This window comes from Zosterops lateralis (genome assembly GCF_965231275.1).
Source record: "Zosterops lateralis genome assembly, chromosome: Z".
Taxonomy (NCBI): Eukaryota; Metazoa; Chordata; class Aves; order Passeriformes; family Zosteropidae; genus Zosterops; species Zosterops lateralis.
The window spans coordinates 35844583-35916671 of NC_139800.1; positions in this window are offsets into that span (position 1 = coordinate 35844583).

Here is a 72089-nt window from a genome sequence, read left to right on the forward strand (position 1 = left end):
CTCAGAGGATTTTAGTCAACATCAGCTCTTGGAATTAGCCCAGTACCAGGGTGCTGTGCTACTCCTGGGGCAGCTGAAATGAAAATATTTTTTTGAAATGCAGATTCATTCACAAACCCACAGAAGCTCATACTAGATTTAATCTCTCTGGATGTAAAACCATGGAATAGAAATCAAGTCTTGTCCCTTCATGAATTCACTGGCAACCATACTGGGATCAGATATATGACCTTCATGCATATGGTCCAGAAATAATTGGTGCAATCATTGGTAGAAATTAATAGAAATCAACCACTTTGATGTATCTGGACTGGTGTGTTTGTGGGTGGTCATTTACAAACACTGCAGCGTATTTGTCTACAAAAAAAAAAAAAAAAAAAAAAAAAAAAAAAAAAAAAAAAAGTCCCTTTCCATGTTTTAGCTAAATCAGAAAGATTGGAAAAGAGGTGGTTTTTTTTTTTTTTTTGTTTCCACTAAACACATCTGTCTGCTCATCTATATACATTCATGCAGAAATTTCCAGTCACTCAAGTCTCCAGGGTGTTTGAAAATGTCTGAAGTCTCTTTAAGAGCAGATTAGCATGTATCCTAAAAGTTAGACTGTAATACTATTTAACTGCTCTATTTTTCCATTATGGGCCTGTCAGCAGGAATATGTTGCCCTATAGTACATGACAAGTGAAGACGCTGGTAACATTGTTTTTCATAGACAGAAAAAATACCAAAGAAGCAATTTCTTAGCTAAAATGTCACCTGTTAGATGTATGGGGCTCACTATATTTTTGTTGCCCTGGTAACGAATGGTGTAAAATGACTCCTTTGCACAGCTCCATCAGAATGATTGCATCCTGGTTTTTCCATCATTTTACAAGAGGCTGTTTTCATTCTCCCTTCCTGACCATATTAAGTGTAAAGAGATTGAATTACTGTGCTGTACACTCTCCATCCAATGTGGATTTAAGAGTTGATATTGATGTACTGAGAACCACGTTCTTCTTCAAGAAAAAAACCTACAAATTATAATGAATTTGACTTTTATGTATCGACCACTCCAGTAGTGAAGTAGTGTTTCTGCACCCAGGGGATAGACATGGCATGATCAGCATTTTTCACTTGAACGAATCCAATTGATAAAGCAATATATTCAGTGTCACTTTGCTTGATCTCCAGGTTTAACAATAGTCATGCTAAAAGTAGATACATTACTCCATAAATTTCACTCATAAAAAATGTGCTAGCCATTGCTTTATACAGATGCACTCTTTCCAACTTTTCACTGAGCAGGGCAGAAAAAGATGAACAGAAATATTGTGCCAAAAGTACCTAAGTGTGGGCAAGTGGTTGACAAGTATTGGTAGTACTCACATGTTAACTGTAGTGGTGTTCTGAGCTGCTTTACCGAGTAGCTAGCTCTCTGACCACCATATAATGAAGGTTTGGTGGGTCTGAATCTCAGGCTGGAGAGTGGTCGACAGCATGGAAGAAAAGAGTAGACTCCTCACGTGGGTTTCACTAGGCTTTATTCCAACCAGGGAGCAGCCAACGTCCAAGAGTGAGCTCTGGGCCTCAGTTTTCACCTTATGTACCCGGGGGCGTACCCCGAGGAGGGGAGAACCCAGAACCAATAGAATGGGAGGGAGGGTGTGACCCAGAACAGAGAAACTTGACAAAACAATGAAGAAAGGTGTTACCAGAGTACCTTGCCGAATCACAGGGCTTTTCCCCCAGAATCTTCCAGATCTTACAGGGTGATTGACAAGGTCTATGATCAGGAAGAGACCACTGGGGGGTTTGGGGATAAGGGTGTCTGAACAAACCATTATAAACCTGCATAACAAAAACATACAGAACTTTAGAAATCCCAAAATGCACACCGCAACAATTAACAGCTAAAAAACCCCAACACAGCACTGTGAGGTTGGTAGTGATTAACTTGTCTCTCAGCACATGTGCACCTCGAGAACAAATGCCATTCTCACACTGCTGCTGCACTACTGGACAGCTGCAGAAGTAACCCAGGAGTCATTACTTAACTAATAGGAGTACAGAGGAACATTTTGAATGTTTCTGAAGGTTACAGTACCTTAGTTTTTTGGTTATAGAAAAAATTATTATGCATCTCACTAAAATACAAATATGATATCACCACACATTCTCTGGAAGGGAATAATACGTAATTCTCCATGTTACAGAGGATTAAAGGCACAAAGAAGATGAATACTAGTGTGAGTATTTATTATTAAACATAAGCTATGGAATATCATAATTAAAATTGTAATGACTAAAACACATGTTAAATGATTTTTCTTTAGTACAAGAAATATCTTTAAAAACTCCTATGTGTGTAATTAAATTTTTTACACAGAATACATCTTCTATGAAAGTAATTTTTCATTTAGAATTACAACCCAGAAAATGGTGAAGGAAAAAAGGTGAATGTTTAGGGCATTTATAAAAGTTGCTTGAAACATAAAAATAGCATGAAGTTGAAACGATCTGTTTTCAGGTAGTTTATTGTTTTCAACTGGAATTCAATCCAGGAGAGAAATTGTTTGAAATGTATATTTTTAGGCACCTAGTTGTTTATTTTAGAAGTTTTGAAGTGCTTATCCTAAGTTATAGCAAGCAAGGAGAAGAATACAAGACTTGATGTCAATGATTTCTTATTTAAGATGCATCTAATAATGTAAGCTGCAGATATCTAACCTTGAATTTTATTGGCAGTCTTTCAACTTAGTTGTTCCACACCTTGGGTTATGCAATTAGTAAAGTCGCCTATTCACTCTCAGGTAGAGAACTCTTTTTAGACAACAAATAAAATAAATCGCTCAGTTTGACTTGAACTGGAATACACCAACACTCTATGAATGTTTTGGGAAGACAAGACTTGAACCTCAAAGGTTTCTCCAGCTCCAGCTTTTCTTGCTGTTGCTGCTTGTGTGGCTTTGCTTGGTCACGCAGCAGGTGCAGCACAGCTGAGCTGAAATTTTCATATAGAAAGGTAGTAAGAATGGTGTTAGTTTTTTCAGGGGTTCCCTAAATTACATGTGATTTCACACTATTATCCCTAGAGAGTGTGTAAATCTTCTTTGTACCATGACAATCCCTGTAAAATCAGCTAAACTTTGTTAATTTGAAGTTTCTTCTGCCTTCTGAATAGCCTGACTTCCTTTGCCATATTTTCCCATCACTTTTTGTACCTGGGACTGGATCATACACACACTGTTTTGGCACACTTCAGATGTATTTGACAAGGATAAAAATCTCTACTCAAAGAGAGTATGAGTACATCACAAGCAGCAGATGTCACTTCCTGGTGAAGACAAATGGGTTACCAGAGGGTTAGACTCAGATCTGCATAGTGCCTGTGGACCTGAAACCATTGTCTGGCTATGTGATAGATTGTTATCAACTTGTGAAGCAGACCCTCAGATCCTCAGGAAATTTTAGACCAAGGACAGATGATGATTCCCATTTGCTTAGCTGCAGTAGTAGTAGTAGTAGTAGTAGTAACAATAATTAGCAATAGTAAAAATAGCTTCCTAAGAAATAACAGTGACACAATATCTAGCTTTTGAACTGCTGACAGTATGCACATTGTTACCCTAAAAAAGCTGTAGTTGATATAAAGTACTGTTTTGATTTGTTTTGTTTTTTACTGTGCTGTAATGGTGGCATAGAGGATAATCTCCCTTTGGGGTAACTGGTATAACGGCTTTTTCATTTTGTGCTCACTCACTGAAACCATTCCTCATCCATATTTTAGGGAAGGTGAAGTCTGCCACGCATTACTGCCCTGTAAAAATATTTCCTTTGCAGGATTACAGCAGCAGGAGGAACTAACAAGCATGGAAAGCCCTTTCTGGAGTGCGTCACACCTAGTGGGCTTGGGCAGTCAGCTGAGAAATTTCAGGGTGGCCAGGAGTTTGGGAGATAGGGCACATATCAAGGAAAGAAATGTCATGAATGGTTGGAAAAGCAAAAAAGAGTGGAGTCATGGCAACAAAAAATAACCTGTTTGAACCTCCCTCACCTTTGAGATGTTGCTGCTGTTGCTCTCCTGGCTAAAAAAGGCTTCTTCCCTGCCTTTGCAGTATTATGAAGGCAATGATATATGTTTTGGATTCATGAATACACTAGACTTATACCACACACTGTACTGCTGTCCTCTCCAGAAGCAAATAGGGTGACAGCTTCCTTTATGCAGCTCTGGGTTAAATTTCTGATTATCATTTTTCCTGAGCTGGTTGAAGAGAAAGAGGTGAAGAGAGGGTTGGAGGGAAGAAAGATTTTTTCCAAAGTAATTGGACCACCCGCCTACCATCATCTCTGACCTCTGGATAAGTGGAGGATTCCACTTTGCTGCGTTTACATGGTTCTTCAGTACTTGCAAGCATAAATAAGACTTATTTTAAAAAAAGGTAAATGCCTCTGTAAGGATAATTAAACAGTGATGAGAAACCCTACCACAATAAAAGCTCTCAATGGAAAATGAACTTTGCCTCCTTTATGTGCATATGTGCATGTCTGTGTCTGAGTGTGTGTGTAAGGTAATTCATCCTACAAACACATTGACAAATGTAATATTTCTTCACCTCTATTCACTGTGATACTTCACAGTCAGGCAGTACAATTGTCTTTCTGAAACCTCAATATCTCTCTCTTCCACCCTTGTCTACCCTGGAAGGTCATTTTAAAATCTCTTTTGACAGTCCTTACTGATCTTATCATAAATCATCCAACATACACACACACCCACACAAAGGCAGAGCACCTAATCAGGATGTTGCTGGTTAATTTAGGCCCACTGATTTGATATAACTGGATAGAGTTTTATTATACTCTATGATTGTAAATATGTCTGCTCTCATTCACAGCCTGGGGAGGCTCAAGGGCCATTACATCTTAATTGAGTAATTTTTTTTCAAATCTCCACAGGCCAGGTTGCTGCTTCTGCAGTGACCAATCCAGGGCATTGATCTCAGTTTCTGCCTGGCTCCAGAAAATTCTGCTAAGATGTCTCCCACCTATTCCCGCAATTTTGGTTTTTAAGTGTTCTAAAAGGCCACAACTGGCTTTTTGGTATACACAATGAGGCAATGAGAAGAACAACCTGGAAGCAGATAACACATTCATTTTTAGATACACAAAGCATGCAACTAACACCTGGTAGGGCCAAGGGATGGAATGGACTGAGCTGGTCAGTGGAGAAATGAATCAAGAAGATGTATCTATGAAGGAAGATGATTGGAGTGATCTTCATGTTTTCTCATATCTTTACCTTAAGAGGAAACTGAATTCAGCTTTCTATATGGAAGGACAATAATTACGGACTTTCATTCCTCTAAAGTAGCAATGTTGCCTTTAGAGAGCTATATTAAAAAAAATTAAAATTTGTAATTATACATGCATCCAAGCACAGGTATGTATAGGTTTTCATATACATATTTTCCCTTTCCTTTATTTTTTGGTGTATTTAAGAATTATTTACCCAGAAAAGAACAGAAAAGCCAAGGATTTATCAAAGTTTTATGTCTAAGGTCACTGTTACAGAAAATGTTTGACTGATATTTATAGGCTGAACACCAGTCCTGTAAAGTTATTTGTTGCTCCAAGTATGTCTGGACAATATTAGAAAAGCTTCTGATGAACTCTATAATATTCTTTTAATTCATGCATGTGTAGATTAGACTTATGCCAGTTTAAGGGCAGACACTGTCACTTGTTCCAGGAGGGCTTCTTTTGTGGTCTCAGTCCAGTTTCACTTGGAAAAAGAAATGTTTTCCTCCAAAGCACAGGCACCACAGTTTGCACTTCAGACTAAAAGGCTAAAGAGCAAGAGGTAGGAGTAGTCTGACTAACATCACTCCCTAATGTGGTGCTTCAGAGGGGAAGAGGCATACCAGTGTGTCAGGAGAAGGGAAAACACCGTGAATCAATTTTATGGACAAAAAGTCAATTTGTCCAACTGATATCTGTCTCTATGGCTAAATTTCTGCACCTTGTTTAAATGTTGATTTGAACAACAACAACAAAAGGGCCACACTCCCACCCATCAACCCCAAATATTTGTTTTTTAACTGTTTTAGATAATGTGACAAAATCTAGCCTTTTGAATGCTTCAGGCTGCATGGTAACACAGCCAAAAGATGAGCAGGAGAGCTCGTGCACTGATTTTGTAAGAAGAAAGACCAGGGAGTAGGAAATCATGGGGTGTGATTCCCATAACCTTTGAATCTGCTCTTTTTTTTTCTTTTCTTTTTTTTTTTTTTTTCTTTAAAAAGAGGCAGCAATCAGTGCTGATTGAAATACCTTTGAATGCAGTTATAATGAAATTCCATTTCTTGCCCGTGGCAGAGCTGCAGCCATTGTTGGTAATAGTCTCCTTCAGAGCAATACAGTCATCGCTGCCTTGTGCGGTACCGTGCAAAGCAGAGGCAAGCAACCCCTGAATACCGTTTAACAAGAAGAGTTTGCTGTAGAGTTCTATCCAGTGCACATCTGTCAGCTTTCTGGATCTGTCATGTGAAAAGAATAAACTCTGCATATTCTGTGGGAACAAAGAAGAAGACCTGATAAAGTGCATTTTTATTTCCAAACTGGCAATTTGGGTAATTTTACTTTTCCTGGCCAGGTCCCTCTGACCTGGGTACCGTGTACCTATAATGACCCATTCTTTGAGACATTGATTATGCTGTAATAATCCATTAACTGTTGAAAAACTGAATCAAAAAACTGTAACTGTTTTGAACAGGTCAGTTCAAACCTACTTTAGTTTTATGCGCTATGACACAGACCTGTGGATGAATCAGAAAAAATTCTACTTTACAGAAACCCTGACTAAGAAGCACATACTATTCTAATAACTCAAAATAGTTTCTTTGCATTCAGTCTTGTTATTGACCTGCAGTGAGTAACAGTTGATTTTTGTTGTTATTGGATACGATGCAGAAATTAAGGACGTTTTTTATTTTCCCATGTGAGTACACACACAAAAGAGTTTTGGTCACAGATAGGGAAAGAGTTTATGTTTTCAGCACTGATAATATGTAGTGCTTCCTGAATCAGCTCCAAGATCCAATTCTCCCTGTAGTTTTAGAAAGAGATTTATGTGATCCAGTGTTCTTTCATCTTCCTCTAAATCTAGTTCCTAAAGAATGAAAATATCCTGAAAAATGGATCTCTTTTCCTAGTAGTTTTTCTCAGTGTGGAATGCATTTTGGCCTTGTAAAACATTCTTCACAATCTTCCTCTTTGCTTTAAAATGAAGGTCCTTGATGGACTCTGATAGCACTGGTGAACCCCACTCAGTGTCAGGAACTTGGAAGCCTTGATCGACTACTTCCAATCTGGATGAGCTGCAGGGGAAGTGCAGATGATGGAAAAGCTTGTGATATTGCAAAACTCAACATCAATGTTTCAGCCCTAGGACACTACATGAAACAAAGATTTCACCAGCCATTGATCCCTGAATGCTTTGTATGCTCCAGTGGCATAAAAAGGTTGGATTCTAGTAAGGCTATTGCAGTTTATAAGTAATTCTAAGTGGGATGAAGCAGTGACACCATCTAACCTGAGGCATCTATGGGGTGGATGCCCTCCACCCAGAGAGTCATCCTTGTGTAGTGAGTGGGAAGAAAGAGGAAAACATTTGAGTCTATCTCATTTTAGTGAAGGCTAAAATAGGTCAGAAAGACTGTGCCTTATACGTACCACTTTCTCTACAAGTACTGCCAAAGGAGTCCAGAGAACTAAGCCTGGTGTACACACATAGACACACACACACACACACACACACACACACACACACACACACACACACAGAGGCACGCACACTTTGCGAACGTCTAGAGTTACTGAGAGAAATCCAACAAGGTTTTTGCTGCATGATTCCAGCTAAAATCAACAGAAGCGACATGGCAGAAACTTTCCTTGAGAATGCCTAGCTCTAAGAGCTGTCAGAGTAAATTTGCAGAAGAGAAAGCATTTTCATAGCGCTAGTGTCCTCTCTAAAATATTGTAAGCCTTAAATAGTCACCACACAGAATAGTAAAGGCCAAATAAGAACTCTTGTACTGCCAAATAAATATTTTAAAATAGTGCTTCTAGAGGATGATTTCACTGCACAAGTTTAAGTAATTCTGAGAGAAAAGCCATGAAAATGAAGAGTTTCTGACCAACTTCAGAAATTCACTTGTCAAGAATTTTATATTGAAGTGACATTTTGGTTTCAATTTGGTTTAAATTGTGTTCAATAGGGAATGTGTCTGCCCCCTGTGCATTTCAGTAACCACACTTTGGGAGAGATCCAAGGTCCTTGGATCTCCTATGTGAGAAAATATTCTTCTTGAGAAATGCAAAAACAAGAACTGATGGCTGGATCTGAAGTAATTTAAAAATTACCCAAAATACATTTCCAATAGTGAGGGTGATTTATGAATTTGCCAAAACACAATTTATGCTTTGGTTAGATAAATATTAATATACTCAGTCTATAGATAACAAGATGATGTTTTGAAATGTGTGATATAGGATGAGGTGATTTGGATGATCTAGTGGATCCTTCTGGCCGTGTTTCTTCAGAGATGTAATAGTAACCATTGGGGCACAACAAGAAAAATTTTACTTCATTCATTCACCTCCTTTCCTCTCTGTACACAGTGTCTTACAAGACAGCGTCTCCCACATTTTACAATACTGCATTTATCATCTGATTCTGCTCTCAAGGCAGCACTGCAGTTTTAAGTGGGTGACATTTATTTTCCATGTTCTTCCTTCAAGGATGATGCCACGTATTAGCCAGATAGCCCTATTTGACAATCTTGCCAAATTGTCTGTTTTAAGTTGGCTCCCACAATACTGAATCAGAGCCTCCAGAAACAGTGCACTGTTTCTCAGCATGCATCATTTCCTGAGACACCTAGCAAAAAAGTTCAGACATAAGTGCATAGAAACCTATTGGCTGCTCCCCAATATGATGACTGATATCCTTGTACCTTGCAATGTTCAGCTCCTAGGTTGTTTTCAAACATAAGTGATCCTGAATACAGGTGCCAAGGGTCAATTTCCTACAAAAGAAAAGAGAACAATGGACCGGCATAACAGTGCATTGCATTTGAATTGTTTGTGCTAGATGAGGAAAATAGCAGTTAGAATTTATCTCCTCATTTAAAAAGACAATAAGTTTCTGCAGTTCATTTACCAATGAAAAAATTACAGAGGCTTGATGGCCGTGAAAATGTGGGACTCCATCTACCTCCTGCTCTTAGGCTTGAACAGATAAGAAGAACACTGCAAGATAGAATGGAGTAGAAAGTGACAAATTCTTAGAGACATGTTGATTAATTTTCTGGACCAGCTTTTTTTAAGTCTTTGAAGCCATCTTCTTCTGTTTGTATGTTTGAAAGAGATGTACAGAGCTATTTGATTTATACTTGGCTTTAGTGAAGATCAGACCATAATTTCCCACAAAAATCAAGAAATGAGAAAAAGCCTGTGAGGTATACTTTCCTCCATCAAGATAGCTGGACTTGTGCATAAGTGGCAAGATTCATATTTAATGTATTGTCAAAAGAAGAAGACTGTAACCATGAAGAACTTTTTCTTCTGTAATGACTTTTTGTCTTCTTTTTCTCAGTTCTTCACATGCAGAAAATAGCTTCCACATGTACCTTTTCCCTGATACCTGCTTTTAACTGCTCAAGGCTAAAAAGGGAATCATGGTTCCCAATTTCTCATGGAGTGTTTCCATCCCCGTGGCTCCAGCCCAATGAAAACACTGCAGGAACGTGTATGCTGGATGTCATGGTTCTGGCTGTTTTGTTTGCCAGGAACTAACTCTGTTTCTATAGGGTTCTGCACTGAGCAGATCTAAAGATGTGGTCTGGCCTTGAATCTTTAGCTAGTCAGAATACAATTCTTCAAATTAATTGATCTCATTTCCTGCCAGGCTTCTGTGCTTATTAGCCAATGTGATGCCAGCTGTAGTTCCTTAAGTACACCAGAAACAAAGGGCTATTATTTCTGGCTAAATTCCAGTAGGCTCATTACCTTCTACTTCTTTTAAAATTCCCTCTGCTATTATACTACATAAGATTTTTATTATTATTATTCTTTTACTGCTTTTTGTATAGTTGTACTCTGTGTGTTGTCCTCCACACCAGAAGAGACTGCATTTAAACAACAAAGAAAGCAATGTCTCAGAATACAGTAATCTGACATATTGGGTGGTTTAATAATTTTGAATCTTGCCATTAATATTATCGAGGATTATTATCATTTATGTATAATCAGGTCTGCCCTGCATTTTGGGCTGCTTATATAAAAGGTTCTGTATAAATTTCATTAGATGCAAAAGATGCTTTTGAAGGTGTAAGATGTCTAGAAAAGTGAGACTTTCAGATAAGAGTAGCAGGCCATTCTTTAGCTGAAAAATTAACTTCTTTGACAAGGGCTGGTGGTCAGCACAGTCTATTCCAAGAGAAAATTTCCCTCCTTTGCAACAGATGAATCAGTTTCCCCCTATTAAAAGACATTTTTAAGCAGAATATTATATAATTCTTGAATTAGATTTTACAGAAAACAAGGCACACCAAGATTTATGAGATTGGTTCAGGCATGATGAATGATGCTTTGTGTGATATCATTTTTTCAAGCTTCGTGGACTATGTACCAGCACATGATGCAACCTATTATTGAACTAACCTGTGTGAAAGAGTTTGTTACAAGGCTAATATGGAAATGAGTATAATCTAGGAGTTTGCTGGGAAAAAGAAACAAAACATGGGTGTAGACATATGTTTGCTGCATTTTTGGTGACTGGAAGATAAAAAAGGGAGCTTGTGTCCTCGGTAAACGAGGTTTTAAGATGACTGGTGTTCCCTCAGGGTTTCCCGCGGACAGTTCCCCGGCCGCGGTTTGGTGCCCGAGGTCAGGCTGGCCGCAGCCGGGGAGGCAGCAGAGGGCAGTGCAGAGCCGAGGCTGAGCCGCAGCCGCAGCCCTGGCTCTAAATCTTAGTCTTTATTAAATAAATTCATAGGGCTAATTTAGCCTCCAAGGAAATTAAACTGCTAATTACATGTATATAAACCACCGAAAATGGGTCCGGTTTTCGCATCCAAAAGGAAAAAAAGAAAAATCGAAATAGCTCAGCTTCGTCTCTCATTTTTAAAATATGATGTTTTGGTATGGAAATTACTTTGAAGAGATTTTGTTAAGGTTTTGTGCATGTGCTTGTCTGTGTATGTGTACTGTGCCTCTGTTTATGTGTGTGTGTGTGTATGTGTGCCTGTGTGCATGTGGTTATAATATTGTGCATCTGTACGAGAGGGTAATCTAGCCATTTCCACAGTCCATCTCCTGCTGAGTAAACAATAGTGCTTTTTTTCTCATTCATTTATCCAAGCCAATGTCTCTATAAATGCTGGATAATATGCCCTTGGGTAACATAAGGGCAAAGCTCTAATTGAATCAGGTCAAGACTCCACACATTATCTCTGATAGCACTTTTAAAATGTAGGTTCCTCTGTCAGATCATCTGCCTCTGAATCACAGTATTGGAGATAATTCGAACATTAAGATATTAGTATTGGGAAGCTTATAAATATACAGTTGCAAGAATTATTGGTTGGTGATGTCAAGCTTTCTCTGATCTGTTAATAATCCTGATAGTTTTAAAAACCATCTCAGCAAGATCAATGGATGTCTTATGACTTAGAAATGCATGTAAATCCATAAAGAAGGATAAACATCTAGTGTTTTAGATCATTTGAAAGACTTCAATATCATGAAATGCCTACTCCCTTCACATGCCTGTTTCTTTAAAATATTTGAGAACAGAACCCAAATCACAGTCCAAAGGAACAACCCAGATATTCTTACTCCATGCCAGGATTTAGCAGCTGGCATGGCTGAAAGATTAGACAATAAAACATAATTGTGCACTCACCCTTGCATCACCATCATAAAGCTTGTCTGATTAACACCAGTTTAAAAAAAAAAAAAAAAAAAAAAAAAAAAAAAAAAAAAAAAAAAAAATTTGGGAATATCCTGTCTTTACAGTCATAGAGGGCTTCTGTATGTCCCCATTAATAGCTCTCACAGTTTCATGCCTGAGAGATCTCTGCTTTGTATCTACTGGCAGAACTGAAGAGGCACACTAAGAATGTTCAAAAGCATGGAAACACACTGTGTTTTGGTACACTAACTAGGGCATTCCTAGGACATCCCACCTCATGTAATGCAGTCATGCTAGAAACAAGACATGAATTGCACCAACACTCTAAGATTATCAGGGCTATATCTTAGGTGAAAAGATTAACACACAGCACTCTTTTCTCTCAGGATGAGAAATCTCATCTGAGAAGGCGAAAACCTGATGTATGCCCAGATTGAATGCAGGAGGTATATATCTCACTTACATATATTTTTCTGTTTGTTCTTCTAAGTCTTTTAAAGGTTTCTTGAAAAGATAATAACGATCCATTTTACTTATCCATCAAAAGCTTTGAACTGAAGGCTTTTTTTCCTGAGTATATAGTTAGAGCATTAAGGGCAGTATGGGTAGAACAGCCAGAGTAATGAGTCTCCACTGCTTCAGAAATCCAGATTAATCTAAATCAAATACTTTCCACTATGGCAATTTTAACTAATTCCCTCATGAAAGTATAAGAGATATGTGAAACCCCTACAGTCAGCATAAACCTCCTGGTAGGGCTAGACAGGTAATACCTTTTAAGCTTGTTAATGTCTTATCCTGCTGGTTTCTACAACTGACTCAAAGAATAGCTGAGTACTTCTCAACCTGTCATAGAGGAAAGCAACTTTCAGCATGGATATGGAAAGGGTGATGCTGTGTTTTCTTTATCATGCTACTGTGGCTGGAGCTCTTCGGACTGATGTAATTAATGCCTTTATTATTTTTCTCAATGTGTTTGTAAAATGTAAACAGAAATATTCAGGGTTGAAATTCCTTCAGAAGGAGAGGCTTATTTATTTATTCATCTGTTGGTTAAACATTAGTATTGAATGCACAAGCAGGTGTAGGTGTGTTCACGAAGGGGAGCATGGTCACACCAGACTCATGCATAAGCTGCATATGAAGAAGATGGAAGTGCTACCGTGCAAGATGGGCTAGTTCAGCTGCAGTTCTTTCTATTTTTTTATGCTGCTGCAATTTCTATGTGGCTATTTAAATTCTTTGCAGAATAAAACTCATGGTTTGGCATTGTTTTTACAAACATAGTGTTTTATGAGCTCTGTGCCCCACAGTGTCAGCAGTTGTACAACACTAGCAGCACAGCTATACTGATTTACATAATCTGAGAATCTGTCTTTTTCCCCTCTGAGGTTCCTCTGATCAGTGTTAAATGAAGATTAACACACTGGAAAGTCTTTGCAAATCTGAACATTATAAATGAGGGAACAGGAGGGAGAAAAGGTTAAGAAATATATTCAGGGCCACTCAGACAGGAAAATTCAGATTGTGAATTTCCCTAGTTATGATTTTCTTTATTCTAGAAAAAAACAGTCAGAATGTCTTTCCAGAATAAAAAGGCAGCACAGGACATCACAGAATGTCCAAAGGGCTGCTTTCACTGAAGAAGAAATTTCATCCATTTCCTTTCTGATTTTCAGTTGCTTCCTGAGTTTGACTCCAGTCCTGCCGCAATAGAACAACTCCCTGGTGACTGTGGTCCTTCTGATGCTGCCACTGAACCCTTATTAAATAAATAAAAATAAAAATAATAATAATATTGCTTATTATAATAACATTGTTTATTATAAATAATAAACAATAAAAGTTGTTGGGGTAATATATAAAGCCATGAAGAAAGTGCACAAACTCATGCTCACATTTATTGCTTCTATTTTAATAGAAGAAAATAATCTTATCTGAACTGAAATATTTGCTCCTATTAGCAATGAATGTCATTATCTCCAGGTTCTCTAGTTATGGGGAGGAGGGGTGTTTGGTTTCTTGGAGGGCTTTTTGCTTTTTTTTCTTTTAAATTCAGAGTTAATTGTAGAGCCTTATTGAATTGTTGTTTTTCCTACTGCTTCTGTTAGACATAATATCTCATGCTCCAGAAGAAACTCTCCTATAGATATTTTGATCATAATATGACAGACTTCCTGAGCTAAAAAAAAAAAAAAAAAAAAAAAAAGAAAAAAAAGAAAAAAAAAAAAATGTTATCAGGAACCTAGCAATTTAGCACAGTAAACTTTCAGATAATAGATACGGTCCCAGAGTTCTTGCAGAAGATGAGTATTTAGCCATCAAATTTTGAGATTATTTTGTCTCTATCAATCACTTTGGTTCTTGTGAATGTGTAAAACAAATGGGTCTTTACTCATGAAGACCAGGACTAGACAGTATATACAGTCAGAATAATTTTAAGACTTTAATCAATTGATATATATACATATATATTCCAGGTCTAGTATGAATTCATACCTTTTCTTCCCCCTTATTGAGAGAAAAATTATTCACAAATCCCTGTGAACATGTAAGTTGCATTTAAATACTACATCTGCACCACAAGTTTCTTCCTTTTGCCTTACAATGCTTCCAAGGTGTAATCTGCTTTAAATGCAGCCATGTAGTAGTTTAGAAACAAGGTAAAATCTATAAACAAGCTGCTTTTCTTGGACAACAAAAAATATGAATTACATAGGAAAAGAAGGGTATAGATGACTGGGTGCTGAAAATATTCATAACAGTACTTCTCAATTGCTTCCCTAGGTAGCCTGTGTTCTTTGATAAATTCCTTGGAGTCAGCATATTAATTTTGGTAAACATCAAGAGTTCTGGTCACAAAGGTCATCCAAGAGAGACCTAATTCTTTCACCTACCCTTTGGGTCACATTCTGCTGTAAAATAATGTGAAAACCCATCAGGAACAAGATCTTCTTTTTAACACCATGACAGTCCTGTCCTGGTTTAGCCTAGAAAGAGCTGAGTCAGATCAAGCTGCTCTCTGAACTTCAGACGTCCCATCTACATCCAGGTATCAACCTGCTTTGTTCCTCTCAGGCTAAATGAAGTGAACTATTATTTAGGAGCCCATAACACCTCAGAAATGGTCCACTCAGAAAAAGACTGAAATATGCTCTTCCAAACATCTGTGGGCAAATCAATATGCTGCAGAGATGGACTAGGACAAAGTCATGTGTATTTCATTTCCATAAGAAAAATTAGGTGAATGGAAGTGGAAAAGATAATTTGATAGAAGAGGATGTCTCCTTCCACGTGTCTGACAATATTGCAGGGTAAAAGAAACAAAGGCCTTAAAAATATATTTGGTTATGTCTTTTTATGTAGGCACTGCTTATTTATGACATTAGAGTTCAAATAACTTTGCTAATGGAGAGAACCAGCTGAGAGGACTGGTTCATTGCAGAGGGTGCAGAAAATAATGCATATAAGGTCTGTTGCTAAGAAAATATTTTCCATTTTTAATCAAAGAAATCTGGATAAATCAAATCAATGTAGATAATGTAGAAGGTTTCTGAAAATATTAGTTTAATAGAAGTATTTTGGGATATATGTCAGCAATCTTTGGAAAAATCTAAACCTAAAAGACAAAATCTCCTGATACAACTGATATACTGCAAACAGTTCTGCCAAAATGATTTTACAAGTTACTAAAGAAAGTTGTATTGCTTGTAACAATAGACTTACAATTGATTTTTTTGGACACACCATATTCCTAGGGTGCTCTGCAACAGTCATTACTGCTTTACTTTCATCAGTTACTCCTATTTGCAGTACGGCATACAAAGGAGACATGAGTTTACTGCTAGATTCTCTCACTGTTCTTCTGAAAGTGTAGAAAGTCCTCTCTTGGGACACATGCCCTAAGATTACCCAAACAATGAAAACTCTGAAGTTCAGATTTTGACATAAAGACTATGTGAAACAGACTGAAAAATTCAAGTCCTTTAGAGGAAATATAGGTCTTCAATGAAATAAGCATTTTTTCTTTCTATTACTTACATCTGCCAATAAGCTATTCCATACTCAAGATTAGGTCTTTGTCAATTGGAAAACCCAGGAAGAAAGTTTTCTCTCGTTTTTTCATTTGTTCAGACTTCTGAAGATTTTTGGATCTATTATTTTTCTGAGGTTTTACTATGCCAAAAATGATGGAGTACTGATGGCCTGGAAATTCATTGCTCATTAGACACCCAATGTGAAATCTCCACCTCACTCTCTCTGCCTGAACTGCTAAGATAATTTCTGAGAATTGTTCCCGACTGGTGAACCCCAGACACACATGGAGATACTGTAAAATTTTTCTTTTATTTTCTATGACAAAACCTCTTTCTTTAACTGTGGCCTTTTCAACTTTCCTCCTTTTCTATCTGTCCGCATAGTTACCTACACATGAAAAGTAGTGTTTTGTCCTTGTTTTTAAGTTACAGGAAATGCGTAGCTAATTTTTTATCGCCAGAGCTGTGGTCCAGAGAAATTGATCACTTTTGCTAAAGATACAACAGAAGCTTTTGCCAAAACCAGAAGTATAAATGACAACCCTTCAGCTCAGTTCAACATCTCAACCACAAGGCAAAAGTTTCTGCCTCATAAAGAGTCTGTTAAATAGCTTTAATTAATTGCTGCAGTAGTTCCCAGTTTATCAAAATGAATGAATGAATAAATAAATAAATAAAATGCACATTTTCTGACTGATTGAAATTCCGTCTTTCAGTCTCCATAGGTAAATATGATGCACATCATCCTACTCTGAGTAGTTTTATCAGGCATGATTGATTTGATAATAGGTGGGTTTCATTTTGATATCAGTGACAATGGAGGGAGAGTGGAATAAAAGAGTGATACAGTATAGCAGACATTTAACAAAAACAGCCTGAAAAATCAATAATAATTCTTCACTGGTGGCTCAAATTTTCAGACAAGTTAAGCAGATGAATGGCCCATAATGTCACTCAGTAGTATTAGTCTGTTCATAGGCTCACTCTTCCAGTAAATGAGAATTGTTGATTAAAAATCTATTCTAGGGATGCCCACAAACATATTAAGTAGTTCTCATCTTCCCAGTGGAGTGAAAGTATTCATCCTATTATTTATATATTTTTAGCCTTTTTTCAGCACAGTTGATCTCTCAACACACACTGCTTTATCATTCCAATCTCTGTGAGTTACCCAGTGTGACGTTCTGCAGGCCATGTGCCACTGTTCTCATGTGGCCATCAGTGTACGCAGGAGGACTTCTCTGGTACAGTCATCCTCACACCACAGAGGCAGCAGCTCTGAGACACTCTTTAAGGTACATAAGTGGTCTCTGTGATAGCATCTCCTGTTATAGAATGCAATTCTTACCCGTGAGTCCTACAAAACTGAGGGGGGTGGCCAATACACCTGAAGGCTGTGCTGCCATTCAGCAGGACCTTGTTAAGTTGGAGAGTTGGGTAGAGAGTCCACAAGTGCTAGATCCTGCACCAAGGGAAGAACAGCCCCAAGTGCCAGCACAGGCTGGGGCTGACCTCCTGCAGAGCAGCTCTGTGGAAAAGGACCTGGGACTCCTGCTGGATCACAAGCTGTCCATGAGCTGTCAGTGCCCCTATGGCCAGGAGGGCCAGTGGAATCCTGGGGTAAACTGGGAAGAGTGTGGCCAGCAGGTCGAGGGAGGTGACCCTTCCCCTCTACTCAGCCCTAGTGAGGCCACACCTGGAGTGCTGTGCCCCATTCTGGGCTCCTCAGCACAAGAGAGACAAGGAGCTGCTGGAGAGGGTCCAATGGAGAGCCACAAGGATGGTCAGGGGTTTGGAGCTTCTCTGTTATGAGGAGAGACTGCAGGAGCTGGGCCTGTTTGGTCTGGAGAAGGCTGAGAGGGGATCTTGTCAATACACAGAAACATCTCAAAGGTGGGTGTCAGGAGGTGCCAGACTCTTTTCAGTGGTGCCCACAGAAGAGACGAAGAGCTGTGGCCATAAACTAAAGCACAAGAAGTTCTACCATAACTTGAGGGAGAAATTCTTTACACAGAGGGTGGCAGAGCGCTGGGACAGCTGTCTGGGGAGGCTGGGAAGTCTCCCTCTCTGGGGACACTCAAAACCCACCTGAACACATTTGTGTGTCTCCTTCTCTCGGTGACCCTGCCCTGGGTCTCCAGATGTTCTTTCCAACCCAAACAATTCTGTAAAATTCTGAGGTCCACTGAGAATTGGAAAAGAAAGAATTGGGCATGCGGGGCTGGGGAGGTGGGGTGGGGCAAGAATTAAGAAAAAGGAAAAAATACAGATGGATAGCAAGCCCAAAATATAGAACTTTCAGAGTAATTGGAGAAAGGTATTATGTTGTGGCAAAAAAGAGCCTTGACAAAAATATGTTCAAAGTGAAATGTGTGCTTCACTTGACTACCACAGTACATTTGGAAATTGTAAATAAAATGGCATAGGCAAAATGGAAGTTAAGCACCACAGGTTGTGGGAAATAGTTTCTTTAGCATGGGAAGTTTCAAACCAAAATGAAATAATTTTTAAAAAATATTTGTTTTCCAAGTTTTACTAAAGAAAAAATGAAAACAGAAACTCAAATTATTTTCTTTCAAATGGAATATTTGTGCCTTATTACTGGGGGAAACATCTGTATTAAATTTAAATTGAAAATATCAACCACCTAATCTGTTTTCCTTTTTATAATAATAATAATCCCAGATGCTTGCCCTTTTTTAAGCAGGTTTGCTGTTGTTGTTGTTGGTTTGGTTTGATTTTTTGTTTGTTTCTTTTGGTTTGTTTGCAGTTTTTTGTTTGGTTGGTTTTTTGGGGGGGGTTTATTTTTTGGTTTTGGTGGTTTTTTTTTTTTTTTTTTTTTTTTTTTTTTTTTTTTTTTTTTTTTTTTTTTGTGGTTTTCTTTATAAATTGGAATGTGAACTTAGATGCACTTCCTGGGGGGAGGGGGGAGATTGCCAAATATTGATCACCCTTATCAATTATGAATAAGTGCCTCATGTTATCCTGGAATTGTGTGAGCCATAAGCATTTTACAAGATGAAATCCACTCTTGAAGAGATCATTAAGTCCTTTGTCTCTCTTGGGTTTATAAACCATGCATATTTTCATTAGCTGCATATAGTCCTTTTGATTTCGGTTGGATTACTTGCATAAATGAAGTTATACAGACCTGTGAGTTTTTGAAGATCAGAGCCACTGGAGAAAAGATGCAGCATATAAAATGCAACAGGAAATTTAAAATGAGGTGGAGGTGAGGATGGCGTGTAATGACAATAGATGGTTATGTGCTCTAGCTATGGGCAAGTAGGTTGCAAGTTTCATTTTCCCTCCAATAAATAAGTAACCATAGATGATTTTGTTCCTGACAGTCTGATTGTTATCATTCAGGGACTCACTGAATACAGTGGGCATCCTCCAGGGCAGACTCTTGAGAGCTCCTGCATGAGTGAAGGATAAAACTCTGTAAAAATAGATAAAGAGACAGAAGAACAAAGCATTATGATATTGTGAAGTGGAGTGAAAGCAGGCATTGGTTAATGTAATTTGGGTTGTTTCATATTTAATTAACTAATAGCTGATTGAAAAATTCTGCCTAAAGTAAAATAGTACCTGGTATTCAAAATCTCCAGTAGGGTGAGTGCTTGTAGAATGTCTTAATCTGTCTAAAATCAGAAAAAAAGCTATACTTTTTTCCTGACAATGCTAGTTATTGATCCCACTTAATTTTAAATTTTTCTATTGTGCACAATTGCTTGTGCACCTCCAATGTCAGTTTGCCAGTTTCTCTTGTGATTTATCAATAGCAGTTCCCAGCCAGGAGGTTATTATAGTTCAAGTGGAATTAATGTGGCAAAGGAAGTCTATGGGCTCAATGAACAGAAAGATAGGATTGAATTATTACCCAGGAGATGATGGTTCTCACCCCCTTGCAATGAATTCAGAATCAAGTTGCTCTGACAGCCAAAGGCCAGATTAGTGCTACCTCTATTTTTGCTATCAGCTCTAAACCTTTCACAAACAATACATTCATTATTACTGACTCAGGGGGAAAACAAAAAAGAGGCTTCAGCTGTTCATTGACCTGACCTCATCGTGTATAGAACAGGGTAAGAAAAAGACACTTACAATGGCAGTATATTAAAAATGAAGTGTGCTGAAAGAAGTGTCGAAACAAGTCAGGTGTTTAGTGAATTGTCAGCTTATAATTTTTTTAGCTATATTGAGAAGGATGGGGTAAAATCCAGGCTGGTCATTACAAGAATTTTTAAATAAACTCAGCAACTAAAGTTTATGCAGGTCAGACTCTAGTAAATTAGTATTCTAACTGGAAGCAGAATCAGGAGTGGTTTAACTCACAATAATAATGGTTACAAATGACTTCCAAGTTTGAAATGTGATAAATAATCAGAGCCGTTTTTCTGATAAGAAGTAGAGAACACACATTAAATGAAGACAAGAAAACACAGAACAAAAGATCAAGTTTTTGGATTTTGAAAATTGCATAGGATCTAGGGCTCTCAATAGTTTAAAGAGGGGATTTGCTGACATGAGGCAAGCTGTATTCTCACCTCTTTGTTTGGTGGGGTAATTCACTGGAGAACCCGTATGCCTGCCTTTTCTGTGTTTCAGAGAGCAATGGGTCTTTTTGTCAGCACATCGGCAACATCTTGCACCTGTGTCTCCAAGGGAACCAGCTCCACAGAACTCAAGGAAATTGATAGGTAGGAGGTTTTACTGATATTATAGTTAAGCTTAGTTAGATTTCTATCCAGTTCCTGCAATGAGGTCAAACACGGTACTTGGCAAAGGCAGTACTAACTCTGACTGTTTAGGCTCTGTATGTGCTGACTGGCTTACAAAATGGAAGAAGAAAAATTTTGCCTTTTCCTCTTTCTCTCTTCAGATGCCAATTCTCACAACATCTGTAGAAACCTAAATGCCTTCAGACTCAACCCTGTTGATCAGATTCAATTATATGCGACAGAAGGGTATAAAAACTGTTAGGAGAGGGCAACTAGACAGCAGGACAGAGAAGAAAACTGAAAAATGTGGAATCCTAAAGAGTAACACAATGCCTGCTGTAAGTACACATGAATTTTCAACAAGAATGGAAGCAAAGGCATAAACTAACAGATTGATGAGAAATACCACGGTGGGCCTTTTTCTTTAGAAAATAAGGAATTGATGAGGTGGCATGACAAATCCCATACCAACCAACCCATTTCTTTTTTTGCTGCCTGTGATAGCAGCACAAGTCACAAGAGTGCACCATGATGAGATATAAGAGGTTCCTATTTCCGAAATTCTTGCAAGAAGTGCTGGATCAGAGTAAAATTTGGATTATTGGATTAAGACTAACTAGTCTGTGGTATAAAAAACAAAAAGAAGTGAAAGAGGTGTAACTGCATAGCAGCTTTTCTAATGTACCGATTCAGATAAATGTTACTTGCAGTGGCACTAAATTAATTGTTATAGAAAAGTTTAGATTACAGACTTCTGGAATTGCACATCTCATAAGCAGGAGAACATCATCCTTTTTCTCAACAAGGGCTGAAAAATAAGTCAAAGATAGTGCAAGACTTTTATCTCACTCTTCTCATAGTGATTAATTCATCACAACTGCATTTCTCACACCATACCTTCCCCAGCTAACATGCTGTGGTTTCTCTTCACTAGATTCAGAAATGTCTTGTCTTCTAATTCCCCAGTCTTCATGTATAAGCCTCTCCTCAACTCAAATATATTCTGATTTTATTGGATGTTATTACATGCTACAGACTGTATATGTTTACAGGTATTGTTCTCCTTTTTGCAATTAAGAGATTGTTTGATTTAATTGTGAATTGCGATAAAGGTGCATGAGATGCATGTCCTTCTGGTTTGGATGGTTTTTTTTCCTACTATCATTAATTGGAATAATTCTAGACATTATTATGTATTGATAATTTTATCATTTTCATCTATATTCCTATTCATCTGAGTGGGCATTGGAATGGGCTGCTCAGGAAGGTGGTGCAGTCATTGTCCCTGGAGGTGTGGAAAGACTGGATGTGGCACTCGATGCCATGGTCTGGTTGACAAGGTGGCATTTGGTCATAGCTTTGGCTTGATTTTAGAGGTCTTTTCCAACATAACTGACTGTATGATTCTGTGATTCTATGTTTTAATCTGCTTTATTGCCTTTGCTTAATGTTAAATTTTTTTAAATATGTATTTTCATTTTGGAATGTTTTACCTTTCTTGGGTATCTGAATTGCTAAAGACTGTGTTTTCTCTATTAGAATTCAATGGAAGATTTTAACTAAGTTTCTAATGCTTTGAAAAACAGCTGTTCCTTGTTTGTATAGTTATCTTAAAGCAACTGATTGGTTATGTTCTGTTTACCATTTGTTCTGGTCTTCAGTTCTTGCTTGGATTAATGTCTCCTACAAATATGTTCATAGTTTGCTATTTCTTACAAAAAGAGCAATTCAGCTTAGAATAACATAGGTTTTTGTTGGGTGCCAATCCTAGTTCTACAAGCAATTATGCATTAATTGATGAGAAAAACACTGGGACAAGTCCTGAAATGTCTTATGTTTTACCTGTATACAAAAAGGAAAAAAAGACAGGTATTGCTTACATTTGTGTTTTGACTCCCCAGAAAATGATATCTCATGCAGTTGAAAACAGCCACTGTTGGGGTTTAGGAATTGTAGTCTCCAATTTAGTACTCCCACAAAAACACCCACACACTGTTTTCCCTCTCCTGCCCCTCTCCATCTAAACTCAAAAAGGACAAAGATCACAATTAGGATTAGAACAATTTACTGGAAACAGCAATGAGATATGAAAATGAACAGTAACAATATTAGTAACAAAAGGTGTAAGAAGAGGATTGATTCCTACAGACAAACTACAAAATAATAGATAGTGGCTCCTTCCACCCTGTTTTCTCAAATGGAAGGAACCCTTTCTCCCTGGAAAAGACTGCCTTCTCCTTGCTCCCTGGCAACGACAGAAGGTGGTATAGAATAACCTCTGTGTCCGTGCCCCCTCCTGGCTATGCAAAAAATAACCTTTTCCTGGCCAGAACCAAGACAGCCACATTCTGTGAAGGCTAGCATCCCCTATGTCCTTTTTCTTCCCACATTTTTTTCTAAAATAGAGAACAGAATGCTATTCGGAGCCTCCTATAAACTCATGATTTCAGACGTGAAATGTTAAGAAAATCATCAAATGTTACAAGACAGATGCTAAAATTACAAAAAATGGAAACACTGTGGAAATGTAAAATGAGTGAAATTTCCATGTTCTATCATCACATATATGTTCATACATTTCTGCACAGTTTCTAACTTGTAGACAGACAAAATACTTTTCTTATTCACATAAATTGGTCCATTACAATGTCTGAAGAAAAGGGAGACTTAACACCACCTCTATCATGTATTTACTAATAAATTCTTCCAGCCATTATTTACACAGTTTCAATTTTTGCAGGGTTCATAAAACATGGCAAATTCAAAAGATGATCTATGCTTAACTCCTGCAATATGAATTTTGAGAGTGTCACAAGAGAATAAATTGCATCAGAATAGATTGATTTTCTTTGGAAATATCCCTACAGAACATCAGGAAGGGCCATAACACCACCTGAATTCAAGTAATTTGACATCAGTGTGGAAAGGATCTTGTTCGAGAAGTTTTAAATATAATGATCATATTGTCAACCTTTATAATGTAAAATTCATGACAATTTGAGCTTTGCAGCAAATGCTGTCTTGTCAAATCCATTTTCTGAAATATATATTAAGGAAATGCATTTTTGTGTAGAAGGAACATTAAAGGAATTATTGAAACTCTTCTTTGTTGCTGCTGATTTAAGGCACTAGCCTTTGCTGCTGCTGCAGCAGTGACTGATGAGCCTACTGTTGGTAATGGGTCACACAACCCAAGCTGGTCCATTTTGAAAAAGTTTGAACAGTATGAAATTTGACTCAGGAAGGCAAAGCACTGACCTCACGACCTCATCCATCTTCAATGAGAGATTAGCTTTTGCTGAGTAGCATAAGCTAATGTTTCTCTACATCTTGAGCCAGCTGCCAAAATGGAAATCCGTGACTGGTCATATGCCCATGAACTTCTTTTATATTCCATTCACTCCCTACTTTGTTGTATTCTTTTTTAATGTGAAGCTGAAGGTGAACAGTTCTTTTGCCTAACTCATCTAAAATGCTGTGTGACAGTCATGTTCATGGATTGACTTTTCTTGTCTAGCATACTTTTTTTATCTTCTTTTTTCCTTTTTTTTTTTTTATTATTTTTTTAACTGAATTTGGTCTTTTGACTACTAAATTGTGATTGGTCACATGTGAAAGTGCTTCTTTTTATGAGAGTGGTGTGGTCTTTAGTGATTTTCTTCTTTATATATATGTTTTCCTTGGCCTATCCCTGTTGGTCTGCATTTGCTAAAGAGATATTGGTTGTTATTATACCATTTCCTTCCCAAAGAAGATGATTTTCATCTCCCTGGTATGCATGAAAGGCATGCAATAGCCTATGCTTTGATTTTCCCTCATTCACTTTTGGTCTGCTGATCATGTTGTGCACCTTCTTGCCTTTAGAAGTAGACAGCCTTTCCTCATCAGAGCAATAATTAGCTCAAGGTTCACAGTCCCCACAATATCTCAATGTTGTTAAACCTTAAAACTTTCTTTCTTGTTCTTCAACATATAACTGATATTGAAATTTGCTACTGTTTTAGGTCTCAAGCATGTAAAGAAGTAAGAGTAAAAATACATTGACTTCTGAGGAAAATCAGGCCTTTAATAATGTTGTAGCCTCAGCTTTGTGGGCTGTGAAACTACCTATTCCACTTATTCACAGTGGGTGGCCGGTGCTATAGTCAGATATTGGTGCTTTAATGTGTGCTGCTCACTTCACATACATCTCAGTTTTATTGTATTTTAAGACTGTTACTTAATACTCTACAGTCCTATATTTTTAGATCTTATAATACATTTAGGAGGCTAAGATAAAATTTCAAAAGAATACAAATCTATGCCTTTTTTCCCTATAACCCCACGTTGAACACTAATTAACATAATTAATACTGATTAAATAATTAACAGAATTTTATTAAGTTAATATTTTAATAGAATTGAATACTGATTGAGCAAAGCACAGAAAACAGACCCATGAGCGGTTCTATTTACGAAAAAAAAAGTGGCCTCTAAAGTTAAGTGCTTGCTGAAGAATTTCATAGGATTGAGTACCTTAACAGACACCTCTCCTTTCAGCCCATTTAAAATTTCTTCCTTTTAAAAATAATAATTATAATAATGATGATGATGATGATGATAACAATAATAATACCACCACCACCTTATACACACATGCCTTATATACTCACTGAAGCATGAAACCATAAAATATGTACCAAGAAACTGCCAAAGTGCTGCTGAACCAGAAGCAGGTAATTGACTTCACAGGCCACTCACAAATTTTGTGGTGCATGTCATTCGCCACCAGTATTTTCTTTATTCCAGTGAGATCTCCTTTGGAATTAACCCTTATCTTCCTGAAGAAATTAAGTGCTCAATATATTGATTAAAAAAACCAATAAATCAAGTATGTTAGAAGAAATTTAAATGAAGTATTGAACATCTTGTAAGTATAAATGTGATACCTAACACATAACTTCCCATTTAGCTAAACTATTCTAGATTTTGTAGAAGCCTGATTTTTAAACAAACTGGAGTTATTTAAATATTCTGCAAGAAAACCCAAATTTAATTTTCATCTGAGACTGATTAAAATATGAGCTTAGAAATTCAAAGCATGGTATGCATAGTATGAATATACAACAAGACAGGAGTAGTCCATGTCTTCTGGTGCTGACAAAAAAAAATAAATAGTGGTGAAACATCACAGTCTGACAATTCATGCCAGCTGATCCATGAGGTAATAGCAAATACCTGTTAATCACTGACTCATTCTCTGTTCACAGGCATGGTGTTTAGTTGGATTAGAAACAAATGAACTGAATGATAAAGTGTGAAATTAGATATAAACTTTGAGATTATTTTGTTCCTAAATTTCTCAGATGGAGAAGAAATTTATGCCAAAATGAGATATCATGCTTATGGAGAAATGGAATTTACTAAGATATGAGAATAATATTTTGCTGTAATTTAATAAGTCTTCTTTCAGAAAGTCAGCCTTAATCTCCAAATGCTGAAACTACAGAGTATTTTTCTAGTGTTTTTGAACATTCACAGTTTGTTCTGGCTGCTTAACTGAATTTTCTTCTGGATTAGATTAGATCCACAGTTACCAATCTCTACCGTTTTAACACAAGTGTCTCACTGCCAATGGCAGCAGAATAAGAGCTATGGTATTTCAGAGTATATATTTTGCACCTTTGTTAGTAGATGTAAGAAGAGAGGAATGAAATAGTGAACAAAGCCTTCAGAAATCACTAACGAAGGTATTGACATGAAGTATTTATTGACTTAAGTATAAGCACTGAGGTTTTTGTCTGTAATAAAGAAGATATTATCAAGCCAAAGTACTTTTTCTATTGGTTCACTCATTTCAGAATGCACTGCCAAGACCTTTTTAGCTAATTTAATGTACTGCTCACAACATAGATGAATGATATCTTCATTAGTGATGAGGAATAGCATACTGGGAAAGTTACCTCCAACATTTTTATTAATGTTTGCCAAGTTTTCATGTTCATTATGAAAGTAAGACCAACTTCAATGAACTTTGAAATTTCAACGAACTATTCCAGAAAGCAGAAAATACGAGAGATCTTCACAAACTGTTGTTAAGAGCTATCTGCCTAAAAGCACTTGTTCTTTCTTTGTTCATTTAATAGATGTGAAGAAATTATGGTGTATTTAATGGTTTAACATCTTGTTTGGAAACAAATCACAGTTAAATGATTAAGGATTAATTCACAGTAAAAGGATATGCAGTAGTCTCAAAATATTTCTGCAGACTTTCCTGTGAGAGAAATATATTCTAATTCCAAGATGAGGCACTATGATTCTTCTCTTTTGCCGAAACAAAGAGTCTTTGTCTTCTTGCTATAATGTCTACAGAAGTAGATAATGTCTACAGAAGTGGACATTATATATGCTGTAATGTCTACAAAAGTATGTGTGCAAAGGGCAAACAATTATGGCAGTAACCTTGTCAATAGTGGAGATACTTTAATATCTTCAAGAACAGGAATTGTTTGAAAAAGATAATCTGACTAAAGTTAGCTTCAATCTAAATCTGAGTATGTTCTGTATAGGTGAAATATAGAATCATAAAATCAGTAAGGCTTGGATGGGAAAGGACCTTAAAGATGATCTGGTTCCAATCCCCATCACAGGCATGGATACCTGGCTACGAGACCAGGTTGCTCAGATCCCCATCCAGCTGGCTCTTGGACACATCCAGAGATAAGCCATCCATGACTTCCCTGACAACCTGTTCCTGTGGCTCACCACCCCTATGATAAGGGACTTTTTCATAATATCTAGTCTAAACATAGCCTCTTTCTGTTTGAAGCCATTCCCCTTTGACCTGTCACTACCTGCTCTTGTATGAAGTCTCTCTCCATCCTTCTTATATGCTTCTTTCAGAGACTGGAAGGGCCAAAGTCTGATCACCCCAAAACCTTCTCTTCTCCTGTTCCAATTATCTCAGCCTCTTCTCATAGGAGAGGTTCTCCATCCCTCTAATTGTTTTTGTGGCCTCCTTTGGACTCACTCCAACAGTTCCATGTCTTTCCTGTGCTGGGACCCCAGAGCTGATGCAGCACTGCAGGTGAGATCTCAGCAGTGCAGAGGAGAAGGGCAGAATTTCCTCCCTGGCCTTGCTGGCCACACTGCTTTGGATGCAACCCAGGATACAATTAATCTTCTGGGCTGTGAGTGCTCATGGTCGGTTCATATCCAGCTTTTCATTCACCAGCACTCCCAAGTCTCCTTCTCAGTAGGGCTGCTCTGGATCTGTTCATTCCTAGCCTATGTTGATACCAGGGGTTGCCCTGCCTGAGGTGCAGCACCTCGGTCTTGTTACTTTAATGAGGTTCCCATGGCTCACTTCTCAAATTTGTTCAAGTTCCTCTGGATGCCATCCTCTTCTTCAGATGCATCAACTGCATCACTCAGGTTGGTGTCAAATTTGCTCAGGGTGCACTTGTTCCCTTTGTCATGGTTCATCGATGAAGATATTAAATAACATTGGTCACAGTTTGGACCCCTGAGGAACACTGTTTGTCATTGATGTCCATCAGGATTCTGAGCCATTGACCACTACCCTCTGGATACAACTGTCCAATCCATTCCTTATCCACCTAACAGTCCACCCATCAAATCCTTCTTGCTAATTCAGAGAGCAAGATGTTTTGGGATGATGTCCCCACACTCACAGGAACTGGAAAAAAAAAGCACAGAATCAGATCCTTAATATCTAACCTGCACATGCACTACAAGGAGGTGACATGCTGCACAGAAGGTGACTGGCTTGTGACAAAGTGCCTCAAACAGACTCTGCCACTCCATGCTTCACATCCTTCAATGGTCTGTTCTGATTGTAGAGGACATGGTAATTTATTCCAACAGAACAGAGCAACAGAATGGCAGTATTGTTCTCTCCTTCAGCAGTGATCTACAGCAAACAGACAATGGATGGAGAAGAGCTAAGGCCACCCTTGTTTCAGGGTCTCAGGGAACAAGGGGGGTAGATATCAATTGTACTTTTTTCATGATCATTCTCACCATGAGGATCACAGATCTACAGGACAGGAGACACCAGTAGCTGAATCCTCATCAACTTTGCCATTAACAACATAAGAAAATATCTGTGGACAACTTTAAGACAAAGACTGACAGGATGTGAAGTATTACCTTTTTATATAGCTTACAAGATATGTTAAGAAGATGCCTTCAGGGTGGGAAAGTAAGCAATAGAATACAGATATAGTCATAGCTTATGTTTTAAGGAAAGGGTGAGATAGCCCCAGAATTACGGCAGGTTCATGCTCATATGAAACTTGTAATCTTTGCAAAGTTTTGCCTTGGGCCACACTAATTTGAAATCTAGGGATATCATTTTAACTCATGTGCACTGCTTCTGGAGAACAAATAGCCAATATTTATTTTAATTTTGGTAGTTGGGATGGAAATTTTTAAATTATAACAGCCACAACCTATTACCTAGTGAGAGGTAATAGGTCTTCGTAGAGATGTCTTCCAAGAAAATCCATGGTGTTTTGTCTGAGGTGCTAGCACAGCAATTTTATTTAAATTTAGCACCATCTGTAAAAAGAAGCTCAAACTTTAAAGTCCAAAAGATATCCTAACTACTTAAGTAAGCTCTAGAGATGCATCACCTGAAGCGAGACTGAAAATCTAATGCTTTATAAATTGCACCCAAAATTTGAGTTTTACATCATTTCTATCAAAACCAGTTTCTCTGTTTGAGTTTCATTGTAAAATATAAATTTTTACTTTCTTAGCTTTTAGATCCTTTTATAGAAGAGTGAAAGTATACCTCATAAAATCTCCATACACATTATACTCTATCTATGAAAATTTCAAATAATCTGCATTCAGAAATTGTTATGCACCATGCGTTTTCTCAGTGATTTCTCTAGGACCTAGAGAATATGAAAGCAACTACTGAGTGCCCACACTAAGGTTTTGAAATCTTCCTATCTGTTTTCCACTTTTTAAAACCTTGGTTGGAGCTTTTAAAGTAGTATACAATTAAAGATTAATTCTATTTAGCCATTTCTGAGACTTCACTGTAAAATTCCGAATGGTGGACTTCCTAAAATCAGGAAGCAAATGATAAAATCAGATTTTTTGTGAGAAAGAGAAGCTTAAAAGCCATTGCTTTTGGGTGAAAGAATAAATATTAGAAGACATCAGTCAATGTTAGATGTTAGTCAGATGTGCAGGATAGCCTTAGCTGAAATCATGAGGTTTAGACTGCTTTAAATAATTTAAAACTATCAAACTCAGTTTCTTCAATCTGCATATTATGGATAACTGAAATCAAGTTGTAACTTCTCAGATGTATTAAGGCTAAGCTGAAGGCTAAGCTGATGCTGCCTTCTTTGAAATCCCATCTTCCTCCTCATCTCAACTTCTTATTCATGCCTTGAATGGGGGCAGATACTTGTAAAAAAAAATCCTGTTTTTCAACCAGTGATCTGACCTACTACCTAGGAAGACAAGTATGAGCAGCCAAGAAAAGAGAATGTTTGAGTCACTTTCAGCAGTAGTGAAATTATGGGATAGTAAATTTTGGGATAGCCACAGCTTACTCTGAAGTAATGCAGAGCTAAAGTCAGAGCTAAAGTGCTTCACTAGGGATTTGACAGTTAGCCTGCCTCAGCAAAAGAATTCTGTATCCAAATGCTTATCCACTTCTCTCAGTGATATTAACTGCTCTCAGGCCAGATGCTCCATGATTTTTGTTTGTCACAGCTAGAAAATGTAGAGTTTCAGACTCTTGGCAAAAGTCAGGTTTTGAACTCCAGAGATCTCAACTCTGTAATTTTGTTTCATATTAAAAAAGAAAACAGTCATGATTTTAAATGAGAATGTGAATTATTATTTTTTCAACCTCATTTAACTAAAAAAAAACCAGCTGCAGGGGACTCTTAAAAGTCCTCTACTTTCAGGCAGAGGTAAAAACTGCAAAAAAACCTGCTGGTCCCAAAAATGAATGGTTCAGGAAGTAATGAATCTGCAAAGACAAGCGAGTATAATACAAACTATTTTACAAGTTATATGTAGCAGGTGCTACCCATAACATTTCTACAGTAATATAAAACCATTTGTACATGAAGGAGAAAAGCATGTCATCAGTAGTTTTTTGAAAAGATTGATGTTGACAATATTTGTAAAGAAAATTTCTGTAATGCTCAGATTTCTAGGGCTGTTGAATACTCATTCAGGTTTACCTGAGCAACTACTGTCAGTTCTCTGTTTTAACATGCCAACTTGATAGTTGTGTGGAAGATTGTTTTTACTACCTTTCCTCTCTACACTTACATCTTTCTTATTTTGTATGTGCTGGCTTCCGAACATTTATTTTCCTTTTTTTTTTGCCTTTTTAATCTCCCAATATGAAAACAGATAAGTTTAAAAAAGCCATCAGATTTTCTTTCTGCCCCAAGAAATTTGGGGAAGTATAAAGTGATTTTTTTTTTCTATAAATCTATCTTTATTTGAGAAGCAGTGAATTGGTTGTGTTGAAGAATTGCTATAGTAGAATTCTTTTCCTTACAGAGGTAATCTTGGGCCAGTGCAGAGGTGGCCCTTCTCTTCTCCCAGGAAATAACTGCTAGTAGGGGCCAGGGGAGAAGTAGTTCCTGGTCTGTAAGTAAATACTGTTAGACGAATAAAAATAACAGTAAATATCGAGCGGATGTTAGCAAGGCACAATCAGAAACGTGAGAAGAACTTTCTGTAGAAGAAGGTCAGATCTTTGGTTCTTTGGGGATTAAAAATGGGTTGGTATAGAAACAGAAGAGGTGAACTACTCATACTGTACATCTGAAAGAGGCAGGGGACCATTAATCCCTGCTACCTGTTAGTAGCAGGTGGCTCAGTGCCCTCTCTGAATGTGTCTGAATGTCCCCTAAATGCAAGCTAATGAAGAGATTTCCATAGAGAGGCTGCTCTGCAGAAATGGACAGAGAGGTTCAAGAGGCTTCCTTAAAAAGGCATTTTGGCACTGGCATCTTTATCATGACAAACCAAAACAAATCACTCCTCCTTTTTGTGTGTACTGTTCAGATTTTCCTCTGAACTGTCTAAAGCTGAACTCTTCTCCAGCTTCAGGTCTTCTGTTCTCTTACAACTACTGCAGCTGCTACTACATCCATTTGTGAATTTGTTGGAGCACAGGACATCACAAGCCCTGAAGTGGGTATTGATAGATAAAGAAGAAAGATAACTACTACTTTCTTTCATATCTTAAATGATTGAGAGTCAATTATTTGACTTACATAAAACATATTTGAGAATCCAAACTTACATACTTTCTATGTATTGGTACAATAACTTATTAAATAGTTGCATCAAACAAATGCATCATAAGTGATTTCCTTTTCAAAAAAAGTTTTAAAGAGACAAATCCAGATGATAACAAAAATTATAACAAAAATTATTATATTCTTTACTTTGAATGTCACCCCCCCTCTTTGCAGGAAAAAGAGATGAAGTCTTGTTCTGCGTCTGAGTCTGGTCTCGATTCTGCACTTGAGTGTAGGTGGCTATCAGTGCACAGTAGAAGGCTGCTTCATGCTAACTTAGATGACTCAAAACGAGTTTCTGATCCCCAAGCGCTGACAGGTTCAGACCTCACCCGAAACAGGATCCAGGGAGATATAAGAAGGCATCAAGCTTATCTATGATTTGATACCTCCCAAAATTCCATCAATCAATGACTTTGTCAAAACCTTTGCATGATCACTGCACTCTGAACATGTGTGTCATTTGGGGAATGGTGTAATGGAAAGGCAAGGGTGATATGGTGAATGTACTGCATTAATCATTTTTTTTTTCCCCTTGTCTGCTGAAACAAGTTTTCCTGTGAAGGTATTTCCTTATAATTAGAAGAACCCTGAACATATGGAACATATGGTAAATCTACAGGATATTATTTAGGATTTTATTTCTAATTAAATTTTAGCAGTGTTTGAACCTAAATCTCATTATTAGTTAACAGGATTAGTCAATTAAACTTATGTACCTTGGAAACATTTTCTCCATTAAAGTATAGTCTTTGTATATTTCTAATTTATTAATGTATCTTGAATTTTTTTAAGGGTGTGCCTAACCAACCATATTTTTAGCAGCATTGTAAATTCATGCATTAAATTTATTCAATTAAGGGTTGTTTTAATGTGTTGGACCATCCTATCGCTGACCTGAGTTTTCATTTGGTTTTGGTTCTCTCCTCTCATTAAACATTCTTTAAGAGGATTTCACTTTAGTTAGAGTATTTAAATTACTGTGCAATAAATCTATTCTTTTAATGAGTTTATTCCTGTTTTAAGGCATTAATTAAAGTACGTTGTGGAAGAAGGAGATACAGTAAATGGATAAAGTAGTGTCCAGGCAAAAGGTTAAGGATTTGCTGTCATTATACAGAATGAAAATCTTTCTGGAGACACCTCATTAATGGAAAAACCTTTCTCTCTTACATGCACCAACAAGAAGCTCATTAGTCAGTGAACTTCTGCTTATCAGGGATTATTAGTTCTTTTTTTCTTTTAGAGAGACTTTATCCTCTAGTAACTAACACATCCATGCCTGTGGTATAATTTTGGCTTATCTGTGTGAAATAGTAATGGATTCAGACAGTTTAGCCCATGAATTTCCTTACTGGACAGAGTGGGAGGCTGGAAAAGTAAAGGACACCATCAGTGGAGTATTTCAAATTCAAAGTGAAAAAAAATCTTGCAAATTTAATTCACAGACTGGGAATGGAAATGTCATTGCCTCGCTCAGAGGGTTAATCACTTTCTAATTTAAACTGGCAAATTTTTTAATGACACTGTGAAATTAACAGCATTTTATTGTGTTAATTATCTACAGGACACTACATCATTACTTCTAATAAATGTAAATGTGATTGCCTCTCCTAGGACAATATAGAGACAAGGTGAATTTTTATTGGCTATTTACTGGATTTCAGACAAATTGCTCCCTCCTCCCCCCACTCTACTGCCATGTAACACATATTCAATATGGTTTAGTGCACTACCTTGTCTTCTGTGCATTTTAGTCAATAAAGTATATATGGGTATTTTAAAGGTCATTACAGCTCCTTGCTCACTCGAGATAGTTTTCACTTAAGGCAAGGCTTATGCTAAAAATCATATCAAGCGTATTAAAACTAGGATGCAGTATTGTAGAGTTTAAGTATATCAATAATTAGATATTCATCTTTTTTGACAGCCTCGAAACGCATACTAACATGTGCCTTTGTCAGACAGGAGAGTGCTTTTCCAGTAGGTGTGTCACTCAGCATGCTTGATGTTGCAAGAGTAGGCAAGGAAACAAATTACATAAGAGGTATTTACAAGGCTTTACAGAGAAGCAAAAAGTAGAGTGTTCTCCTTTGGAAGAAAATTCTTTTCAATCAAAGATATATGAAACTATCAAACAACAGAAAATATAATAAAATAATAAGTTTCACACCCATAATAGCCAAAATTCAAAATTCACCTTTGCGAAACTACAGTCAGAGTTCTCTCCTGGTGTATTGCTTTGGCACTGCCTGGTTTTTGGGCAGCAGGGGGGCCACAAAGACAGCTCCTCCAGGAAGCTTCCACCATGTGCAGCAAAGCCAATCCCTGATGGCTCTGAAGATGGACACCTGCTGGCCAAAGATGGGCCAATGAGAGAGGTTGGTAATGCCTTTGTGAAAGAAGAAAATCAAAACAAAGTCACAGCCAGAGAAGAGAGGTAAGTGAGAACATTTGAGGAAAACAACACAGACACACCAAGGCCAGTGGAGAAGAAGGGGGCAGGATGTGCTCCAGGTTCTGGAGCTGAGATTCCTTTGCAGGCCGTGGTGATGCCATGGTGAAGCAGCTGTGCCCCTGCAGCCTGTGGGGATTGATGGGGGATGCAGAGACCCACCCACAGCCCATGGGGATCCATTGGGGATGCAGAGATCCCCCCACAGCCCATGGGGATCCATTGGGGATGCAGAGATCCCCCCACAGCACATGGGGATCCATGGGGGATGCAGAGATCCACCACAGGCTATATCCATGGGGGGATGCTGAGATCCACCCACATCCTGTGAGGATCGATGGGGGATGCAGAGATCCACCCACAGCCCATGGGGATCGATGGGGGATGCAGAGATCCACCCACAGCACATGGAGATCCATGGGGGATGCAGAGATCCACCCATAGCCCTTGGGGGAGATGCCCATGGTGAAGAGGGTGGATGCCTGGAGGAGGCTGCTGTCCTGTGAGAGACACAGAGGAGAGAGGGCCCGGGCTTCCAGGCTGGAGCAGCCTGTCCTTGGAGGGCTGCACTCTGTGGGAAGACATACTCACATCACAGCAGTTTTGAGAGGAGTATCTGGCCATGGGGGAAATTCATGTTCCTACAGGTATGGTATGGCTGCTACTTGTGAGAGTGGACCCATGCATGGGAAGATCATGGAGAACTGTTTCTCATGAGAGGGACCCCACAGTCTCACAGGGGAAGCCCAGAGAGAATTCTCTCTTGGAAAGTGGAAGAAAATCTCAGTGATGAACTGACCCAAACTCCCATGACCTGTCTCCCTGCACTGTTGGTAGGAAGAAGGGAAGGGTTGGGGGAAAGGAGGTGTTTTAAGGGATTATTTTTCTTCTCATTATCCTCCTGTGATTCTGTTAATAGTAAATTACATTTTGAGAAACTGAAACTTCAGTTGAGTTTGTTTTGCCCTTGAAGTGTTTCTCCCGGTCCTTATCCGAACTCATGAAACCTTTGTTAACTTTTTTTCTCTCTCCTCTGCCCAGCTGTGGCAGGGGAGGAAGAACGAGTGACTCTAATGGGTACCTGATGCTGGGCCAGTGTCAAACCATGACACCTGAATATACACTTTTCCTCACCTAATCCATCTATCTATCTAGCTAGCTATCTAGCTACATAGCTATTTATCCATCTTTCTGTTACAGTATGTAGGTGATCTGATTTTTTAAAGTGTATCTTTGCCGTTACATCAAGATCCACATTCCTAATCTCTTTATGTAAGGATGGAGCATTTCAAAGGAGAGGCCAGTATTTTCATGGCAGGATTTCAAGATCTTTGAAGATGTTTCTGAGCTTTTGCATGTTTATCTGGTCATTCTAGCTAGTTTATTTTCAATTTCTGTGGAGAATATCTGGGGAAGAGAAGTAAAGTCAGAAACAAGAAATCTATTGATCATAGATAAGAAACCCTAGACCCTAGACCCTAAGGAACTTGGTGCTTTTCTGAACCATAATCACTTCCCTCCAAATTGTGATCCTTAGTGATGTCACTGAAAAATTACTTCACAATTTGTCCTGCACACTTGCTACACTGTGCGCAAAGATACCTCTGAACACAGATCTTAATCAGCCTAAGACTTGAATCTGCTGTCTACTAATGATACTCATGATGGCTTTATTGATTGCCTGTGATAATAGTGGCTGGTCATGAATCTTTGGTGATCTCTATCTTTTTAGGTGTCATTACATAGGCAAGCATTTCCAAAGTTGCCATGCTGTTTAGGAGGCACCCATCCAGATGGCTTCTAGCTCACCATGACTAGTTCTTCAGAAATAACCTCCTTAAGTCTTTTCCCCTTGAAAGCATCTGTAAGCAGTTGAAGGTCATGATTGTTCACTCCCAGATCAATATACCATTAAATTGTGACAGAAAGCACTATCACACTATTAAGTCTTCAGTCATACCCTCAAAAATCCTGATAAAATTATGAACTATTTTAACCTCCCAATGGTGCAAACAGTAGCTTGAAAACACATCTCAGTAAGATAGTACAGAGATAAAACCTATGGAAATCCTACCTTTCAGGTACTATTACCCTAAGTGATTCACCTTGTTTGCTTGTCTGTACTAAATCAGAGCCACACGCTACCACTTCAAATCAGGTTGTGCAGAAGACTCAGCATAGGCTGTTTTGCTGTGGTCTCCAAGTCCTAGCAGAAAATCCTGTTAATCTGAAGCCTCCTGTAACTGAACTACCCTCTTCTAAGTAAAGAAGGAGTGATGTGTCTCATTAATAGCTCAGGGTATCTTGGAGTAAAGGGGGATTTTTGGTGAACAAGACACCAGTAAGTGAAAAAATGCCATAACTTTACCCACATGACAAAACCTATTGTGACTGACACAAAAGAAAATGTAAATTGGTTGCATTCATTATCTCTCCCTTTCACCCCCATACTAAACAGCAGCATATTGGACAAGATATTGCAGCATATTGGACAGCCCACTGTAAATGTAATTTTATTAAAAATTTCCCTAAAAGAGAAAACAGACACCTAAAAACTTATGATATCCTGGTAGTTGCCTAATGGCCCTCATCTTATGTATTTTAGCCACCAGCCCTCCCTAACAAGATCTCCCTTGATATGTTACTGGCCTACATGTATGAAAAGATAGGAAACAACAAAGCCTCAGGTCAATTAAGGCTTCCGCTGATCTAGTAGTGCATCATATGTAATGAAGGAGCCTAAACTCTCTTGGCTGTATCCTAGATACCATCCTAGATACTTTAATTAGGAGAAGAGATCCTGTTTTAACGGTGCTAATAACCTCATCTAATTTAACTTCAGGGGTTTTTTAGATGACAGGAAAAGGCAGTATTTAATTTCATTTGCACTTCTTTGACATTTCTAGTATTTCAGGTCATCAGTCTTTTATAACACTACAATGCTGAGATTTTCTGGAGCATTCAAGCCCTCCTATTAGGTAAGGTACAGTTCCTGAGGAAGAGGTGAGAAGAAAGAAATCTAAAATAGCTTTTTGCAATTCATAAGCAGGAATAGATCACTGAATTGAGGCATGAGATAAATTCACTTTCCACTAACATGGAAGACGGTGTCAGAAAAGGCACCAGATCTGGCCACAAGCAGAATATCTGCATCCTCTGTGAACATACCATGGTGAAGAGATTGATAGAATTTGTTAATCTGAATTCCAATCAACATTTCAGATCAAAGCTCTCTTCCTTTTTTAAAAATACACAATGGCTTATTTAGCATTCAAATTGACAAATGAACCCAGAATGAAGCAGCACACATGACAAAAAGTTAAAATATTTATGATAATTATTATGCACTGTCATAGGGTTGATATGCCTAATGCAATTGCTGGGCTTTGAATTCCCTGTACAAACCTTCATTTAAAACTATTTAAATGAATAAAAGAACTGGTCCCAAGAATGCTTTGTGTCTGCCTGTATAGTAGCCTCTATACTACTTTCTGGTATTCTAAATTAAATTCTATTTTGCAAAGTCCTCTTGAAATCTCTCAAGCAGGATGTCAAGTCAAGTATCTGGCATTGGATTGTTTCTACAAGGAAAGCTTTGTCTACAATATTAGGAACCAAATTGCATAGTAGTTTGCAGCACTAGCTAATACTTATCGAATGCATGAATAGAGCAGTCTTTGAAAGAATTGTTTATTTGTCCTTTTTTTCAATCAGCAAAAGCAGCTGATTGTGAATGAGAACTTAAAAGAGGAAGTTTATCCCGCTATTTATTTATATGAACAAGAATATGTTAAACTTGATTAAAAAGAGAAAAATACCTATGCCTGAGAACTGTCATACCAATTTAGCCAAACCAGGGTTTTTTTTCCTAAAGAAAACAAATAAACAAACCCTAGGCTCTGTCCTTAGAGCATATTTCTGCAGGTTTCAAGTAATGGAGATTGGAGTTTAAAAACTTCAGTGGGATCTTAATATAAGTGGTGTCATTAGCTAATACAGGAAAAAAATACTGGTTTACATTCCTCAAAATTTAAGGTTTATTTTACAGGAAGCCTTATTGCACTAATACTTGTTAGTCAAGAAATGAAAATGTCTTATTGTATCAGAAGTACTACTTTTTACCATATATTCAAACTGTAGCACAATAGAGTCAGTACATATAAAACAATTGTGTCAGCACTCTTTTTTCTGCAGTCATGGGTCCTCCCTCTAGTTGTATCCATGCTTTATTGTAGATTTCTACATTTGAGTCTTAGTCTCAAATAGATGCCATTTTCCATTAGGGTTTAAATTAAAAACAAAGAAAATAAATGGACAATGGTGACATATCATTTCATTGACAAACTGAGTCCTCTTTTGCTCAGAACATACTATGACTTCAAACAATATAGTTTTCATGATACGCATCTGCTTACACAAGGACCCCACCTGAAGTACTGTATCTTGCTCTGGAGCTCTCAGCAAAAGAAAGGCATGAAACTGTTGGAGGTGATCCAGAGGAGGGCCACAGAAAAGATCAAAGTGATAGAACAACTGAGAGAGCTGGGGTTATTCAGAGGAAAGAACAGAAGGCTCTTGAAAGACAGGATTGTAGCCTTTCAGTACTTCAAGGGCTGAAGAAAGATGGGGACATCCATCCTTTTTTCAGCAGGACCTGTAGTAAATAGGACAAAGGTAGCATGTTTAAGCTAAAAGAGAGTAGATTCAGACTAGACCTAACAAAGTCTTTCTTTACAAGAGAATGGTGAAACAGTGAAACAAGTTGTCCAAAGGTTGGTTGTCCCATCAATGCAAAATTTCATGGTCAGGTTGGATGGGACTCTGAGCAAACTTGACCTAGTGGAAGATGTCCCTACTGTTCACAAGGGGGTTTGAACCAGATGACCTTTAAAGGTCCCTTCTAAGCCAAACTGTTCTATGGTTCAATGTAGAGCCTGCTACAGCAGAACCAAACAATGATTTGAATACATAATTCGTTTGCTCCTTATATCAAAGAACTATGTGTATAGCTGTGCAAACTAACCTTCATTTCCTCAAAAATAAGAAACAGGATGTTTACACTAGTTTTACTGGTTAGACCAAGAATTACATTTATTTGAGTTCTAGCATAAAAAGCTGCTAGATCTACATTATTTTCATATGTCTCTGAACTGTGATAAAGTCGACCATCTCACTAAATGCAAAGCTCTGTTGTGTCCAGCTGTAAGCTCTTTGCTGAAAGACCACAACATCTTTACATAACCCTCCCCCAGTTTTTCTGTATTGCAAGGTTACAGTTGGGAAGGAAGAGTTCTCACAGGTCACCAGTTTTGTTCCTGCAATGAACTAGTACGGGTCAGACAAAGATGCCTACTATGCAAAGGCTCTCTTCTATGTCCTTAACCTCTCCCTCTAGAATTGGATGATGTATAGCTGGCAAGTTTTTCCCCCTCCAAAGAAAAAGGATGCATTGGCAGCTGCAAAATCTAAAGCAGCATGAAAAAAGAAGCACAACAAAATATTATTTTTTGTCAAAAATGGGAGCCAGCTAGGAAGATGATATTATATCACTAATGTATAACTGAAGGAAATGAGTAGAAGGGGGTTTTAGGTTTTCAGACTATTTCTTTTAAACATTCAGCTGAGTGAATTCTCACAGAACACCTTATTAACAGTAGGGAAACCTCAGTCTGTGCAATTTTGCAGTACTTCTGGAAGCATTTGATGTATAAGTGTCATTGAAAGCAGAGTCAGATAAAACACTATACCTTTTTTTGGGAGGGTGTGCTTCATTTAAAAAATAAACAGTGGGTTGATTCTATGTATTAGGATAGAAGCTTCCATATGCTACTCTTCCAAAACTCAAAGTTCTATTCATGTCTATTGTAGTTGCATAGCATATGTGAGCCTGCTTCTGTGTCCATAGAAAAAGTCTTAAAAATGCAAGAATATTCTGCTTTTTTTTAAATCCAAATTTTCCCAAGTTTCATTTTCCATTACATCAGTTTTCTCTTGATTTTTAAATCTCCTTTTTTTTGCATAATAAATGGGGCATGGAAGAAAAAGTTCTACTGTCCTCAGCTGAATATGAAACTATGCTTTTTATCTTGAGGCTAAAAAATTTCCTTTTTTAAACTTTTTTTGAGAAAAAATAATTAACATTTTGTCTAGCATTGTTCCGCATTCATAAGTATAGTCTGCTGAAGATGTATCATTTTGCAGTCTCATCTGCATTGCTAAACAATATTTGAAACAGAGCATAGTTCCCTTGATATACAATAACACTATCACCCCCTCTCCAAACTGTGAATAGCTTCTTGTTTCTGAAAGATTAAAATAATTGTTGCAGTTACCTAAAAATCTGCTGACTCAGTACTTGATTTGAATGCTGATTGGATCTCTAGTGAGCTAAAAGTGCATTTTGAAAATTGGATATCTCTGAAGAAAGTAATTAACAAAAAAATACATAGCTGTACATACATTAGCTAAGTGCAGAACCCTAACTGGATCAATGCTGCAACTGGGGACATCTGCAGTGTGATAATATCACCATGGCACTCTGTTTATTAGAAGTGAAAAGCCTGAGAAGAAAAGTAGGTAGATATCTTTTACAAGTCACTATGGTCTAAGTCCTAGTGAGCTTTTTCCTAGCCCATCAAAAACCTAGTGTTACATGGCAAAAATTGACATGATTAGAAATCTCTCTTCAGCAGAGTCTCAGCTTGGAATTATAGTGATGCAGTAGAAGTCAGGTCCAAAATTCAATTTCCAAACTGTGAAGGAAGGTTAGCCTGATGTCTGCACTACCTGGTGTTATATATGGGTGAGTTCACTTAAGAAATTATCCAAATAATCACCCCTTTCCTCACGCCAAACAAAGACCATCCTTGCTGTTAAAAGTGCAATTGGTTCCTAACTTGCTCACTGTGGATAAACAGAAGAGCTGCTGAGTATGGAACCCAGTAATTTTGTTTAATAATGAACATAGTAGCAAACACCTAGTCTTTCACCTTATGTTCTTTATGTGGGAACAGTGCCACTTCTCTAAAATGCAGCCATTTGGACTGAGCTTGAATGGAGTCAAAACACTATAGTCTGTTACGTTACCTCTTAAAACTGTTCTTTTTACTCTAGTCAAATTTGTTGCACTTCTCTGCTTTTTTTCTGTCTTTCTTCTACTTCCTATTGGGAGAAAAGGAGCCAGACAGAACTTTACCTTGTCATTTAATATAATCATATATTCATATATATATATATATATGATATTATAATATTTTGCCTCTTTTTTTCTTTACCCCTTTCTCAATGCAGCCAAAAAAGTTTGTTGGTGCTTTCAAAATGTTTTTCTAATTATCTGCATTCATTTAAAACTGCTTGATATTTATTGGCTTGGAACTTTTTTCTTTCACTATGTGCTGCATTGTGAATTTCTGTACCTGCTACTGTATTGACTAAACACATATGTCTAATCTAAAAAGAAAAAACTTAAAATGTCTCCTTCAAGTTAGGTGGATGCATTAAGCAAATGTTTTGGGAATGACTGTTAATCATCTGAATGAGAAAATATGCATGCATGAATGAAAATGATAATTATTTGTTGTTCACTGTTTTACTGTTTACTCTATTGAGGCAGTACAAAAAATATTGTAATCTTTAAACAACCAGAAATATCACAACTAAGAATTAGTCATATTTAAGTGTTCCCTTGAATCACTTAACAAACTGGAAATTATTCATGTGAACTTTGTAGAAATATAAATATTTATCACAGCAGGCAAAACAAGGATCTGATTGCAAGTAATTCATTAACTGGGTCTTTTCTAAAATACAAAAGTTCTTCTCAAAATAGATTGATGAATTCTTCTTTTGCCTTTCTTCTTCTTTTCTTATTTTTTCTCTCAGTTGAAATTTTAGTCTCAAATTTAAGGATTAAAAGGATAATGAATTAAAATTTACTACTTTTTAAGGAAAATACTTCAATATATTCCACTGATGAAAACATTACAATGCATGTTTCTCTGAAGCCACTGAGGAAGGTGGATATCCAGACTGCATCAGATGGAGAAGAGTGTGTGAGTACTAAATTATGAGAACACTTCTTATTTTACTGTTTTAATCATAGGAAACCCCAAAGTTAGATGTGAAATAAAAATGCAAACTAGAGTGAAGTAAAGCTAAATCTACAACCTGAGTGTAAAATTGAAAAAAATTGGCACACATTGGAAGGCTCTTGGCACAGTCTGATAAGTTCGATATCACCCAGAAATGTGTGAGAGTGACTTAAGTTCTGCACAGACAGAAGTGATTTGAGTATCAGGGTTAATAGGAAAAAGCAAACAACACTGAAGCAAGCTAAGTCACTCTAAAACAGCAGTATAGAGTTCTGTAAAAGTAGTAAAAGACATACAGAGAGAACTCTGTGATGACATCAGCAAAGAGGAACTTTAAAAGACACAACATAGTAAGGGAATTGATTGGGAAAAAAATCAAACTAAGCAAAACCTACCCAGGAATTAATTAAAAGATTACCTTGCAGAGGAAAAAGAGGACCTGCTAAGTCAAAAAGCAATAGAGTTTAAAAACTGTATAAGGCATGTCAGGTAAAGAAAAAGGCTAAGGTATCTATATTTTATATTTGAGAAGCATAAAAAAAAATGTTGCTAAGATAAGTTATTCAAAGAATGAAGGAAAATATTCAAAATATATTAAGTAAAGTTTCATAAGGACAGAAATGAGGAAATGTCAAGTAACTACAATCCTCTGTTTATACAGCTACCTGCATTGCAATTGCAGCTAAAGCATTCTTGATTTCCTTTTCCAAATCAGTGTGTCTGTGTACGTGCACATGAATGTGTGACTGCACAAATCGCTTAAATGCAGAAGGCAGTGGAGCAGAACAGAGCAGCTGTTTAGAACTGCACAGTAACAAGACATGGCACTTTAGAACAGGAAGTAAAAGGGAATATGGTATCCAACTGAAGCTGCAGAAGGGATTTTATGTCAACAGAATGTGATTACTAAAACTGGAATATTTCCAGAACAATAGAACTAGCATAAGGGAATAATCATTATTGCCTGAAATTGAATATAGTAAAGGAGTTAGTTAGGCAGAGATAACTTGTTCAGAAAAGGGAACAAGATAAGATGGCAGAAGAAATTGGAAAGGGTTGTAAAAGGCATAGGCGCCTAATAATGAGTGATTGCAGTTATAAACTAGGTCATACTGAGTGATGGATATGAATCAAGCAGTTTTACAGATGTTAAAATTATTTGATCTTTTATACTCTAAAGAAAGGTAAGAATTAGGGCCAAACCTTTCTTTGCTTGTTCCTTCAATGAACTATGGGTGCATGAGACAGAATAACAGCATCTGGCTAGTAAAAAAGATTTGAATCTTCCCATAGCTATGAGTAATGCATGGATATGTGACAATAGACTCAGAGGCAGCATCTCTGTGAAACAGCCACAAGCTGTTAAAGTTTGTTATTAAATTTGGAGACTATCCCTGCTCACCATCTGAATTTCACTGTGTACATTTCAAAGAAACAATACACAGAGAAAAAAAGAAAATGTTGAAGATCCAAAAGTTTTAAAGATTAAATAATGACTTTTTTCTTTTTCTTGCAACAAAGAAGCTAAGGCTGACAACCATAAAAACTAGAATGAAACGTGAAATGTACAGCTACTTCACATATCTCATAATTTCATTTCAATAGCTTTATCAATGAGTAAAGCAGAGGCCAAAGCTGTCAGCTTCTGTAACTACAAAACATCTGTGTTAATTTAATCCACTTGAGGGCCAAAGAATATTTCACTATATGTTTCATGCCACCTGTGCAGACAGCACTGTAAATGCACCTTTCAGTGGAGTGTGTGATTAGAAAGGATTAATAATACATGCACAGTGTTACCCTACAATACTAGAGAATAAACGTGATAGCATTTGCTAAAGTAGATGAGTCATAATACAATACCCTTTCCTAAGATATTTTTTATTATTTTGTTCTAATTCTTTAAAATTATTTTTTATTTTATTTTATTTATTTATTTTATTATTTTGTTCTAATTATTGTTTAATTCTTTGAAACATTAAGTAATTTTTTTGTAAGTCATCATTTAAAAAAAAATGGACAGAGAGAAAAGAAGGAATGAGGAAGGGAACACAGATTGCTCCATATGAGATATTTGACTTAATTAAACATAAATCAACTTGAGCTCACACAATGTGGTCATGCTTAACATACCTGAAAGAACTGTTAGAGTAAGTATCTGAAAGATTTCTCAGAGAAACTATGGACATATTTTACCTGGATTTTAACAAAAGCTTTTAATACAATTCTACATATTAATCTAATCCAGAAGTTAATCACTAAATTTATTATGAGGTGAGCTACTTGACTGCATTACACTCTGGTGTGTGAGTTGATTTGGTTTAGGGTAGAAAGACACTATGGGAATTTAGTTAGAGAAACAGGTCCTCTTGGTGACCCCTTGAACTCAGATTTAAGAGAAGCAAGAAGATCAACTATGGGTGAAATATCACTCTTTTTTTGCTGTCATATTAATATCCTTTCATGGAAGCATTAGAACATTTTCCTGTGAGAAAAATTAATGAACAAGTCTTGATTTTTAAATAGCCATATTTTTTTATGTTTTCAGTAGCAAAACCTACTTGCATTGAAACAGCTGGTACCTGCCTACAGACTAATGATTTTAGGGGAGGGGTGTGTGGAAAAATAAAAGAAAGATAAAAAAGAAATAGTTTTTTAAATTGCTCTAATTTCTCTAAATTTAATTTTTTGTTGTTGTTGTTGCTTTGTTTTTTGGTTTTTGTGTTGCAGTTTTTCACTTTTTTCAGTGGATCTTTCATATCCATATTTAGTGGCAACAACTACTGTGAATGTATCAAAAAAACATTAATGAAACTAAGCATATTTCCAAAGCTCTTCCAAGACTCTTGGACCATTTATTGGTTCATTAAGCCAGTGGATGTTCAAGGTAGGATGTTGTGGCTTTGCAAGTGTTTGTGGTCCTTTCAAGTTTACAGATGTGGAAACATTTACTGAGATTCCAATTGCATTGTTCCTGCTCTTCCCCCATGTTTTCAAAAAGTCCAAAAGTCAACACATTTCCATAGATTCATAATTTCCTCATGTTAATAGGCTTTACTTCTCTTGATGATATTTGGAGATAGAAATGGCAAATCTGTCAGTAAGCTAGATGAATTTCCATGGATTGTTCAGTGGTTTGCTAAACTATTTCCACTTCTCTTTTCCCTATATTTCCTCACTTTTTGGCTGACCACCCAATGTATTCCTACAATGCAGCTCTTATGAAAACTGAACTGCTCATTGAGTTCTTCTTTCAGACCAGATATAAAAAAATTTGAACTTTCTACCTGTATAATTCTCTGCAGTCAATGGTGAAAATCACAGCCATTTGAATGGGAGTTAGGTCTTTTTCTTTGTGTGTTGAACATATATTCTGTGTTCCTTTGAATTCAGATTTTGAAAGTATGTGAAAAGTATATGAAAAGTATATCTCAGCCATAACTCTGTGCTTACTACCAATTTCAAGCAATGTACAAAAATTATGTTATCTCTGTTCCTGAGATTACGATAAAGAGAGGTTTCAAAAGCAGTAAATTCTCTAAATTATCAGTGCAATGTTTCTTTTTGTATCAAGGAATGACATATGGAAATATAACAGACTGAAGAGTGCTACACACTCATGTATTTGCACATAAGGTGCTTAAGGATGTATAGTCTCTGGTTTTCAAAGTATATTTGAAGACAGGAATCAGATTGGAGCAAAAAAGAAAATCAATCTGGCTTCCATTTCTGACAGCCAATTCCTCTCCTAATATATTTGTTTTCAATAATATGATAGGGACTGTTTTCAGTTTTAGGATATGGCTACCACTGAGAGAATTTTGTCCCTTAAAAGACTTACATGTGCTTGAACCCTTATGACACCAAAGCATGTGTTTGCTACTGTTCAGTTGTCTTTATACTTATATTTATATTTATAGGTCAAGAAAAACTCCCACAGAACATGCAAACTCTGGGGCGGGGTGTGGAGGGGGGGGGAAGTGTGGATTACATCATATTCTGCTACCTGCTGAAGATGGCCACAAAAATTAAGATTAAAGGGATCAGGCATGACATCTGGAGACACTGTCATGTGGAACCACCTATTATGGTCCTTCTTATGCGAGGGGATTTATTCTGAGTTGTGAACATAATCTCTACAAGAGAAACACTTTCTGATAGCAAGAGTTGGCAGAAAAATTACCTCTCACTCACCTGTAGAATTATTAAACAAGTTCTCTGTCTTATTTATTGCTGTCACTCACACTTCTCTTTCTTCTAATTTTTTAACTGGCAGAGACTTTTCTACAGAACATGAGCCTTGCAATTCTTTTTAGTGTGGAAGCACAAATGTTTTATTCAGTTCTTATATCTTTGCCCAGAGCACAAAGCAAGTCCTTAATAATTTAGTCTTACAGATGACTCAGAATCATCATATCCTGGGCTTAGTCTTAAACCATAGCTATTATGGACTGAACTTAGTATTATAGCTTTTAAATTCATGACTTTGAGAGCAGAAAGTACTTATAAAAGCACATCACATATTTTTTGTACTAAGTGTCAAACTATTAAGGTTTATATTTCCTAACTTTTCTGAAGATTAGGGAAAATACAACTTAGTTGCTGTACCTCATAGAGCTGAAAAAGCTTGAGAAAAGTTTTTGTCATTTCAGCCTCTGCTTCCATCTTCATAATGCTGCAAGAAAATTGCTTCAAAGTACTTTTTAACAGTCATTCTTGGATACATAGCAATTACTGTTATGCATTTTATGCAACCATCCTATAGCACTTCGGTGTATATCCCTGCTATGGGGTTTAAGAGTCAGTTTCATGGTTTCATCAGAAAGTATCACTTTTCAAGAACTGCTTTGCCAGATAGATTTTTTTAACAGAAAATGCATTCTTTTCTAGCATAAATATCTCACCATAATCCAGTCTAGAGGCACTTGGGGAACACATAAAAAATGTAGAGCTCAAAATATGCAACTTTTCCTCTTGAATGACACATCTCTCAATTGAGTGATATATCTATTTTACCTGATCTCAGCTAGTGATCTGTTTATGCTAAGTCTGAAGAATGCTCATTTTTTCTTACCACACATCCATGCAGATGTTACCCTCATCATATCTCCTCTGAAACATTTTTAGAAATATCCTGAAGTGTTCACTTAATCTCATTGGATTAATAAAAATTAATAATTTTAATTATTTGTAATTCAGCACCTTGCAAGTATTAACAAGTGAATGAGTTCTACAGGTCAATAATATGTCAGATCTAAAAGTGGGAAAGATCGTATTAAAGAATATGTAGTCAGTTTGATGGCAAATTCCTGGGGGATTACAGGTGTTGTCTCTGATTTGTTCTTTATCTTGACATGCCTCGTAGATGAACTGTAGCAAGACTACAATCATGATCATTCATCAGAACCTGAATCTTTGGTGAACAGCAAACTTTAACTTCATGTATTCACATCCAGCAGAAATCAACCCTGTCTAATCCTTCTATTGCATACTTACAAATCTTAGGATAACCTATGTGTCTTAATATCACTGCAAGCTCACAAAATCAAAACCAAATGAATTAAGAAAAGCTGTTTAAAAATTAAACTCCTGTTCAGCTTGTCACCTTGCAAACTAAGGTGAATGTTTATAAGTATGGCAGTAGGAAGTCTAATGTAAATGTAGCTGAAGTAAAGGAGAAATATAAAGAGAGAGGTTACTTTAGTCAAGCCATCTTTTTCTGTTTATATAGGTGTGAAATGACTATTTATGAAGAGAAGCAACTAATGTAAGCCTCTTAGTAGCTTGGATAGCATTCATAAAGCGTCTGATGGAAGACTGAGAGAGTATAGGCAGGCACTGATTACAGCTCTGCATATGACTGACATGACTCAAATACCTGGGGTTATTGACCAAGACTGGATTTTTTTTTCTTGACTTTTGATGGCTGAATTATGTTTTGTCAGTATACTTCTGCTTACAGTCTGTCAAAAAGAGTGCTCTGGATATGATGATGTCTTTTTGACCACCAGAAGTTTAACTTTGTAAAATTTTATGTAACTAAATGACAAAAAGGAATGTTTTTGCTTTGAAATCAATAAACCATTTATTAGCTAAGTTTTGCGCAGGATTTTGGTTTGTAGCACACATTTAGATTGTGCTTCAGGGGACACCAAAACTAATTAGAGCTTTTATTTGGAAAAAAGACAACTAACAAACCAATAAGCCTACCTTCCCAACTAGGCTGGGCTGAGAGGCAAAGGAAGGCTGAATGTACAGAAATGGAATCATCCAATCCTCCTCCTCCTCCTCCTCCTCCTCCTCCTCTTCCTCCTCCTCCTCCTCCTTCTTCTTCTTCTCCTCTTTCTCCTTCTCCTTCTCCTTCCTCTTCTACTACTACTACTTTTTCTACTTCTCCAATGAGAAAGTAAAGAAATGCCACAGGGTGTGGCCTGCACTCAACAGTGATTCTAAAGAACAAACCCAGTAAATATTCACTACTTAAGCCATCTAGGTTTTGCAGGTCTAAGATGTGATGGCAGGGTACATAATTTGAACTGTTCAGTGGGTTAAGTAATACACATATATTAAAGTGATGCGATAGCTAACCAAATAATATGCACATATTGCTTTGCTAAGAGCATGGATTGGCCACTAAATAAAACTGCTTGTGAATTGTCTGTAGGTGGCATGTTTCAGGGTTAATCTTATCTGATTCCAGGCAAATTCAGTGTTAGGATCCTTGTAAAGTTATCACAACATGATAATCAGAAACGTTAAATGTTGCCTTATGCTGTTCATATTTATTCAAGCATGGAAGTGTACAGCATGGTAACCAAAAATTAAACAAATATCTTGTTCCTCAGAGATTTTTTTTAAAGTTGTCTTCATAGCAGAACTTTTCCATATTTCTAGTCATTTTATTTAATCTTTGCTTATTGGTCTCAACAAAGCTCATAAATTCAGTTCCATTTTATTATCTCAGTTGCATAGTAATGAAGCACAGCTGCATGCAGCCCTGATAGTATTTATAACTTCTTGTGCAGCAGTAGATGTGCCATTTTTTATTTCTTTATGAAAGACAAACTTAAACTTGTAATACAGTGTCTGAGGGTCTACTACATTTTTCTTATCATTGCTGTTGTATCATTAGACTGTTTTTACCAAGCCTTGCCCATTTTTCTGTGAGCCACTCAAGAGCAGAGTAGCAGAGGTCTGGTCTCCTAAAGATCTGATCTTTTCCAACCTAAACATTGTCTGATTCTGTTTATAAAACAAAATTGAATATAGCTGGTGAATACACTGTGTCTTCCCCAAGTCAAGAAACTAGACTGTACTTTCCTTTCCTTTGTACAGAAACATAAACATCTTTTGAGAAAACAACTTTAAATAAGAATAAGGTATATGTATATTTCATAAAATGTAGTCAATCAAAACACATCTTGAGGTGATATTAGAAGAAGGTTGAGTGACAAAGAGTCTGATATTCTTCCTGTGGCCTTTCCAGGAGAAAGAGTCAAATTAAGAGCTTAAATGAATATCTTTAAATTAGTATATCTCTGTTTAACAACATTTACTTTACACTTTTTTATAGTAATCTTTTAGAAGATAGATTGTATATTAAAGGGAAAGTGAAATATGCTTACTAGATTAGAACTAATATTAGCATATTTTTTGGTTATCCCTGGAGAGTTGATATCAGGCATTGACTTGAATCAAATTAGAGCGGGCTTGGCGGTAAAGTTTAGACAATGATCTTATGACCCCATTTCATTAAGGCAACAAAAATCAGCACTGTAGAAGATTTCATCTGTACATCCTAATTATTCAGGACACTGATTATTTTCTGTGAATTTTGTATCTCCTTTTGACGTTGGAAGTACAATTGAGCTGCCTAATCAGAGGTGTGTGCATATGTGTGGATATATATATGATTGACATACATATATATTTTATCCTCATCTAGGATTCAATCCTTGTTCATCATAGCAATGATTACATGATTTGTGACTAAGAAGAAAGGGTTAGACCTGGAATACTTTATTTTTCTGCTGGCAAATTTTACTTTCTGTGGATGGAATAGCAAAGGAAATGATGCAAAGAGCTGGCTGCTTCATCTGCAGCTCGGTTGGAACTGCGGTCAGACTTGTTCTCTTTTGTGAATTTTATATCTTCTTTGGAAGATGTAAAAACTGACTGAATCTCCCAAAATCACACTTTTTCCTCCTTACTCTCACTGTTTTGCCTGACAGATGGACTTAGTAGTTTTTAATTTTTCTGGAGTGAAGGGCTGTTGACATTCATCATTCCATTTGTATTGTTTTACTTCCCTCTTTTTTTTTAAACACAAATAATCAGGCGCTGATACCGAAAAAATTAGAAGGGCATTGCAATTTACTACTATGTGCCTCACTTCTCATTTTATAACAATCCAATGAGTTTATTTTCTCACTTTCTTGAATATACATTATAACCAAAATCTGATACTCTTTCATATATCTAAGAATTCATGCAGTAAAATAAAAATCTCACTGCCAACTGGGATATGTTTGTGCATGCTTGTATACATATGTACATCTATGTAGTTGTTTTTTCAGAATTGTTTAGAAGTTTACAGTTATAATTGTACATTAACTTACACTTACTCACTTATTCTTACTTTCACATAAATGACTGTAGGGTAATTGGAAATGCATCTGGATAAAATCAGAATGATCTGTGAATGAGGAGTGTCAAGGAGCATATAAATTCAGAAATATAGTCAGTCTTTATCTGAAAAAAAAAATCAGTGATCTCCCTCAACTATTTTTTAAATCCATTTTTGCTGTAGCCAATAAAATTTTCAGTTCTCTAAGCATTAAGTATCTGAACACTTAGATTTATTAAGCATGAAACAAACCTGAGATTAATTGAATTCTGACAAACCTTAGGAATTACAGCTATTGCTTATAAAAAGAATAATTCAAATAAACAAATATTTCTCTTTAAATGGTTTCCAAACTTCAAATCACTTCTTTCTCTTTCTGTCATTCTTTTTTTTTTTTCTTCCTTTTCTTCTGTTTTCATTCTTCCCTCCCCCTTCCTCATACCTTCTTTCCTTTCTTCATCCCTGTTTTTCTTTTTTCTTTTTCTTTCTTTTCTTTATTCTTGGAATGTATTTTATCGTCTGTCAGTTTTGCCCTATGATATGTCCTCTTAAATTGGATCTGTAAGCCCTTCATAAAGTTTAATAAATCTTCAGCATTTCACCCTAAGGAAATTATATTAAAAACCTTCAAATGTGAAGTTGGGCCTGCAGACGCACAGCACTGGGAATTATATCACCATAATCAGCTTGTAATGAAAGCCTCTGTCGCTGTTCTCTCCCAATCATAATCTGCCTGTCTTTATGAAAAAAGGGGGGTTTGTCTGGGTTCATCTGCAAGCTTTAATTGGAAGATGTCTTCATTTCATTCCAGCCTACTGGGATAATAACTCAGCCCCATGTTTAAACACAGGCCCTTGCCGGTGATATTTTTTCATTTAGTAAAGCATGTCTCTTTAAATGATTTAGCAAATCACCATGAATGCCAAGGCGGGATGATTGGCAGCTCATTGCTGGTGCACCATTTGCATGACATTTGTTCTTCAGCCCGGAAAGCTGCGGCAGGTAAACAAGCAGGCCCTGTACCGACTCCCTGTGAGTCCTTCCCTGTTTATTTTCTCATAATCAAATGACATTTATGGAGAGGCAAATGCAGCTGCACATATATGGAGAAAAAAATGCAATCAGGCCAAACATGATGACTTCATTCAGGTGATATTTTGATTAGAGAAAGGACAGTTTTATGGCATAGAGTTTCTTGCAAGTGAAGTCAGTCAAATTCCATTTCACAATCTCTATTTTTAATATAAATAGTAGGTTCAAATAATTCATTGCATCCAAAGGAGCTGTCAGTGTTACAATGCAATATGTAGATGTGAAAATTTCTTAAAATTCCTACTGTTAAGAATTCTTTAATTTCCTAAAGTTCTGTTCTGCTCTTTTCTGAGTCATATTTTTTGTAAGGGTCATATGTCTCTCTATGTATAAAGCAGTTGTGTTGTGTCACTTTTTCCTAAAGGAGATTTCAGAGAGGAAGGTTTTTCTGAAGTTAAATATTTTAAACTTATTTCCAAGCATATCATGGTGTCAAGAAACTTGGAAGAAAGCAAATTGAAATATGTAACATATAATATATATTGCATCGTATGGTACTTGTACTGCAACTGATAGTATTAGTATTCTTCTAATACACATTTCACTTCAATTTCAAAGGTTGTTTCAGAACCTTCAGAACAGAAATAAAAAATGGCAATTACTGAGCCAGGATAGGCGTGTCTTATGATGGGTTAGAAGCTACCTTGAGTGGCTACACTCTGTTTTTCAGTTATTCGTAAGGAAGTATTTTCTCATCTTTTTGCTGAAGGAGACAGCCTTTTTTTGTGTTGTTGGAAGATTTTCTGTAAGAGAAACCATGAAATTTGAGAATCTTCAGTAGTCATGTAAAGTGGGAAAGCAGAATCATATATTCCCCACACAGCTCAACCCAAGAAAATTGAGAGCAGAGGGCAGGATTTTTTGCCCACCTGTCATACCAGCCCCTTTAAAACAAAGCTCAAATAATAGAAGGCAGGTAGGTGTGCACAGAGGGAAGAGCTAATGGTCTGTATTTAATACGATGTTAATTATTAGAAAAATATGCTGACAAGGGTCCCACAAAGAGGGGTCCTAAAAAGAGGGGTCTCATCATGTTGTGAAAATTTGGCCAAAGAGTAAGAGAAAAAGTTGTTTTGGCAGAGACGAGAGCAAGTAAGTTCTGTGGAGTTGTCTTAACTGTATCTTTTCCCAGTAGAAATTCTATTCTTATATTTTTGAGCTGGGTCTTTGTCCAGTTTTTTTGAAAGACACATGCTTCCAGCTGTGACATAACACAGATGTATTGTTATTTCAATATACAAGGGTTTGTCTCCCTGAAGGGGCCGGCTTCTGTTGCATCAGTCTTTAAGTAGGCACTGAGTAATTTGTAGACAGCATTCAAAACCAGACTTACTAATTGGGCTGATACGGTTTCTTATTACTCTAAGAATATGCTCCTTACACAGAGCAGGAGACAACTGCTTAAGCACTTGTATTTTTGAGAATCTCAGCTTTATCTCAGAGCAACTGAGTTTGGTGTGAGAAAACACAATATACAGAGTGCAGCCTGAACTCAAAAGGAATCACTAATGTGGCTCAAGAAATTGCCGGACTGGGTAACTGCCAAAAAGGTGAAATAACAATTGTGCAGAGGTAATTGGGCCTGCAATTGGAGCTGAGCTGAGTGAGAGGAACAGGAAATATTGCCTTTCAACTCGGTAGCTCAAAAACTATGAAGGGAAGAGTGAAGGGACATACAGAGAGGCAGATGTGACAACAAAACTGATGGATCAGGGACTCATTTGGAGAGTCTGGGTCCGCCGTACCCAGTGCTGAGAAGATAATTTGGTTTCAGAGTTTGGGAGGAATAAGGGTGATGAGACTCACTGCTTGAAGGAGATGTAGTTTGGGAGGCCAAAAGTCATGCATCTCTGGTTGTTGCCAAAGGGAGACTACAAAATCATAGAGCAGGAGAGGTAAGAAAAATTAATTTAGAATTGCCAGTACTTCCTAGCTGTAGCAAATTGAAGTCAGTGGAGGTAGCCTAATGAGTGGGATTCTCAAGAACCTGGGAAAACAAGGACCTTCTTGCCTGCTTTTATGCATTTATGCACTGAGGTATGTTGCCATGTTTACAAACACATTCAATAATGTGCACTTTTGAAAATCTCAATATAGGAGTTGCAGCATCATGAAATTTTGAAAAAAAATCACTCTTATTTATGAATATTTAAAAAAACATAACACATAATCTCTGCTCTTCCTCTTTTTATTATCCTGATTTTGAATTTTAGGCAGAACCCCGCCTCTTATGCCTCATGTACCTATTATCAAATTAAGATAGAGGTTGTCTAATTTACTTCTTATAGTTGCTTTACTAGAAACCTGATGGTGCACATGATTTTAATTGCTAATGCTTTCTTCCTTTTTTAATTCATTACTTTAAGCAGAATTACGTGAATAATTGTGAAAGGAGATTCATCTAAAATAAGGATAAGAGCCTACAAATTGCTACTGCTTAAGGATATCTTCAAACTGTGGAAATCTGAAGGCACTTTTCAAAATCAGTAAGTTAAAAGATAAAAATTCCACCCCCACCTCTTTACACCTCTTCACCCCACACAGGTGTCACAAAAAATAATTTCTTGAAAAAACTCTTTATATAAGAAATCTGTCCAGCAGCTTCCAACCTGACTCTTTATGATTTCAGTACAGGAGTCAGAAGGATACTGCAGAAACTGTTCAAGTTACCTTTTTTTTCTATTAGCCTTGACTGTGAAGAGCAGAAAAATCTTAAAGGCAGCTGAACAAGCATCAACTTGGTATTTGACAAGAATGACAAGATGGTCTCCATGGACCTGTTTTACTCACTATGTGAATTCACTTTGCCTTCTCAGGTTGAATTCAGAGAGCATCAAAAGATCATTATTATCATTGCTTGCTAGGTTAATGAATGCTTTATTCTCACAGATACTTGGAAAATGGCAGCTTCTTCTAACTATTCATCCATTCACATATGCACAGAGTTGGCTATTTGCTATTTATTATATCTAGAAATTACATCACTTGACCAGGAAAGAGAAAAATAATTTTAACTGTAGGGATATATCTAGAAGTACTAATGTATATACTAAACAGCTTGCAAGCACCCCACAGTTTCAGTTCTGTTTGTTCAGACTACGCAGCAAAGAGACAATCAAAAATCACTTAGAAAATGCTAAATGATTGGGAGCTACGTGTATGCTGCACAGTCACTGCTGGAAAAGAACTGGCCACATTCTATAGAAGGAATTCACACCTTGAGCCACTGTCAAGCGGAAGTGTCTATAATGTCGTGTAGGATTGTCCTTGTACAGTTTTGGATCTAATTCAAAGACCTTCCAAATATGAGGGATAAATAGATTAGCAAATGTTTTTAGTTCTGCTTAGATAGTCACTGTTATGGCCAGACTTGGTCAAAACTTCTCCAGAGCTTGAGGCAGAGGGTAAGGGAGGATGAAAAGAAGGTTAGAGGAAATGGATAAAAGTAGAATGAAGAGGAAAGGGGAGAGGGAAAGGGAAAAGGAGGAAAGGGGACAAGAGAAAGCAGGAGAAAAAGCAGGAAGAAAGAGAAAGGGGAAATGGGAATAAAAATGGGAAAGGGAAAAAAGAGAAAGGCAAAGGGAAAGGCAAAATAATAGATGCATCCTCAAAGATCACTATTTCCCCCTTGTCTCTAATGAGAACAGCATTGTAGTCTGCCAGTTTTATAAAGAGCAGCCCAAACCCACACTTCTTTAATCTTTGTGAACTCTTAGGTACAGAAACTAAAAAATTACATTGCAAAATGAGTTTTAAAGAAGGTTCTTTAAAGACACTGATTCGTAAAGAAGTAACTTCTAAATTTTTTTTTATTTAAAAATATTATTAATCAAGATTACTAAGTTTTTGCAACTGGACTTATTTTCATTCAAATGATCCATCTTTTCCCCAAATCTATGTATTTAAATACTTTTTGGTGCCTCTATATTTGTTTTAAACAGTGTCATTAGGATTTAGTACAAGCTGATTTGTATTTTCAATGAGTATACAAAGAGGTAGAAAAGCTCTCACAATATAAGCAACTGAAACAATACAAGTATATCTGTACTGCTAGACATTTTTGCAAAAGTTATGAAAATGGGATTTAATGATCAGAAATCTCTATACAAAACCACAGTAATGCATTTTCTCCTCTCTAGGTTTTTTTTTTTTTCACAATATAATTTTCAGAATGAAATTTTGCATTCTACATGGCATCTTGGCTTCTATATATTTTCATATTTAAAACCCAAAGTGATTCAGTGTTCACAATTTTTGAAAGCAGTGGATGACCATGTGCAAGAAAGAAAAGGATGATGGTCAAAAATTTTAGAGTCATGATTTCTTTTGGAGAGATATGTAAAAGTAAAGGGGTTTGCCAATATTATCATATAGAAAAATATCCCAGGGTATTTTGGTTCCAGCCAAAACTATTTGACTCTTTTAGTTGGCTAAAAATCATATTGAAACAAAAAGTATTCATAGTCTGCCAACAACTCGTATTCTTTTGCTGGAGATACTGGATGTGTTTCAGGCATTTCCCAGAGTACAAGGACATATATCCATTTTAGAATAATTTGAACACAAGACAGAGCACCAAGAAGATTGGCAGTGACACTGTCTGGTCTGATCTGTTCATAGCAAATAAAACTGCTCAGCGATGAAATATTTTTTTTAATTGAAAAAAAATTATCAGACAAAAGTTTCATCATTTTTCATGCATTTTTAACCAAATTCTGTCTGAAACAAAAAATAGACTTTGGCAGGATAATAGTTCAAAAGTGTGTCATGGTATGTCTAGTAATGGCATTATCTAAAGCATGAAAAATTCTGGTATCAGTCCCCACATTCTAGATAGGTATTTTAAGGCTTTTTTTCTTGTTTCTCTCAGTTTCTTATAATGGAATTGTTGTGTTTGCCTAACAAACTAAAGATTGAAAGAAGGCACTTGTTTCTTCTGCCATTAGTCCACTAGCAGGTTTTATATTCAATCACTCTGTTATGTCCCATCCCACCATGGCACTTCCTGTCCAAACTGGTTTTGATTTTGTGGTCATTAATTAAAACAGATCAAAATAGTTTTAATAGAGAAGACCAAGATCCCTCTTTTCGCTTTCAAGCATTATCCATAGCATCAAGAGATTCATGTCCACATCATGCAGCTGTGTTTGGTGTCATGGTTTGAAAGCAAAACGAGTGAGAGGCTCCAAGTCAGAAATACAATTTAATAGGAAGAAAGGAAAAAAGGTAAAAATAAAATAAAATAAAATAAAATAAAATAAAATAAAATAAAATAAAATAAATGCAGTAACACAAAGGATCACTGACAGAGTCAGAATACAACCTGAGCAGGATGGTGGAAGCAGTCCAGGTGAGGTGCTCTTCCTGAAGCAGTGATCCCGTAGAAAGGTCTGGTAGCTCTGGTCCTCTGGGAATCCAGTGGGTAAGGGCTGCTTGCACTGTCCCACATACCAGCTTATATCCAGGTGAGAATGCTTGGCTCCTTCCCCTGGGCAGAGCATCTCACAATGGGATGATGAGTTGTGAAGTGGGTCCTTGATGGCCCATTAAACAGAGATAGCTCCTGGAGGGAGTTACCTGTGAGTCATGGGCAAGGTGTTGATGGGCCATTAGCAGAAGACAGTCCAAAGGCCATTAGCAGGGGACAGCCCAAAGGAAGAGACCTGGGGAAACACTAGCCCCACTTGGTTTCAACAGTTCATGAAGATGGATGATGAACTTCTGGGGTGACAGGAGGGTCCCAGGAACTGACTGTATTCGAGGCTGAAGTGGGTTTAACTGGGAACGAGTGGCAAAAACACCCCATCGCGACTGGCCCAGAGGCCCCATGCATTCTCGGCATAGACTATCTCAGGAATGGATATTTCAAAGACCCAAAGGGATATCGCTGGGCTTTTGGGATAGCTGCAGTTGAGAAAGAAAACATCAGACAGTTGAATGCTTTGCCTGGTCTCTCAGATGACCCCTCTGTCCCTCTGCTGTGGGACTGCTGAGAGTCGAAGAACAACAGGTACCAACTGCCACAACAACAGTACACCGCCGCCAATACTGTACTGACAGAGACTCTGTGATTCCCATACACGAGATGATTCGTAAACTGGAGACCCAAGGGGTGGTCAGTAAGACTCATTCACCTTTCAACAGCCCAATATGGCCTGTGCGTAAGTCCAGTGGAGAATAGAGACTGACGGTGGATTACCATGCTCTGAATGAAGTCACGCCACCACTGAGTGCTGCTGTACCAGACATGTTAGAGCTTCAATACGAGCTGGAGTCCAAGGCAGCAAAGTGGTATGTGACCACTGACATTGCCAATGCCTTCTTCTCCATTCCTTTGACAGCACAGTGCAGGCCCCAGTTTGCTTTCACCTGGAGGGGTGTGCAGTACACCTGGAACCGACTGCCCCAGGGGTGGAAACACAGCCCCACCATCTGCCATGGGCTGATCCAGGCTGCACTGGAGAAGGGTGAGGCTCCGGACCATCTGCAGTACATCGACGACATCATCGTATGGGGGAACACCCCAGGGGAGGTCTTTGAGAAAGGAGAGAAGATTATCCAAATTCTGTTGAAAGCTGGTTTTGCCATTAAACGAAGTAAGGTTAAGGGACCGGCTCAAGAAATCCAGTTCCTGGGAGTCAAGTGGCAAGATGGACGTCGCCAAATCCCCACAGAGATAATAAACAAGATCACTGCCATGTCCCCGCCTACCAACAAGAAGGAAACACAAGCTTTCCTAGGTGCCATAGGCTTCTGGAGGATGCATATTCCTGAGTACAGTCAGATCATGAGCCCTCTCTACCTGGCTACCCACAAGAAGAATGATTTCCACTGGGGCCCTGAACAGCAACAAGCCTTGGTTCAGATCAAGCAAGAGATTGCTCACACAGTAGCCCTTGGCCCAGTCAGGACGGGACCAGATGTGAAGAACGTGCTTTACTCTGCAGCCGGGTATTGTGGTTTGAAAGCAAAATGAATGAGAGGCTCCAAGTCAGAGATATAATTTAATAAGAAGAAAGGTAAAAAGGTAAAAATAAAATAAAATAAATGCAGTAACACAAAGGATCACTGACAGAGTCAGAATACAACCTGAGCAGGATGGTGGAAGCAGTCCAGGTGAGGTGGTCTTCCTGAAGCAGTGATCCCATAGAAAGGTCTGGTAGCTCTGGTCCTCTGGGAATCCAGTAGGTAAGGGCTCCTTGCGCTGTCCCACATACCAGCTTATATCCAGGTGAGAATGCTTGGCTCCTCCCCCTGGGCAGAGCATCTCACAATGGGATGATGAGTTGTGAAGTGGGTCCTTGATGGCCCATTAAACAGAGATAGCTCCTGGAGGGAGTTACCTGTGAGTCATGGGCCAGGTGTTAATAGGCCATCAGCAGAATATACCCCAAAGGCAGGGGCTTGGGAAAACAGTAGCCCACCTGGTTTAACAGTTTATGAAGATGGTGATAGAATACTTTGTGTACATCCTACACTGCAACCCAGGACACTGGGAAAAATGGTGTGTCCTGGAGCCTGTGGCAGAAGGTGCCTGAGGAGACTCGAGGCCGACCATTGGGATTCTGGAGCCGAAGTTACAGAGGCTCCGAAGCCAACTACACTCCCACAGAGAAGGAAATGTTGGCTGCCTGTGAACGAGTTCAAGCTGCCTCAGAAGTGATTGGCACTGAAACACAGCTGCTTCTGGCACCCCGACTACCAGTGCTGGGGTGGATGTTCAAGGGAACAGTTCCCTCCACTCATCACGCCACTGACACCACATGGAGCAAATGGATTGCTCTCATCACACAGCGCATCCGTGTTGGAAACCCAAATCGCCCTGGGATTCTGGAAGTTATAACAAACTGGCCAGAAGGTGAGACTTTTGGATTATCGTCTGAAGAAGAAGAAAAGCAAGTAACACGTGCAGAGGAAGCCCCACCATACAATGAGCTACCGGAGACTGAAAGACAATATGCTCTCTTCACTGATGGCTCCTGTCGAATTGCAGGCGCTAACCGGAAATGGAAGGCTGCAGTTTGGAGCCCCACACGACAAGTTGCACAGGCTACCAAGGGACAAGGTGGGTCGAGTCAGGTTGCAGAGCTTAAAGCTGTCCAGCTGGCTTTGGATATTGCTGAACGAGAGAAATGGCCGAGGCTCTATCTCTACACTGACTCATGGATGGTAGCTAATGCTCTGTGGGGATGGCTGAATCGCTGGAAAAAGGCCAACTGGCAGCGCAGAGGAAAACCCATCTGGGCCGCTGACATTTGGCAGGACATCGCTACCCGAGTAGAGAGACTGACCATGAAGGTTTGACACGTGGACGCACACGTACCCAAGAGCCGGGCTAATGAGGAGCATCACAACAATGAGCAGGTGGACAAAGCTGCCAAGGTGAAAGTATCACAAGTGGATCTGGACTGGCAGCACAAGGGAGAACTGTTCCTAGCTCGTTGGGCCCATGATGCCTCAGGTGATCAGGGAAGAGATGTGACATACCGATGGGCCCTTCAACAGTTCATGAAGATGAAGAGATGGATTCTGTTCCTACATACCTTGATGGCATCATGGTACATTGGGCCCCAGTGTCAACCAACGCCATATATTCAGATGTGCAGGCCATAAGATCCACACAGTCCAGTAGATCCGATTGTCCCTTTCCTCTTCCTGGCTAGAGGCAGGGCCCACCTATTCCTGGTCATGGCATACATTGTTCTCCTCCTGTACGTATGTTTCTGAGGTCCCTTCAAGAGGATCAATCAAATCATCCGTACCGTCTGGACTTCTGTGCACAAGAGACCAGAGCAACCTTGATTCTAGATGGGCTTCTTGTGGTAGGCGTTTCTCTTTTCAGTTCACGTACCCGGGCTGCTAAGGAGGAGGTGGGTTTTCCATCCCACTTCTTCATGTCTTCTCCATGCTCTTGAAGAAAAGACCAGAGGTTACCTCGTGGTGTGTATCCTCTCTCCCTGGCTGGGGGACGCCTGCTCCTAATGGCAGAGACTCTCATCTGCTCTGGTGAGATATGGTAAATTTCTTCCTGAAGTTCTTTTTTCAATTTCTGATGGCCTTCTTCAATCAGGCTCTGGACTTGCTCAGCCAGTCTTGTTTCCACAGATGAGACATGGGTACAAACTGGGGAGGTGACAGTGTCCTCGTAAATTCTTAATTTATTAGCCAAGACACCCACCTTGTCCTCACCTTCCCTCCATTGCAGTGTTGCCAGGTAACATGAGTACATCTCTGGTCCAACCTGTGCAAATCTCAACTACATCTGTGATGTGCAGTGTACATCATCTGGGCTTTTAGGAAATCTCTTGTCTTCTGAAAAATTATCTCCAGCACAGCCAATTCCCTCAGGCATCGGATACCTTGTTCTATTATTTTCCATTTTCCTTGGTGCACTTGGAGGTCTGTGTAGACGCTGATGCTGTTGCTTTGCTTCTCTTTCCCTCTCATTCTTCCTTAAGACCACGCTGCATCACACCATGTAGTGTTTTGATCCTAAGCATGGTGCAGAAAAAACAAAGGGCCATACAGAGAAGACAAAGCAGGACTAACAGCATCATACTGTCCTTGACATCCAGAGGGTATTCAATATTTTCAAAAACTGCTGTGTTATGCCTGAAAAGCTGGAAAAATCATTCTTTACTCCTCTCCACAGGGGCTGGGTGAGATTGTTGAGGCCCCACTTGGTTTCAACAGTTCATGAAGATGGTGATGGAATAAATACTTTGTGTACATCCTACACTACGACCCAGGACATTTGAGTAGCTGATGCTGTGGACCTTCAATGGTCAGTGGCAAAGCAGAGCCTGGGATCCAAGCCCCAGCAGTGGGCTATCTGTCCATAGGTGGGCTCACTTTCTCTTGTACCCTGAAGAGTATGGGTTTCATTAACTGATGAGCAACAAAATATTTGACACCTCTTCACTGCAGCAGTGTAGAATATGTTAGTGATCTTTCTCCTCTGAGATATGTGTTTGACCCCCTCTTGTTACAAAAAGAGTAAGCGAAATGCAATACATAACCTTTGCTTGGTCATTTATTTTCTTTTTCACTACATCTTGAGCCATGGTTGGCCCATACATTCTATTTTATTAATTCAGTAGGAATATTTAGAAAGCCATATATACTTGACTACGAGATCAATTGCTTTTAATGTTTCTGTTTGATATCATTACGTAGATATTACATTTTCTATATGTGGAGGACCAAAATCAAGTAGAGAAGCCTGGTTACTGTTACATCTGGATCAAGAAAACTCTGTCAGAATCACATTAAACAATCTCTGTCTCCCTTTGAATCATTGTTACAAAGTTCACAAAGGGAAGATAAAAGAGAAACAGGGAAATGCTGTTTATTGCAAGACCTCTAATGAATAAGACTTAATTCAAAACATTAGCAATAAAGAAACAAATCTGTAACAAACCTGTTGACACCTTTGAATTCTTGAGTAAAAAGTAAAGCGTAAATGCAGAAAGTGCTAAAATAAAAATCTTCAGGAGGCTAAAGGGCACCTCATAGAAAAAAAGCTGGGCTACAACACTAGGCAATTATCTATTAAATATAATCATTGTTCAAAACAACTCTCAGACAGATAGAAGACAACAGATTTGTTCCACACAGAATTAAATCAATGGCAATGCATCAAACAACCTTGAATGAAACAGCACTCTTTTCTTCGTGTCTATCTGTAAGATGTTCATCATGTTTTTTCAGTTTTGAAGTTCTCAGGTTCACCAAAAGAGCTAAGACATGTGAGGACTGCATAGGCAGAATACATCAACATGACCAAAGCAATTATATTTAAGATTTTGAAAGACAAAATTTATTCCTTTCATTAAAGTATGGGGCGCTGGGAATGCTAATACAGCAATAACAAATTGAGAAAACAATGGTCATAACTACACCAGTAACTTTTTAATATGATTTTGCATAAATTCTTATTCTAACTCTAAATTGTTTAGCAGTTTGAGGAACAAACCTTCAACTCTTCATTTCATAGAAGCATCAGGCCTGTATATTGGGGAGTTTTAATTATAAACCAGAACTCATTCAAAAAGTGTTTTATTCAGGTTGTGAATGAATTGAAAGTTAGGGTCAAATACTAAGTATTGTCTAGCAGTACAACCTAAGAAAGAAGTGCACCATCATAGGCAAGCCTGTTCAATCTGGCTGATACCTCTGGGTTTCTGCTGCTTAGGCAATTGCCACCACAAATTTGGCGGCTGTAACTACACCATTTTGTCCAGGGTGCTGTTTCAACACCTGTTCAGTGTATGCCGTGACACTTGGGGCCTGGCCAGAGTTCTGCACCTTTGCAGGGTCTTTGGCATTCTCACAGCCCACAGAGCACAGTGGCCTGCATGGCCCCCAGTGAGGCCTGCTGGCCCTCAGCCACCCAGCTGAATGTCCTGCACTATGTATGGACAGCAGCCTGCTGTCTTGGTTTGGATAGACAGGTATCTACCAAGGAAGATTGGAGCCTCCCTTGTAATGCACGCCCCCCTCTCCCCCTTTTCAAATTATTATAAATTTGCAATTAAAAGGCTGTCAGGCAAAGATTTTGGGAATAGGTATAGCAGTTCTTTACTAGGGATATTAAAAATACAAATGTTGTACTACAAAAGAATAAGCAAACAAACAAACAAGGAATCCAACAAAAAACAAAAACAAAAACAAAAACAAAACAAAACAAAACAAAACAAAACAAAACAAAACAAAAAAAAAAAAAAAAAAAAAAAAAAAAAAAAAAAAAAAAAAACAAACCTGACAGAGTCAGAAATACAACCTGATGCCCTGTTGGTCAGGGTGTTGGAAACAGTCCAAAGTCAGCTCTCCTGGAGCAGCAGATGTGGTCCTGCTGGAAGCAGAGATGATGATCCTGTGGAGCCAGAGGTCCAGAGATGGGTCTGGTCTGGGAGTCCCATGGGAACACCAGAGTGCCTGGTGACACTTGTGGCTCCTTTTTATCTTGGTGGAAATGGTTTGCCTTCTGCTCCCTGCTAGAGCATCTTACAATAAGATGATGAAATGTGTCATGCCATTGGTGAGCTTTAATGGTCCATTAACAGAAGATATTCCCATGGGGGTAGTGGAAGACTGAGCAGAGATAAGAAACAATACCCCACCCAGTTTTTAACAGCTGGCTTGTTATCAGAGAAGGCAGTTACCCCCTCCCTTCTGGAGTTACAACAGATAAAGAAAAATCTCCCCAACCAAGCTTTGGCCACCTCTTTGTTTTGGTCAAGTTCTCTTTAAGAATCCAACAGTCAGTTTCTTTGGTAACTTATGGGGAAAATATCCTTTAAAGTAAAAAAGGAACAAACCTAACCCACAACACCTGCTAGGTCCTGTCACTCTGCATGCTGGGCACAGCAGCACAAATATGGGCAGGGATATGTCCTGAAAGCATGGGTAAGAGATAGAGGATGCTAGACTAAGAGGTAGGGAGGAGAATAAAGGATAGGAGAGGAATATGGATATGGCAGGCATACCATCTCATCATGGTTACATACTAGTATCTGGTAAATTCGCTGCTGTAAACATCTTTACATTTGCAGTTCCAGTAATAATATATTGCTCCATGGTGATTGCTTATTCTCAGGAGTAGCCATAGTATGAAGCAGCTGATCAGCAATGGCAGCTTATCTCCAAAAATAAACAATTAGTACTGACGAACATGACCACTGGTCAGAAGGTGTGAAAAGAGCTCCTACATCCCTGTAGCTGATGGATAGTGAATAGCCTGCTTCAAGTAGTAATTAATCACTGCCTTCAGCTAGGGAACGCTGATTCCACCAAAATAAATTTCCTCCTAAGAATCAAATACTTCTCCCTGGAATTCCCTGTAATCCAATATTTCCCCATATGTGCTCCTTCCTGAGCACCCATCAAATGCCTTGGTAACATATTAATGCCATCGACTTGCCTAGGCTTTCTGGCTGTCTGGCAGAGCCATTTAAGCTAACCTGTGCCACCCTGCTGTAAAATGGACTGGAAGCACTCACGCAGATAGTTACTAGGTAACAGCTGTGAGGATGCAAGGATAAGCTTCCCGAATTGTTTTCATATGCAAGTCTGTGTAAAAGGTTTGAGCAATTCCCAGGACAGCTGATTTAAGTCTTGAGGTCTGAGTGCTGTGCTGATTTACTTCATTGATGACTGTAATTACCCTGTGCTCAAGTTCCCAGTTATCACTTTTGTTTCAAGAGCATTTGCTGTGTGGATGCTTAGAGTAGTAAGCCTTAAATTTCAGCTCATTGACATATTGTTGCCATACAAAAATGCCTCTGAATTTGTCCTGAAATTCCCCCCGCTCAGACCAGTAATGCCATTTAATTTCAGCACTTTAATTCAACACTTACAACAGCCCTCCTAAACTAACTGCACTTCAGAGACAAAGTCACTTGCATATACCTTACTGTAAGTCCACAGAGCAGATATTTTTCCTTGCAATATTTTTATCCCTATTGTCTTAATGACACAGACCACTGGCTCATAGAGCTTTATGTATTCCAACTCTGTATCATGTTAATGTATTTTAATGGAGAGAAGACATGAATTCTGTTAAATAAAAACTTCATCCCATAAGCTTATATTTTTACTCTAACATTCAACTATGCCTAAAGGAAGGAAATCTTTCATTTATTTTATAGGAAAATGACATTAAGCAGCAGAATTTATCCTGCAGGACAGGAGGAATTTTAAAGTAACGTCCCTATGGTGTTTCTACAGTGAAAATACCAGTGGCTGCTTTCAGCCAGAATTTTGATATTGTTTTCCATTGATAAAAATATAAACCAAAGAGAAACAATTGAAAAATTATTGAATAGACAACACTTATGCTGTTGATTCCAATCATTACCAGATGATAAATAATGGAATACTAATGAATCAATTTATTTATTAATGCAAGATAAATTGAAATGATTCAGAATTTTCTAGGTATGCCTTTGTCCTTTTTGGGAGGCAAAAAAAAAAAAGAGCTGACCTTATCACTCTCTACAACTCCCTGAAAAGCAGCTGTAGCCAGGTGAGGGTTGGTCTCTTTCTCCAGGCAGCAAGTGACAGAACGAGAGGACACAGTCTTAAGCTGCACCAAGGGAAATAAAGGCTGGATATTAGGAAAAAGTTTTTACAGAAAGGGTGATAAAATACTGGAATTATCTGCCTGAGGAGGTGGTGTAATCACCATCTCTGGGTGTGTTTAAAAAAAAGATTGGATGTGGCACTTGGTATCATGGTTTAATTGAGGTGTTAGGGCATGGGTTGGACTTGATCTTAAAGGTCTCTTCCAACTTAGATTCTGTGATTCTGTAATTCTGTGTGTGTGAGGTATGACAGACTATAAGAAATTCTAAGTAACTCAATGTGTAGGCAGTTTTTGTTATTTTCTTTGTTCTTGCCATAGTGTTCGCTACATGTCTTTTCCAGTATGTTATGCTACACCCTTTTCACATCAGGTTTCTTTCAACGCTGAAAGGAAGTTACACTGATTTTCAGTGTACCTAATATCTCTGGAAAAATAGGAAATGAAATCTATCCTTTCCTCTTTGTCTGCCCATGTGACATTTCACCTCTTTTGTTTGATTATGGCCCAGGGAATAGGTGAAACCTTGAGTGTTCCCATTGGAACAGTTCCAAAGTGGTTGGATTATCATGGGTATCAAAGGTTCAGGGCAGAAACAGAAACTTACTCCTCATTTCACTGGCATGAGCCATATCATAGAACCATACAATCATGGAATGATTTGGGTTGTAAGGGAACCTAAAGATCCTCTATTTCCTACCCCTCTGCAACGGACAGGGACAGTTTTCACTAAACTAGATTGCTTAGAGTCCACTCCAGCCTGGTCTTGAACCAGGGATGGGACATCCACAGATATTCTGGTACCACCTCACTGTCACAGGAAAATTTCTTCCCAATATCCAATCTAAACCTACTCTCTTGCAGTCTGAAGCCATTCCCTCTTGTCCTGTCACTCTATGCTCTTGTAGAGAGTGTCTCCGTTTTTTTAGGCTCCCTTCAGGTGCTGGAAGGCTGCAATTAGGTCACTCCAAAGCCTTCTCTTCTCCAGGCTGAACAATCCAAATTCTCTCAGCCTTTCCTCACAGGAGAGGTTCTTCATTCCTCTAATTAACTTGTGGACCTCCTATGGACTTGCTCCAACAGGTCCAGGTCATTCCTGTGATAGGGCTCCAGAGCTAGATGCAGCACAGCAGGTGGGTTCTCAGCAGAGCAGAGCAGAGAGGCAGAATCTCCTCCTTCTCCTGCTGGCCAGGCTGCTTTGGATGCAGCATGGGACACGTTTGACTTTCTGCTGGGTCATGTCCAGCCTCTCACCCACCAGTATCCCCCAGCCTGTCTTGGCAGGGCTGCTCTCAATCCATTCTCTAACCAGCCTGTATTTGTGTGTGAGATTGCCTTGACAGAGATACAGTGCCTTGCATTTGGACTTGTTGAACCTCGTGACATTCAAGAGTGTTGACTGCACCACTCATCTTGATGTCATCTGCAAACTTGCTCAGGATGCATGCAATCCCTTTGCCTATGTCATTGATGAAGACATGGAATAACACTACCCCAAATATAGATGGCCAAGGCACCCCAATTGTCAGTGATTTCTGTCCAGACATTGAGATCTTTACCATATTACTCTCAGGACATGACCATTCTGTGTTCGCTGAACAGTCCATGCACCAAATCCATCTCTTACCAATTTAGACAGAAGGCTGTTGTGGGAATTCATGTCTAGCTCCTTACAGAAATCCAGAAAGACACCTGTAGCCCTTTCCTGGTCCAGTGATGTAGTCACTCCATCATAGAGGGCCACTGGGTTGGTCAGGTGGGGCTTGCCCTTGGTGAAGTAATGCTGGGTGTCCTGAATCACCTCCCTGCCCTCCATGTGCCTTAGCACAGTTTCTAGGAGGAACTGTTCCAGGGTCTTCCCAGGCACCAAGAGAATCCTGACAAGTCAGTAGCTCCCATGGTGGTCCTCCTTTCTACAGTTTACAAGATACTATGTTTCCTTTTTCCTAGTCCCTTGGAACTTCACCTGACTGCCATGACTTTTCAAATGTCAAGGAGAATGGCTTGACGGCTGCCTCAGCCAATTCCCTCAGGACTTTGGGATGCATCTCACCAGATAACTTACACTTGTGTATGTTCAGGTTTCTCAGATGGTCATGAACCTCATCTTTACTTACTGTGGGAGGGATTTTGCTTTCCCTGTCCCTATCCTGCTGGCCATCCCCTTGAGATGTGTGGGAAGAAACGTTTCCAGAGCAAACTGATGGAAAAAAATTTTTGCACACTTCAGCCTTTTGCTTGTCTATACTTACAATTTTTTTCACTCATGTTCATCTGTGTGATTATGATTTCTTTGACCTTCTTTTAATAGCTGATAAACCTTTAAAGGCCTTTTTTATGATTCTTTGTTTCTCTTGCCAAGTTCATCTCTGTGCTTTGGCCTTCCTCAGTGCATCCCCACACAACTGAATTGTGTCCCTGTGCTCTTCCTAGATTATCTGCCTATGTTACACTGCCTGTACCTTTGTTTCTTGCCATTTAGTTTGACCAGCAGTTCCCTACTTAGCTGTGTTGTCTCTTGTCTTCCTTGCCTTACACCTGAGGATTACAATACCTTGCACTCTGTGGAAAGCATCCTGAAAGGTCTTTTTTTACTCTGTTGACCCAAGGGCTGTTTCCCAGGGAATCCTACTGTTTAACTCCTTGAAAAGCTGGAAGTGTGCTTTCTTGAAGTTTAGGGTCCAGATTTTACTCTTCTCCTGACCCATATCCCTCAGGACTGTGAACTCCCCCAGTGCATGATCCTTGAAGCCTGAACTTCTTCCAATCCTGACATTCCAGATTGGCTCACTTACATTAGTGACTTCTAGATTCAGTAGCACATCCAACTAGGATCACATGTAATTTTTCTCCAGAGGAGTGTGCTGGCAAATTCCTAAAGCTTCTCCTGTTCTGCATGGAGTATTTTCTAATCTGGTAGTGCTGGAATCAGTGAAAATAGCCTAGTCATATACTTTATCCACACAATCATGTTGAATAACTTTGGCTGTGGTTAGATTAGGATCAAGTGTTTTGACAATCAACACTGTTCATTAGACATGGAAGTTTTTCTCTGAATTCAGTTGGTCCTTAATTTTTAGAGCAATTGAACGCATAGACATTTGGTTGAGCATAAAGGGGTTTTTTCCAAAAAATAATCCAACAAAACAAGAAGTTTTTGACTTCTTGTGTAGTATAATGTCCCAATGTGATTTTCTTCTGTGGGGGTTTTTGGGCAAAGTTTTAAAATTATTGGCAATGTTTTACTGTGTTCAGTTAAATGGTTTGTTCTTTGTACCCCCCTCTTACTTCTGTGTTGTTGGTCCCTTCCCCCTTGTTTGTTCAGTTGTCAATCTTATGTTACATAACCTGCCGGTCCTGCCAGTCACTCTGGAGCCTCAACCCAGGTCTGGAAAGTACCAGGAGAGGCTTCAGAGGGTTGGTCAGGGTCCGGGGCTTCCCCTCCCTGTTTTGCCCCCATTTGTTCCCAAGTTGATTGTCACCCTTTGAGCCACTCCCTGGTTTTTCCCTATTGGTTGTTTGTTCTGCTCCACCCTGTAACCCACCTCCCTTTATAAGTTGCTGCACCAGAGGCTTGGTGTCGCTCTCTGAGGCGGCGCCATGGGAGCAGGTTCCCCCCTGCAATAAACCCTGGTTGAGTTTGCTCTCAAGAGAGTCCCATCCTTCTTTCACTTTGCGCCTTAGCTGCAGTACTGCTCTGTAGGCACAAAGAGCCCCAGATTGCCGCAGTGTCAGGGCTGGCCGAGGCAGGCATCCAGACAGGCACTGCGACATTTTTCCTACTTTTGTTTTCTGCCTTGCTGACTGGTTTTCCTTTCTTATTCTCTCTGAATTTCACTATTCTGAAAACAGAAAAAAATGCCTTACCATTTGGTGAAAATGCATACAATTTTGACTGGAGGATTGGAGATGTTTGAAGTTAGATGGTACTGCCCACTATTCAGTGTAACTATCTGCTTTCTGCTTTCAGAGGAACAAGGAAACTAATGTGCTGTGGTGCACATGCCATTTTGAACTGCTAAGCGTATTCTTTGGGAAAAAGGGATGTGGGGGGAAGAAAGTACCCATGTTGCTCATTAGTATACCATGAATCAGAATGTGAAGAATTGTTAAGGTATTATGGCACAGAGTTTGGTGTCTCCTTGAGCCAACAGACCTAAGAAGTGTGCTGGATGTCAAGCAAGAAAAAATGTTGTTATGTTTACATGAGTATTTGTTATATGCAATGCATTATTTATCTGGTCTGAAGAAGTAATATGGCAATGGCTTGGTTAAATATTAGCACATTGTTGAGAGAAATTTACAAAATGTTCTTAAATTATTCATCTAAATTGAAAATGGCTTCCTATTATGGAGGTAAAGAGCTAGAGCAGATTAGGTCATGAGAACATTTAGGTTGCTTTGTGAGATAGCAGTGGAGGTAGATCTGCTAGACTTCATCTGAGACAAAATAATCTCAAACTTAGTCAAGTTACTAGTATGTCTAACCTAAGTGTAAGACCTCTCAGTGTAAAACCATCCTGCAAAAAATACTGTTGTGTCTGCTAATCAAAGATATTGTCTCTACATAGACATACTAAACAGTTGTACAGTTTTCAAGCAGGGCTTCTTTGTACCCATTAGGTGATATCTTGCAACTTAGGTCACACACACCAGTCTATTTTTCAGTGCCTACTAGTATTTGGTGTGCCTAGACAGTCTTCCACTCAGTTTTTCTAACTTTTTTAGCAATTAACTCTGAAGATGTTTTTAGACTCTATGGCGGTTTTGGCAGAGATTGAGCTAATTTTGGACACTGTTTTTACCTTTTTCTGGTTAGATATACATGATATTCAATAGGAATGAACAATTGGCTGCTGCTATAAATGGAAAGTTATCTGCACACATAGACAAGGATTGGTAAATATAACATTATTTTGGCATTCTCTTTGAATCATTAGCCTACCTGGAAAATTGGTAGTGCTCTTTTGAAAATTTTTGAAGGTAAATTGGGGATTTGGATGGCTTTAAAATATGAATGCTATTGGGTAAAATAGCACCTTTCCATACCAGGGGTTTTGAAAAAAGAATTTCATATATGACCTAAGTGTGACATGACTGCACAAACTATTTGGATGCCAGAAGCAGGCTAGGAAAATACCATTCCAGTGGCATCCACCATCAAGCTTCAAAAACTAGTGGAAGTGGAAGTGCAGCTTCAATGAGAGTGAAGTGGACAAGCAACTCTCTTATTAGCTGTCTCAAACATACTATTTGAGTATTCCTCTAACTTCTTTACTAAATTCAGCCAGAGTCATATCATGACTCAGAAAGAGTGGCAGTCTTTGGATCTCGTAAGACAACAAAGAACTTTTTCCAGGCAAGTGCTGCAAAAAGGGAATTATTTGTAAGGAAAAAAACCCAAAAACAACACAGTGCACCTATTTTACTGCAAGACTAAATGTCTTAACATTCAGAAGACTTTCATGTAAATTATATTCATGCCTTACCTGTTCTTGCATACTCCTTTTTTCTGGACACCTGTTGGATTACCAAAATGAAACTACTAAGTTCATCTTTATTGTCAGTTCATTTTCTTCATGTCCTGTGTGCTTGTAACAGCTCTAAGCCATTTTTCTTCAGAAAAGGCATTGTCTTGGTTTGAATAGACAAGTATCTGCCAAGGAAGATTGGAGCCTCCCTTGTAATGCACGCCCCCCTCTCCCCCTTTTCAAATTATTATAAATTTGCAA